This window comes from Mya arenaria, chromosome 4 (assembly GCF_026914265.1).
Source record: "Mya arenaria isolate MELC-2E11 chromosome 4, ASM2691426v1".
In the NCBI taxonomy this organism is placed as follows: Eukaryota; Metazoa; Mollusca; class Bivalvia; order Myida; family Myidae; genus Mya; species Mya arenaria.
In genome coordinates, this window is record NC_069125.1 from 59,448,755 (window position 1) to 59,509,702 (window position 60,948).

The 60,948-nt window shown below is 35.6% G+C and overlaps 4 protein-coding genes across 5 annotated transcripts; all 4 read right to left on the reverse strand.

The window, feature by feature from the left end:
* Positions 1-13,417: 13,417 nt before the first annotated feature.
* On the reverse strand, positions 13,418-15,781 carry LOC128232641 (putative uncharacterized protein DDB_G0277255). Its single transcript, XM_052946315.1, has 3 exons — positions 15,713-15,781; positions 14,433-15,516; positions 13,418-14,198 (listed from the first exon to the last, which is right to left on the reverse strand). The coding sequence occupies exons 1-3, from the start codon at positions 15,768-15,770 to the stop codon at positions 13,841-13,843; spliced, it is 1,500 nt and encodes a 499-aa protein (XP_052802275.1). The 5' UTR covers positions 15,771-15,781; the 3' UTR covers positions 13,418-13,840.
* A 3,055-nt stretch (positions 15,782-18,836) lies between these two features.
* On the reverse strand, positions 18,837-35,357 carry LOC128232642 (uncharacterized). Its single transcript, XM_052946316.1, has 4 exons — positions 35,265-35,357; positions 34,890-35,034; positions 20,305-20,466; positions 18,837-20,103 (listed from the first exon to the last, which is right to left on the reverse strand). Exons 1-4 carry the CDS (start codon positions 35,317-35,319, stop codon positions 20,028-20,030), a joined length of 438 nt encoding a protein of 145 aa, XP_052802276.1. The 5' UTR covers positions 35,320-35,357; the 3' UTR covers positions 18,837-20,027.
* Positions 35,358-40,558: 5,201 nt separating this feature from the next.
* LOC128229649 (complement C1q tumor necrosis factor-related protein 3-like) lies at positions 40,559-44,372 on the reverse strand. The gene is made up of 4 exons (XM_052941423.1): positions 44,084-44,372; positions 42,837-42,947; positions 42,508-42,675; positions 40,559-40,802 (listed from the first exon to the last, which is right to left on the reverse strand). The coding sequence occupies exons 1-4, from the start codon at positions 44,303-44,305 to the stop codon at positions 40,593-40,595; spliced, it is 711 nt and encodes a 236-aa protein (XP_052797383.1). The 5' UTR covers positions 44,306-44,372; the 3' UTR covers positions 40,559-40,592.
* Positions 44,373-45,971: 1,599 nt separating this feature from the next.
* LOC128229827 (major egg antigen-like) lies at positions 45,972-52,856 on the reverse strand. 2 transcript variants are annotated; one of them, XM_052941654.1, is made up of 2 exons: positions 52,637-52,856; positions 45,972-47,562 (listed from the first exon to the last, which is right to left on the reverse strand). In XM_052941654.1, exon 2 carries the CDS (start codon positions 47,516-47,518, stop codon positions 46,535-46,537), a length of 984 nt encoding a protein of 327 aa, XP_052797614.1. In that variant the 5' UTR covers positions 47,519-47,562; positions 52,637-52,856; the 3' UTR covers positions 45,972-46,534. The 2 variants fall into 2 exon arrangements, with proteins under 2 accessions (XP_052797614.1, XP_052797615.1); XM_052941655.1 differs by lacking the exon at positions 52,637-52,856 and adding an exon at positions 52,538-52,615.
* Between the last annotated feature and the right edge of the window lie 8,092 nt (positions 52,857-60,948).

The following is a 60,948-nucleotide window of genomic DNA, read 5'->3' on the forward strand; positions in this document are numbered from 1 at the left end:
TAGGATGGTGGTATTATAACAAAGCAATTTGGTTGAAGAATTTTTGTGGCTACCTTTAAGTATGTTGTTTCTAACACGTTTTATAACATGTGAATAATCCATAACAAAAGTGATATCAGGGTGATTTTGAGACCAAATATTCTTGGTTGAAATATTTTCGAATCGAGGACTAGTCTCATTGAAAACATGTACATAAAGTCCCTATTGCTTTGCGCACCATCCATTGAGACGAAATTGACTTGAAATGAATGCATTTTCAGGAATTTCACAGACTCCTAAAACAGAAAATCAAGATTTCCTGCTTTGGCTTGGTTCACCGGAAAACATGCAAAAGGAAAACGGAATCCGTTTAGGCCTATATATAGGAACTGGAGAACGCGAGTAGCCAGAGGTCGTTCCTGGCCACCGGCTAGTATATGCAGACCATGTACAATAGGACCCATATCAACAACCCCCCGAGCCTTATTTCCCCATTTGAGTTCACGAAGCGCAGGTCATCCTGTATGCTCATCTCATCAATGCACATCCCACCCACAAAGCTGCCTTCCGGGGCCTTGTGGCGTCCAGCCTCAGTGCGCATCCACTTCCTGGTTAAAGCCTGCTCTTTGGTCGAAGCTTGCCTTGTAGTAGCCCAAATGAAGTTTTCTAGAAAGTGTATTTTTTATATTTTTAAAACGTTAATCTACCATTTTTTTTTTTAATCTTAGTAACCCTGTATTTTTTTTCAAGTTATGGAGACTGTGTTGTAGAAATTAAATAATATTACAGCTTATATGTAAATTTAATCAGTAAAAGTTCACCCGAAAGCATTAAGGGCAATTCAAATAGTACGCTGCAGTATTTAAACGTTTGTTGCAAGAATTAAAGGGACTCGTTCAGGTGTTCTGGTGTTAGACATAAACAAATATAATTTCATCTACCGAGAGAGCTTATTTCAATGAAATATCACCAAACCATCGATAATACATGTTTGTTTTGCACAAAAAAAAACGTTAGTAAAACGAAAGAAAGTGGAATTGTAATAACGTTTAAAATATCGTTACAAAACAAAAATCTGTGAAAAAGCCCCATTAATGTATATATTCCTCTTACCAGAAGGAAGAACAAAAATTTTGCTTTCACGAAGCTGATGATAGTTTTTTCTACTTCGGCACCACAGTGATAAGCAGAGGCTAATTGTTTTTTTTTATCCTGAATATCCCTGTACAAATATTGGCATGGTCTGCAGGAATCAGTTTTTGCAAAAGGCCCCATTATTTTTAAACAGTTCTTCGACCGAACAATGCGGTTTTTTTATTATCTACAATCTCGATGATCCCGTGTTTTGAAGGTATGTTAGTGTTACATCGCTCAATGGGCTTGCCTTTGCATGCAGGAAGTTGTTTTACAATGTCAAACACATTAAACACGATATTTTGTTGAAATTCGAATGTGCCATCTATGCCAAGGTCGGTCAAATTAACTACTGTGCCGGCGAAGTACAAGTTCCATTTGCCATTGACATCGAATTTCACGTGTTTATAGTGGCATTCCCGTTCACAGAATCACAAAACATGGCAAAAGATACATGTGAGTCCGCGGTCTCACAAACAAAGAAGGGGTTTGGGACCCACTGTTTGAGCATTTGAATATTGCCTTGGGAATTGATACCCTCACACACAACTGTTATTTTTAATACCAACGTAGTAATTTCACTCCCTCAGTTTGTTTTACCACTTTCTTACTACTTTGGCAGACGGAAAGAGATACTTTATGTAGTTCCCAAGGTTTTGGGAGTTCATTTTCCCTCTCTTTAATGCATACAGTTCATGAATGTCGTTCAGAATTTCTTCACCTGAACCTTCTTTATATAGTACTTGCAACCCAAAAAATATATAAATGTATATTTCACTATGTTAGAGGGGGCCCACCTGTTGCCCCCCCCCCTCAATCGTCAAAGCCATTAAAATGCAACATTTATGACTACATTTTTTTTAATTGTTCGTGGAGACTACCCTCAAACCCCCTGCCAACATTTTAAACACTGTTTCTGAGGAAGGGGGATGTCAAATGGTTAATGCACCTAGGTAACGCCCCCTCTTCCTCAATTTCTGGAACCGCCCCTGTTTGTTTCAGAACCGTTTTCATATAACATTTTAAAAAGCGATTTATTTGTAATTAAATTGAAAATCTCGGTACATAGTTTCAACGTGGACTTCAGTTATCAGTATGGTACCCCTATGATTTCTAACCTCTCCCCACAAACGCAAACTATCTAATGGCGGGACAGATACACAAGCAGATCAAAAAAGGAAAATGTAAACTGTAAACAAACGCATTTATCCTTCTCAATAATATTACCAGGACACACAATGGTCTGTGTTCCACATTTTCCTGATATTTATTTGATAAAGATTAACAGTAGATATGATGATGTTCTAAAAAGAAACAGCTAAAGTAGATTTCTAACATTTTTTTTCGAATATATTTAAATCTCCCGCTTTGAAGATCTGTCAGAGTAGATGATTCAACTCAGTAGATGTTTTCCTCGTGACCGGTTCCCGTCCGCGCGAATAGCTGAAACGCGCATGCCGGGTCCTGCCGGTGTGCATACCCAAAAGTACTGGCGAAGATCTGTGAGATGGTAAATAAACCGTATTCTCGGCCCATTTATTAAAGAAATTTGCGAGAACGCGACTAGTTTGTGCTTGTTGAACTATTGCACCTTGGAGATAAATTACTTCTGAACATGTATGCAAGGTAAACAGTTGTTTTATTGAAAAAAATATTGTAGATCTGAGCTCATTTCTGTACATATGTCTCAATCCGAAATCTGCTAACCTTCATAACTTGTGAATGATAAAGATTGTATGAAATATTAAAATGTAAAAATAAACGACCAAAAGTGGATTATTTGTTTATTATATGTATCATAGAGTACACGAACATATTTTTTATAATTATCAGACCAAGCGATCACCCAAGTGACCGAATCGCCCCAATTAGTTAGCTCGGCTGGCCACACCTGCACTCCAAATACCAGGTAACTGTGGTTCATGTTTAAACTTTCGACTACTGTGATTATTTCTGTAGTTTTTCATATAAATATTGACATTTATTACATTTTTGTGACAAAAATAAACTGCAATTTCGAAAGCACATAATAGTTTAAAGTTATCATTAAAAGTAAAGGTGAAATTTGATGAAGGAAGGGATCGCATGTTATGTTTTTAGATTATTGTATCACCGGTAATTAATGCCTTATTTAAATTTGTTCAGTGAAACCTATGTCGAATTGTAGATTTCAGTAAAATGGTAGCTTTCATCTTGTATCCTAACAACACTGTCAATGTTTGATGTTGGGACTCCATATTATTTTGGTATCGTTTTAAACGGTGAGTAGAAAAGGAATACATGATTTTCCCCACACGCATATGATATACCTGCTTTTAAAGTATTCATATACTGCAAAAACGTCCTTCATGTTAAATTTTAATTGACATAATGAGAAAATCGCAAATCCTGCTAGCTTTCGCCTTTATAATGACACCACCGGAGGAAACTAGCTGACAAAATTAAGCATTACAGTCTATTGAGTTTTCCAAAAAGTGGATCATTTGTGGGTCGGACAGCTGCAGTTGTGACAATTTGAACTGTAGAAAACAGTAAAGTTTAAATTTCTTGATATGAAACATGTTGGTTGGAACTGTGTGAGGACACCTCAGCCTTCACAGTTGTCAGTCAGTGAGCATTTAAAAGGTTTATATTCCCTATATCCCAAGGGTTAAACAAATGAAACATTTAACATCAGACTCGAACTGTAGTAACTTCAACCTTTCCAACCGCAATTAAATATATATATATAAGGTTTATCTGAACCGCTTTTATTAACTTGCAAGATAAAAAAGCATAACCACTGACAGAGTAGTGTATTTCGCCAAGAGTAATTTGACATATAATGCAACACAATTCTTAAAGAAATGACTTTTTACAAAGACGACCAATATGAGCTAAACAAATGTGTGAACCTTCAGCCATTCAACATTAACAATACATTTGAATTTGAGGAAGAAGTTGAGGGCTTCTATTGTAAAGTTGAATGCGTGCTCCTATAAATGACTTCGACCATCCCCTATCACGGGGATGCCGCTTTGTGTTTGCTGATTGCTCTAGATAAAATCCATCGTGAATGGATTAGTATCCTGCAGAAGTTCTTTGATTCTGTCAATTTCTCCAATTTCCTTTGTTATACTTGATTCATCACCAATTTGGTTTGTGTTTCCTTTTTATGCCCCCTTTTGAAAAAAGTGGGGTATATTGTTTTGCACATGTCGGTCGGTCGGTCGGTCGGTCTGTCTGTCTGTCGGTCGGTCGGTCGGTCGGTCGGTAGGAATACCAAATGGTTTCCGATCAATAACTTGAGAACGCTTTGACCGAGGGACCTCATACTTGGTATGTGTATTGGTCATCACCAGCAGATGAACCCTATTGATTTTGAGGTCAGTGGGTCAAAGGTCAAGGTCAGTGTGACCTTTACATGAAAAACGGTTTCCGATCAATAACTTGAGAACGCTTTGACCCAGGGACCTCATACTTGGTAGGTGTATTGGTCATGACCAGCAGATGAACCCTATTGATTTTGAGGTCAGTGGGTCAAAGGTCAAGGTCAGTGTGACCTTAACATGAAAAACGGTTTCCGATCAATAACTTGAGAACGCTTTGACCCAGGGACCTCATACTAGGTAGGCTTATTGGTCATGACCAGCAGATGAACCCTATTGATTTTGAGGTCAGTGGGTCAAAGGTCAAGGTCAGTGTGACCTTTACATGAAAAACGGTTTCCGATCAATAACTTGAGAACGCTTTGACCCAGGGACCTCATACTTGGTAGGTGTATTGGTCATGACCAGCAGATGAACCCTATTGATTTTGAGGTCAGTGGGTCAAAGGTCAAGGTCAGTGTGACCTTAACATGAAAAACGGTTTCCGATCAATAACTTGAGAACGCTTTGACCCAGGGACCTCATACTAGGTAGGCTTATTGGTCATGACCAGCAGATGAACCCTATTGATTTTGAGGTCAGTGGGTCAAAGGTCAAGGTCAGTGTGACTGTAAGCTGAAAAAAGGTTTTCTGATTGTCCATATTTTTTTAATGCATGCACAGATGATTGGGATTGATGTATAAATGTTTGTATAGAAATGATTTTCTTTTATGTTACTATTTTAGTTGGGCATTTATTTGCCTTCTTAAGTTATCATAAGTAGATGACCTGCCTCATATGCATCCAATGACAAATCAGCTGTCATTTCAGTCCATGCATATTTCATTCAATTGTCCAAATATTTCTGGCAACTTGGCGCTCAGGGGGCATAATGTTTGACAAACATCTCTTGTTATTTTCCATTGTCAGTTTCTGACAGGTGCTACATGTTCTGTGTGTTGTGTCACACCTACAACTTTACTGCAAGACATGGAGCGCACTAGTGTACATGCTTCTTCAGTAGCATGCTCACGCCACTTTTCAATACTAGTATGAAATCTAGTTAAAATTGTCCGGTAGGTCACCATGCGACCTGAGCATTGAGTAAGTTCCTTTACTATTTCAGGCCTTTAGGCAACTCAAAAAGATACTCGTATTAGGTCCAAAAACTTGGCAAACGCAATGAATAAATGATCATATGCTCAACTGGATGGACGATGAGGTTGACAGGCAAAGCATTCCTGATGAGGGCAAAGCTAGAGGCTTGATTTTTTTTACAAAATTGCCATCCAGTCTGATATAAAAAAAAGCAAAGAAGGAGATGTAATTGAACTTGTTGGTTTCACAAACAACGGTAAGGAGGGTGACCATTGCCACACTTTCAGAAATGAAACTCAACACAAAACAGCTAGGCACTCAAATACTCAAGATACAAAAAATAAAATAAATTGAATGTTTAATATTTCACACAAAAATAGGTAAGGGGTATTAGACAACAAAAAATAACTATGTAATGAGTCAATGACCTTACCCTAAAATATATCGTTTATTCTAATTTTAGTAACGGTTCGTTCTGGTGTACAATCCTGTAGAGTGCTACCCGGTGTAGAAACACGAAATCAAATTAAGGACTTCTATAACAGTAGTTACGAATGTCTTTATAGTTCACATATGCCACAGGGGGCTAATTTAAACAAAACAAATCGCCAACAAAAGAAAAGTGAAGTCCGCCAAGGAAATGGTCAGGATCTTTTATTTATCTTACTTTTAAAATACATTCGAATGTTCTTTGGATTATCATAGAGCACCCATCTACGATGAGAACATCACCTTTTTATATTCGCTCTACAACAGTATAAACTGTCCGATTGTTTAAAAGAGAACTTAAAATGTCAGATGGTCCATGCCGACAATCTTGTAATCAAACTTAAGTGTTGATAGTACGTGCATTACAAAACATTTGATATGTTATATCCATTGAGCAGGTTATTTTTCAGAAGATCATTTGCTATTTTCAACTACTTGAGATTTGCCTGTGCCAGCAATTCCGAGAATCAAAACATTACGGACACTACTTTTGTTTTGGATTCATTGTTTCACAATAAAGTCATATGACAACAATGTCATTTAAAAACCTACCACTCGGAATATGCAAATAATAACAGAAACTGAACAACTACATGTACTCAACAAAACGTTAATTTCGTCCCATTTCGCCTTCAATTTACATATAATAAGAAGAAAACCAATACTTACAATGTACATTTATTTACACTATCGAAACAGCTTTCGACAGCCGCTTGGGCCTGTTGCTGACCGAAGTCTGCTTTTACAGCGTTAATGTTGTAATTAGATGGCAGTCAAATTGTGATTGAAAATGAAAGTCGAAATACCGCAACAAAGAAAAAGTATCGATTCAGATACATACGTGTCTTATTCATCGAGTTCACATATTCAGATGCATATGTGGATTGTGTTTCCATTGCTATGCCACTCTCAACTGTAATCTCCTTAAACCTATTTTTTAAGTATTCATGAATTTAATCTTTTTCACATGTTATTTCATTTTACCTTGCGTATTAGATGAATCATCATCACAATATCCTACTTACTTGGATTTCATAGTTCCCTCCATCCTCATTTTTAAGAAAATCAAAGATATCTTGGCTGCATGAAGATTCTGAGGGCCCAAAATGCAGACATGTATCAGCAGTTGTTCCATGGGATTTCGTGTCTCCCGAGACGGAGCATCTGCATTTCTATGCTGAAACCCTGGTCGGTGTATGACTGTACTGCTCGAGGATACGCTTCCATGAAACTGCTGCATAGTCATTTTGGAGGGAACAGTTTTACCTTTAGGAAGTGATGAAAAGTTCATTTAGCCCTTTTCGTCTAACACTGTGGTTAAGAAATTAAAGATATCTTGGCTGCATGAAGATTCTGAGGACCTTACATGCAGAAATGTTCCATGGGTACAGATGCCTTATAAACTGCCTCAATGTCTTCACCGGTAAAATATTTCGAACCGTCAAACGAAATGCTGCACTAGGAACAGGTCTCAACTTTTGTAACAACGTCAGGGGCGGCAAATAATGGCCCGGCCTTATCAGGACAGTACTGTGATACTACAAGCAATTCTTCCAATATCTTAACGGCACATGGCATGTTTTTAAACTATAAATATGCTTAGCACAGGCGTGTTTTTTTTCTCATTTTATTAAGCAAATTCGTTGAATTGATATCCCCGCCTGATCAGGCAATGGAAGTAAAAAGTTGTTGGAATATTCCTATATTAAAATGTAATATGGCTGGAAAGAGATGGACTGTTATGATCGTTGGATAGGAGTTTTTTGGTATTATTCGAAATAATTATGCTTATAGACTAAGAGTACTATTTCTATTAGTTTTCCATGTTTTGAATGAGTTCGTAGTGACAGTTCAGATAAGTCTGAAGTGATAACAGTAATTCGAGGAAAAAAGACAGTTTAAGCGCAAACTTCTTCAGGAATACAAAAACTGTCCTTCTAGTAGAACATTAGCTAACCGTTTAATACAAAGATAAAGACACTTTAAACAGAGGGAGAAAAATAATCAAAGGCCAATAACAATCTAATATCAAACTTCGACAACTGTGCATTTCTCGAATAAAACGAAAACTGCAGCCGCGGTTTTTTTGTGGACTGCGCCTCTCAATGACATCTATCTGGATATGAAGTCTTTAAGATGTATGCTGCAGCAAAGTGAATGAAATTCACGCTAGACAAGTTTACTTCTGCAAGTATAACAATGAATATTAACAAAGGGCAATTGTATTAAAATACTGCAGCCAAAGCCATGGTTATCGTGCACTGCACTTCTCCTCAATGAGATCTATCTGTATATAATTTTTAAGTCAAAATATCAAAAAATTCTGCTCCGGACACGAAATAAGTATGAATATAAACAAAGGCCGATAAGTAAAAATTACTGCAAACAGGTTTATGGTTCTTGTGCACGGCACTTCCCCTAATTGAGATCTATGTGCTTATTGAGACTTCTGCATTCGTATTACATAACTCAATGATTGATTGAAAAATAGAAAGAACCAATAATTCAGAGGTAGAAGAATGCGAAGAAAATTTATAGAAGACAGGCAAAATGAAATTATTGTTAACATTATCTTATAAGGTTAATGCAGCTGAATGTAGTGTGCCCTTGTTGTTAGTTCGGGTCTAGTTTCTTTCTGATTTGGTTGAATTCCCTGGTCTTCTCCACTCACAGTAACATCTGGAAGACACATAGTGTTGTCAAAGCACAGATAGTGTAGTTTGCAGCATGCTAGCAATACCCGGCAGCTCTTTTCTGGTGTAAATGTCAGTACACCCCCGATCTGTGCAGGCATCTGGAAACCCCCCATCTTTATAGCAATTAATCATTACTAACAATACATATCAGTAGCTTAACAGCCAAGTAGAAATATTTAAGTATACAAGACTTAAGGTGATGACACTGAATTTGATTTGATTAAGGTTAATCAGGGAATACTCAAAACATTTAGTCATAGTGCTGTTAGAAAATATATGCTTTAAGATATAAAATTAAATAAGTCTACATAAAACAAAATGCTTCATTTAACGCCATAAATCGCTTACCTAAATCTGGACTTTAAAACACTTAAAGCTCTTGCGTCACCTTCTCTTCCCGTATTTTGTGTTTTTGATCTACCATGCCTACACCATGCCTACACATGTCTTACACATGTTTATACCACAACTCCATTTCCCACTGCATTATCAAGTTTATAAGTAAGCACCAAATAGTTGACATCTTGTTTTAATTTAATGCAAAAGTTTGAAATTTTTTATACCTCTTACTTTTTATTCCACATTTCTTTAATCGCTATCAATTGCATTCAATTTTGAATCAGTTTATTACATTATTTCTTTACTTTCTTTTTCAGTCCATGAACTATTCCAGTTTTTTTGGTAAATACATTTACACCATATTTTTCCCTTCAGTTCTGAATTGTTGTGCTTTATTATGTTTTTTTATAACATTCTTATATCCTTTTGTTCATCAAAGAACTTTTTACAGTGAATATAAGTTTAAACCTGCCCTAGCAGTCAACTATAGACTTCAGTAATTTACTAGATTCACCCATTAACACGGTCATGCATTTCACTCTGTCATAAGCCAACAAATATATTGGGATATAAAGCTTTGTTGTTTCGGCTTTTGAAAAATATTTTCACCTGTGTCACAACTACCTTATTCTCATTCTTAAGTTTTAATTTCATTTCAATTTTTATTTAATATTTTCTTCATATACATTTTGTGCTCATTTATGTCCATGCTTCATCCTTTGTAATGTATTGTTGTGTAATTTGTGAACATTTCAACATCTATGTATATACTATGTTTAAAGTAAGGTGTGTAAGAATCTATATATTTATAGAGTATTTTTTACAGACTGCATGTTGATATTTTCCTCAAAATGTGATAGTGTTTGCCTAAATCTTTTGTCCCTATTTAGCACTTATTATCGAATAATTGATCATGCTAACACATGTATTTTTGTTAATCTCATGTTTATATTTTTCTAACTCATGCCAGTAGTGCTTGGAAATAACTAATGTGTTTATTAGTTGCTGCTTCATACTGATACTTTGATGGAATATAAACACTTTTATGGATCAATGGTACATAAACACTGGTAACACATCGTATATGAATGTTTCATTTATAATTTTATACAAGTCTGCTCGGTATGTTGATAATTGACCCAATTATAATAGTTTGTAGTAATATATATCATGTTTCCTGTTGGGCATATCGCACCAGTTCACATCCATTTATTCTACAGTTGTCAAAGATTGCTGAAAATACTCTCAGAATAAAGAAATGTCAAAATTGCGCAATTTATTGTCTTTGCCTCCAAAAATAGTTTGTTACCCGGCTTTAGTCAGGCTTCATACCTTTACATGAGCTTAACGGCGCAGAAAAGCGGAAGCCATCAGTCGACCAATGAAAGTGTGCTTTACAAACGCGAATTTCTGATACCCACGTCATAATGGCGGCTTCCGGATTGGAATTTTGATAAAAAAAAAACGCAAAAAAAACACGATCAAACGTTAGGGTGGGGGATTGAGACAACGTTTGTGTTCCAGAATAAGTGTGACTGACGACTGATATATACTTTTCACGACTTACTTCGATTTTGGCCCAAATACTGGCGTTATAAACTGTTGAAGTGACGAAAAAATATGTTTCACTTTCTCGACTGACATCAAATCTACACCATTTGGGCAGAGTTCTGTGACATTAGTAGATAGATTCTTTAACGGAATTGTTTAAGGTAAATGTTTATTGGTTAAGGCTTACATTGGATAAATGTTTTACTAGATTGTTGAAATTTCGTTTCATTTTTGAAATACCCTTAATTAAAACCATCTGAATATAGCCATTTTATAGCCATAGTTAGTGTATTTAAGGCGCACAAAATCGGTTGCTCCAAAAAATAATAATTTTTTATTATCATTTTCAATCGCAATTTGACAGCCACCATGAATTATAATGTTTTACTCATTTGACATAAGCGGTTAAAGCAAAACAAAAGCATATTATTTTGGTACAGACAAACACATTAATCTTTATAAATGGTTTAAATACCATTTAAAAGAGCGCCGAAATATCGCTTTCATTTTTTGAAGGTGACTATTTTCAATAAACGCCGTCCTAAGTCGTCACTCAGGTGCCAATCAATCCTGGAGTCATATGTATCACACTAATACGCTGAATGCAAAACAGTTCCACACTTTTTCTGCATGTCTCGCATTTTTTTTTTTCGTGTAACAATACAACATGAACAAAAAGTACAGGTTACTGTCCCAGATGCTGTACAAAATTTGTCTGCGACATTATGCTCTTTTAATGATATTCCATTGTAATTAACCCTCATACATGTGCCGGAAAGAAATAGTGTTCGATAGCGTTATGTATACAAGAACAATGCATATCTAGAACGGTTCTGCATATTTAATCTTCCTTGAATCGTTTTATCAATTAAGTAATATTTGTCCTTTTTAACCTTTTACTAAATAACATGGTAAAAGTCATTTTCTTTTAAAATGTCATGTGGGTTGTTTTCTGAATACAAGCGGACGAGCTCAACCAGAATTAGGTCTTAACATGTGCGTGAATCAGTTCAAAGTGAATAAAAGAATAATTTAAACATAATACTTGGTTTTTCCTTAAACAACGTTTTATTATGATACCTGCGTAGTTGAAAAAAACACACCAGAAAAACGGTTATTCAAAGGACGAAAGGGCGTAATTGTCTATTGGAAATTTCAATATCATTTACCAGTTGAAAAGTAATTTTGTCCACAATCCTTGGTTGTTGCCTAAAAAAAAACGCACTTAATCTTACAAACTACGTGTACCCAAACTTATTATGTTCATTCCAATAAACATTTCAGCGAAGGTTTAATGTTACATTCATCAAAAATCATTTAATTTTGCTGTCAAACATCGTTTTTCTTCTTTCTTTTTTTTCTTTTATTTTTTTATTTATTTATTTTTTATTTATTTATTATTTTTTTTTGGGGGGGGGGGGCGGGGCTAACTATCTTGTCAGGATGCGTAAAAACGTAATGAGAAATCTGGGTTTAAACCAGACAGTGAGAGCTCAACCTCATTCTTGTTCAAGATTGTTAATCTTGGAACGGTGTAACGATATTAGAAGAAATCATCACATGTTGCACTCAGTTGACATGAAAAGCTCTGCTAGACGTATAGCATATGTCTTAAGCACTGCATTATTGACGCTAATATTAAAACATTCATGTCGATCTCTCAGATATAGTCGGAAGTGTCATTATTATTATTGGGTCAGGGGTGGGGGGTCTGATAAGAATTTCTTAAAATGACACCTGAAAGTGTAGCTTACCGAATTGCATTAGGAAGGATTTGGATCATCCGAAAGCAATACAACTTACATTATACCATATAAAACAATTATTGAGGATATTAAACTTACACGCGCTTTGGAGTTAAAGACATCGTCTAGTGACAGCTAAATAGTAAGTTACAGAGAAATGTATACAATAAAAATACTGTTCTGGCATTTTTTTTCTCATTAACAATTAGTGAGAAAACATTGCCCTTACCCAGGTAGCGTCTTAAATGGACCCGCTTTAGTTTGATCAGTGTCCTTACTTGTAACGGGTATGAGTAGTTATCCACAAGTATGTTTTAAATCTTTGAAATATTTTCATGAAATGATTTCAATACTTATTTGAAAAACTACAGATACAAGCTCAGTAGCAAAAAGTTTAAAGATAAACCCGAATATATGGTGCGAATATTGGACAGTCATGGGGACGGAATCGAGTTTTACCTACATCTATATATTTTAACAACTTGTTCATGATTTATATAACCTTCAATGCAAATGTATGGGTGTAGAGTGTATTTTCTCTGAATGAATAATGGACATTCTTTACGGCCATTCAGTATACTCATGCGTTTATTATAATTTAGATGTTATTATGTCCTTGGTAGAAACTGATTAGAAACAATTTATGTGAATAATTTTGTTAGCAACGGCAAGCAATTACATATATTCCTTTCCATTGTTATATTAAGAACTTAGTTTTGGCTATCTACAGCAAATAAGTATGTTTGAGAAAAAATAAACACATCAGCTTTTCTACGTTTAAAATACGCACCGTATTTTGCAGATCGTTTGAAAAATGCATCAGAGACTCAGCGTTAATATTTTTTATGACGATCGGTATGAATGAATACGTGTAAAACGTGATGCCAAATTCGAAAGGCAATACATCATGGTTTTTATTTGCTTTTTATCTGGCACATGTTTTAACATAATCTGTCTTGTCTGATACTGCTATGAGTTTAACAACTACGTTATATTCCAATCACATTGATTTCTAAATAAAATTATAGCGACTATCTTGATCAATTGACAAAACCAAAGTTTGCAAGACTTTCTGTCAATTCTCCTATATGTTTTTAATAGATATGGTATTGTAAATGATTCAATAGTGTTAATAAACACAAGGACATGCTCATCAAATTTCCATTAAATGTTGTTATGCACATTCAACTAATATTAAGCATCACACAACCAATTTAAGGAATAGGACATGTCAATATTATAAAATAACGGATAATGTATCTGTTCACAATTAAATAATTGCAAAGAAACGTCAAAGTATATACAAAAAGAGGAAGTTCTGTAGTTATTTTTTGTTCCAGTATGTGGCTTGGCCATGTGTAACAATATCGCATGTTCACACTAGCTTCCCCTAACTAAACAATTGGAGATCTCTGGGGGCACTTTGGAAAAGTTTACATGCGATTGTAATAAATCATTTATTCAACTATTTCTGTTCAAATGGTTTCTATCCGAATTGTAGTTAACATAATTGTCTCTTTTATCATTGTTTTCAGCATTTAAGCCCTGATTATTAAATGGTCTACTTGTATACACGGAAAAGTCTGCGTTAAAACCGTTTCTATCATATTGTCGATCACCTTTATAGTCGATCATGTCGTTATTTCTACTCGTTAAGCTTTTCGCAAATGAACCATTTCCGTTATCATTGTTTCTTGTAAAGCTCTTTGCAGATGAACCATCGCCGTTATTATTGATTCTACCAGACATACTACCCTGGCTACTTTGCAACGTAATGATGCGTTTCCCTCCATCAAAGTTATTCCGATTTGTTTCGTACCTAGAAAGTAAAAGTATAATAAAAAGTAAGTTAAGATAAGTAAGATGCATAGGACATAGTTAAGTTGATGATAAGTTATTTGATAAACGTTACCCGTATTCAATCTAATAGAACTCCAATTATTAGCTTTTTCATATAATATAGCAATCGCTCACAAATACTTCATCACCTTATGCAAGAATACGTCATCTTTCCATTTAGAATATTACTAAATAAATGTTATGCCAGACTCACCTCTTGTAATCATCGTCATTGTTGTTGAAGTCGTCATTATAATAACTGTAACGATTTCTACCCGAGTTCCCATTGCGACTGTATGGTCTTGAAGTAAAACGATTTTTATATCCATTATCATCGTCATCATCGTTTCTCCTATTTCCGTAGAAATAATAATCATCATCGTCATCGAAGAAACTTTCATAGTAATCATCATACAAATCATCATCATCATCATCGTCGTCGTCATCGTAGTTATATCTCCATGCGCGGTAAGATGATGACTGAGGGCCAGCTGGTACCGACGGGGTAGCAGGTTGTGGCGGGGTGACGATGCTTTCTCTCATCACAGGAGGTGCTTCTCTGAGTTGCGGACTGGGCGGCTGTTGACGAGACGGTCGAAAAGGCGTGGGTCGCACCGGTTGTCTGTAGGCTGGGACCGCTGTTGGCACTCGAGGTTGCGGTCTATGTGAAATGGGTCGGTAGGATGGAACAGGCGGGTGTATTTGCTGCACAGGCTGTCTGTAGACTGGGGTCTCTGTTGGTACTCTAGGTTCTAGTCTCGGTGGAATAGGTCGGTAGGATGGCACACGAGGGGACGTTTGCTGCACGGGTTGTCTGTAGGCTGGGATCTCCGTTGGCACTCTAGGTTGCGGTCGCGGAAGAATAGGGCGGCGCGGCATTTTTGGCGTTCTGAAAACTGGCCATTGAGACTTTGGTGGTGCGAATCGTGGTTTAGGCATCTGTTGAGGTTTGTAGGAATATCTCTTCATGTTTAACCTAATGGTTGGCTTAAATGCGTTTTTGATTGCAGGTTTCTTGAATCCTGGTTTTAAAAACTTATTTGGCTTCTTTTGAATGAAAGGTTCCCTGGGCGATTTCTGCGGAAACTTCGGTGGTAGTTTCATTGGAGGTAATTTCCAAAGTGGTTTATGAGGTACTTTGAACATGGGTTTCATCAAATGTTTCGGCATATGCATATGCATAATAGGTGGCGGAAGAAACATGTTATGGTGCATTGTGTGTTTCTGCATCATCATCATGTGATGGTGAAGTGGATTCAACATCGGCGGTACAACGGGTCGCCCATGATGAAAGAAATCTGAAAAAGATAAAAAAAGTATATTATGTTATGTTATGTTAAAGCAGGTTTCAAAGGCATCAAAAGCGTGCACGTGATAAGAGCGTATATGTAAAATTATATCAAAATTATAAAAAATGCATATTGCATATTTTTTTATGTTTAGATGTAGTTTGTTCGTTTGGATTATCCAATCATCTCTCATTAGTTTCCTTACCTGACACGACCACACTAGCAGACGCCGACAAAAAGCAAAGCACGAGGTTGAATTTCATTTTAAGTTGATTTACCGAAGTATTATCCACCAATACTTACAATGTCTTCGAAACCAATACTTTTATATCAACTAGAGAGACAAGCGCGACGCCAAATGCCTTCATATGTCACATTTCTGTCATAACTATCATTTTATTAAAATGAAGTCAAGTCCTTAATTAGACATCATCAAAATATTATAAAGCTTGCTGTTAAATAATCATGTTGAAATTGTATTCCAACCACAAACCAGTGTAATTAAGTTAATGAGGCCGTTATAATCGCCACTAAACGTCACATTAACAATTCAAATATGTCGATTATCATACTTGAAAATAATGATTTTTTGCCCATAAACATCGGAGGAAACATAGTTAAAAACAACATTATATTTACATATCAATCCATATTTTTCAGAACGTTAATTAAACGAAGGAAATGTAACGGATAACTTTAACGATTACATGTTAAATTATTTGATAAATTAGCTTTCACATCAATGGTGAAGATCCTGTTGATATAGTCATTTCACAGAATTTTATTACATAAAACACATTATTAATGCTTACTTTACTACATACTTACTTGACAATATGCCAATAGGGCGAGTCTTATGAATAATTTAAAAATCGTCATTCAATACAGATGAATGTCAAGGAATATACGACAATAAAAACAAAATAAGGAAAAATCTAAACAAAAAAACATTTGCATGTTTGCAAACAATATAAGCAATTAGGCATGCGTCAGTCTATTTTTGTTTAACTGCTAATTATACATTTAAAAAAAACGGCATGTTTAAGTCGTATCCATGTTATTTGTTAATTAAACGTCCATTCAGGCTGTTTTACTTCAATTGTTTTTAAAGCAAGCCATCTTTGTCTCATTCAAACAGATATTTCATCTCTTGTTCGTTTTCTTCTTCTTCTTCTTCTTCTTCTTCTTCTTCTTCTTCTTCTTCTTCTTCTTCTTCTTCTTCTTCTTCTTCTTCTTCTTCTTCTTCTTCCCAGAACAATCAGTTCAAAGGTATAGAACTATGGCAGTGTGCAAAGCATTAATCCAAAGGCTTGGCCCACCGTATTTATACATTTATCAACACCACTGATTTAAACATAATTGTGCATTTTATGTGAAATTATAATTAATCTGGAATGCAATAGACAAGAACAGGATCAACAATATCAATCAATGCAATTGCATAAAGCGCAAGGATACCAGATACATTTCGAAATAAGACCATATTATTAGACAGCAACTTTACAATTGAAAACATCTATATACAATATCAGATCCCATGGAGGATAATAGAATATTCTAAAATTATCAATTTGTGGAAAAATTAACGTAGAAATATAGGATCTGACACGAGTTGTCATTTAATACAAGATTTTATTAAACGAGTTCATGAAATTTGTTAGTAAGCGAGCCTCTGGCGAGCTAACTAACAACTTTCATGGACGAGTTTAATAAAATTCTTGAATTAAATGACAACGAGTGTCAGATCTTTTTATCACATGCTTAAAACGGTGTTTTATTACCAATTAAGTTCCACTTTCTGAACCGATTGTTTGACAGCCAAAGTACTCAGAGTAGAATGTCAACGATGCGCCATATAAATAGTTCCAAATTAAAATGACAAAAGTAACTAGCAGTTATCAAGTTTTAAAAGCTGATAAAGCGCTTAAGAAGTCACAAATACAAAAGTGTGTAGTAAAATATCCAACAACATGAATAACGAACGATTTTAACCAAAAAACCCAATAAGTACACAATTTGATGACGTCACACTCAGAGTACATGCATTTACGCGGTTTATGTGACCTACATCGGTCTGTCAAGTTTTCTGTGTGCACGGATTTAAAAGTTATTCGCTGTCGCTTTCTACGATGATTTTGCAGCGTTTTCTTGGTGTACATGGTGTTTCACAACATGCAGATGATAACGGCGAAGCCTTACTCTGTACTGCATGGATGTTGCTGTTGAAAAAGTTAATTTCCACCAGGAATGTTTCCAGAGAACATGATGTTCTAGCCGCCATGGGATGTGTCATGAGATGTCTTGTGCTGCGGAATTCGTATTTGTGTTTTCGGTAACCGACAGCTGATTAAATTGGCAAGCAAATGGCATTGATTGCATATTGCTTGTGTTGGTCAAGATCGAGATTTTTGAAATGTTCTTGTGGTGTTTGTCACTATTGTGGCTGTATTTGTTGACTGACTGGATATTTCTGTGACTAGTAATCCGCATTATCTGGTTGGCGGAACATTGTTATCAGAAAGTTTGTGTACAAGATGCTTTCTGGCACTATGATTCGTTAGCCATTTCTCTCCCGAAAGTCTTACAGCTTCATTATTACGGTAAGTATTTGTTGGCATTTAAACCATTTTGTTTACAAGCAATGCGGAGGGATATCTAGGTTGCGTGCGATTAGTCTGGCCAATCGAAATGTCTGATAGGTTGTCTTACACATGTGTAAGATAAAAATATTCGTAATGGGTATATTACACGGAAAACAAGGGTAAGCATGTGATAAAACGCACTTTTGTACATTTCACCATAAAGCGCAGTAAATTAAAAGCACTATTGACGTCAAGTAGTTCCTCTAATAATTGCGTTTTTAATTTCAAAAATATTGCATACTTATTTATTTGATTGCGCTTGATCGAAATGGCATGATACGCTTTTCATTAACATGACAATATAAAAATAAGAAGTGATGCGTTGTTGCACGTGACTCAACTTACATTGCGGGTGTAAGACGGGTTTTTTTCCAGCACTGGTCATGTGACCGGAAACATTCAGTATGCAAGAAAATGTTTATCCTAGAAATTTAATGTTAACCAATGTCTGATTTTTATTTAATATAACGTCAGCCATTATATTCACGCTGTAACGCATGCAAAACGATTAGCGTCTTCTAACACGAAATTTCAACGATATTTTACAAGCGCCTGTTGTACCCAGGCATTCAGAAAGCAAGCAATTTATTTCAGACTACACGTGAGGTTCCTTTTTTATTATCATGAGACAGTACGACATTACAAATGCTGACTATTTGTCATTTAATTGCATCAAGACAAAATCACTTGTTGTATAATGATAAAAAGGGCAATAATCTTGGGAAACAAGAACAACAACAAAAAACTGAACATTAACATTAAAATCAAATGTACAGTAGTTTACTGTTATTGGAAACTGAGGACAAAAATACCTGACGATCTAAAATATCAGTGCCCACACAATACCAGTGAATCGGCTGCATTATGTGGACTTGTTTGTTGTGAACATTGATTTAAAGCCAACTGTCGATTCTAAGAAAACATGCAGACCAACCAACCTTTTGAAACAACCTAATGGTATATCGTTTTGCATACATTAGCATTAACCGTTAAATTGGCTATGACCGAAATAAACTTATACAGCGTTTAACATGATTCTAAAACTTACGAAACAAAAACACTTGACATTAATGATAGGTAGAACACACAAATCAAACTGTAAAACTCCGTAAAGCGTTTGGGATCAATGTTAATGACTTTAAACGGAAAAATATGTAGATGACATTAGCTTTATTTACATGATTTTATACAATAATGACCAGATTCGTCATAACAGTTCGGTGTTATATCATTGTGTGCGGTGAACAGGGAATTTATCGTCATCGCAAAAAACATGAATTGAAACTTTCTCTTTCTAACCTTATTATGTTATATCTTTAGCAGAATCAACGAATATATATTTGGTAACCATACTACAAGGAATATGATATAAAGGAGACACTTCCATTGATGTAACAATGTGCAATAAGTGTAAAAAAAGGTCTGGCCATACCTTGATAACCTGTACTTCAAACTAGGTGTACTTTTAGCTAGGATGGTTAAATGATATTTGTTAAACAGAACAGAAACAATATGTTCTAAAACATTAGCTCAAGGTACCATAAATAGACAAAACATACGGTGAGCAATACTTTAATATATGAAGATTCAAAGTAGTTTCATACCTTTGACTTCTGGACATATTCTTAATACTGGACACTTTCTATAATTACTCTGTTAGTAGTTAATAGTCTATAAGCATGACTTTTATCTTATCTTATCTTATATTCTTTTTTGTTTGTGTGTGTGTCATTTGTTTCAAATTGTTTAATAAGCCATATCTCGTTGATTTGTATTTAACAAAACCCCGCCAGTTTGTAGTATACTTCAGTAAACTATACTATAACACGATGTAAGAAATATCTACTTTTTTAAGATAAATTGTCTTGAGTTTAAACATTAGCCATTCTCAACATGACTGGTATTATGATCTCCATTTTTGTGGTCCATGTCGTACTTTCTGCATCGACAGAACCTGTAATAACAATACACCGTTTCAACTTACATCAACAAATTATTGCACATATCAATGTACAAATACGTATTTAAAATATAGACGTAAGCTGTCTGTATATCTTTAAGCATGGCAACAAAGCACATTACAAAACACAAGCCTACTAACAAAAATAAAACAATAAAATAACATAGGGAAAAATAAATGGTACAAAGTACGTACTTGTTAACTATCTTAGAACAAATGCCAGAGCAGCAGCAAGAGGCGGAATTTCCGCAGCAGGTCTCGTCGGAGGAGTAGGTGTCTTTGCTGTAGTAGATATAGACAATCAACAGGGCCAAGGTAAACACTGCCACAGTCCCCCATAACTGCGTCTGCTCACGACTGTAAGTAATATGACAATATAAATGATTACAATACCGTCACAGTCCCTCATAACTGCGTCTGCTCACGACTGTAAGTAATATGACAATATAAATGATTACAATACCGTCACAGTCCCTCATAACTGCGTCTGCTCACGACTGTAAGTAATATGACAATATAAATGATTACAATACCGTCACAGTCCCCCATAACTGCGTCTGCTCACGACTGTAAGTAATATGACAATATAAATGATTGCAATACCGGCACAGTCCCCCATAACTGCGTCTGCTCACGACTGTAAGTAATATGACAATATAAATGATTACAATACCGGCACAGTCCCCCATAACTGCGTCTGCTCACGACTGTAAGTAATATGACAATATAAATGATTGCAATACCGGCACAGTCCCCCATAACTGCGTCTGCTCACGACTGTAAGTAATATGACAATATAAATGATTACAATACCGGCACAGTCCCCCATAGCTGCGTCTGCTCACGACTGTAAGTAATATGACAATATAAATGATTACAATACCGGCACAGTCCCCCATAGCTGCGTCTGCTCACGACTGTAAGTAATATGACAATATAAATGATTACAATACCGTCACAGTCCCTCATAGCTGCGTCTGCTCACGACTGTAAGTAATATGACAATATAAATGATTGCAATACTGTCACAGTCCCCCATAACTTCGTCTGCTCACGACTGTAAGTAATATGACAATATAAATGATTATAATACCTTCACAGTCCAGCATAACTGCGTCTGCGACGCTTGTAATTAATATAAGAATATGGACGATAACTCTCAACATACTTGCATCTCTCAAGAGTAAAAGATATAATAATATGTAATATTAGAATACTGCCACACTTTAGCATAATTGTATCAAAACTGTACGTAATATTGCAATATGGACGATACGAATACCGTTACAGCCAAACTGTGTCTACTCTCGATGGTAAGTAAAAGAAAAAAAAACCATAGACGTTAAGAATAACCGCCACGGTCGAACACAACACCGTCTGCTCACGACTATAAGTTATAATAATATGAATATTTAGAATACCGTCACAGTCAAATATAACTGCAACTACTCACAAATTTAAGTAACAATGTGGACGATTAGAATATTTCCATGGTCTAACATTACTGCACTGCATAAATCATTTATATGACCACGAGTGAAATAAAACGACCTTGCACTGAAAACAACAAAAACCCTAACTTATTTTTTGGAGATGTATTGTTTTTTAATCCTACTCTCGCAGATGACATTACACTCGTTGCTTTAACGCCCTCCGGTCTTCAGCATATGCTTGATATCGTGCAAGACTATGCAGTTCTTCACAAATTTGAAATCAATACTACAAAATCTTGTTGCTTGTCGTTCTTCACACAACGCTTGTCAGTTCCACTAATAGTAACATTTGCCGGACAACCGCTTAGTTACGTAAAATCGTCCACTCATTTAGGGATACTAGTTAACTCTAAGTATGGGATGCGGTCTACAACACGTATTGAAGAACGGTGCCAAAAGGGCAAAAACTCATTCCATGCTATGAAAGGTTATGGACTACATGACGAAGGTCTTAGTCCATTAACTGCCAAGAGCATATATAAAAAAAGTCATTATTCCAACTATTTTGTATGGAAGCGAATTGTGGAATAACCTCAAGTCATCGGATCTCGATATTATCAATAGGACTCAACGTTATGTTGTTAAAATGATTCAAGGCTTTAATAAATACACTCGTTCCGACATGTGTGAGTCAATGGTGGGACTTTATCGTCTTATAAGCTTAGTCGAGATCCGCAAATTATCTTTTCTGCAAAAGATAATGACGTTGCCTTCCGATAGTTTAACGCGACAACTTTTTATAAGGAAATATATAACATTTCTTAATCGCCGAACAAGTAATCCAATGCTTGGCTTTATACCTGACATATGCGCTTTGGTAAACAAATACCGCTTACAAGATAGCCTTAACGATTTTATATTGCATAATGTCGCGCGTTCGAAGTCGAGCTGGAAAAGCTCTATTCATAAAACCGTGAAACAGACAGAACTTACTTTATGGCGCGAAAGTCTTATTAGCGACAGGGATTTTTTACTATTCAAAAATCTCCATAAACAAATTGAGCCATGTGTTGTGTGGCAGTCCGCAAATAATCGCTCGGACTTAAAACTTGCGCATTTTATTGCTAACTTGTGGCTAGACAAGCCCTCTTTACTGCACTCCGTCTGCTTAATTTGCAAACGCGTGTTCTTTAACAAAACCAAGCATATCGTGTTTGCTTGTCCGTGTACAGCAGCTGTACGCGATAGTTTTTATTGTGATATAAACATGGTATTTGGTCAATATGTCGGATCCGACTTAGCTAAAAAAGATTCGACAATTTTCAGAGATTTTGTTTTAGGGAGCAAGTACATACAAAATGAAGACTATATTCAATTGATGTTATGCAAGCTCAGTTTTCGTTATGTACAAGATGCGTTCAATGTATACAATACTTTCGATAGTGTTAAAATAATACTGAAACAGTGGCATTTGTGCATATATTGCGTAAGATGATTATGTCTATATTGTATGATCATACAATTGCTGTTAGTTTGTCATAAATATTGTGTTTGACTTGAACCCATTGTATACATGTATGTATTACTCTCATGCTACTTCTTGCATGAATTAACTTTTTCTACTGACATATTTAAACATGCTTATATATATTACATTGTGTTCTAATCTCCCACGCGGAGGATATATTGAAATAAATGAATGAGTGCAGTTTTGACGTAGACAGTCATTCCTATGCCGGCGTTTGGAGAAATAGTTCCTCAAGATTGTTTCTGTAAAGTTTATCTTTTTGTGTTTCAGTGCAAACATTTTATAAACATGCATCAATTAACTTTTATTGAAGCATTGATGTTCCTAATAATAAAAATAGTTAATGCAGGTACCCAAACCCATGAGATAGACATGCCATATGATCAACCAGGCGAGTTATTGTAAGAGCGAGTTATTGTAAGCTAACATTGCACCAAAGCAGGGGTCAAATATGTACATGTCCTAAAGCATGAATAACTTAGTCTCGTCTTCCATAAGTTAAAATTCATATATTGTAGTTATGTAGAGTTTGCCCGATTGTTAGACAAAAAAAACATGCAACAAGCATGGTGGGTCGATTTTTTTCTAAGAAAGACCGAATGGTCAACTTTTTCTATTCAGACGTAAAATTTCAACAAATTTCGACCAATGGATACATTTCTTTTTCGTGAACTGTTCCATTTTATTAGCGGCACAACCCCCAAAAGCCCAAGAGTCGTTGAATTATAAGCGAGAAATAAATTGAGAAATAAATTTTGGGCAAAAAATAAACTGATAAAATAAATAAATAATACATATATATTTATGTTGGGTAATGCTTGCGCGACTATGACAAATAATTTAGAATTCGCCATCCTTTGCAAAAATCGATTAAGTGCTTTGGTCTGTATCACTTGCTGTCGTAAATAATGTAGGAAAATACGCCACTGGCAAGTGTTTTAATTTTTTAACTGCCGGCAATGTCACAGAGCTCGGTGCAACTACCAACATTTTGCATGACATGTAGCAACGCTCACCATTCTAGGTTCTGCACTTCAATTTTTTTCTGCTGTCCATATGTCCGTAGCGCAGCATTTTCGATATGTTTTCCAGATACGACAGTTTTGGGAGCGAAACTATTTTGACGCAAAACACCTGCCAATACAAACCCATTAATCGATTTAAACAAAATTAAAAAAAACATCATTCAAGCAAGCAGAACGGCAGGATCATTAATTCAAACTCCGTTTTCAGACTTTCATATATCGCCTTTAGGACTGATCCCTAAATCAGATGGAATTAATCGGGTATTAAAGATGAAATCAATACGATGTCTTATACGCCAGATAATAGAGTTGTTGATATGATATATTTAATTAAGTTCCATATTGTTTGTTGGCTATTAGAGGTATAAAATCAGCATTTCGACCCCTTCAAATAACACCTAATGACTTTAATTTACTGGGAATATAAATACAAGGTGAAATATTCATTGATTTTATCCTTCCATTTGGAGTTAGTTGCTCCCGCCCCGTGAATGTTATATCTGGACAGTCTTATTTTCAGTGGGCCATTACGACAGAGGACTATGACATAGCGCACCAAAACTGAACTCCCTGTAAATGAAGATAAAAGTTCTAGCGCCCGCAACTGTGTTACTGATTTTCCTTGACCTCTAGATTGACTCGCGCGAAATGGTTGCACATGGACCCACACGCATGGAATAGCTGACTCTATTTCACACAAACAGTGACAGCTGTTCCATCAGCTAGCACCAATGGCTACTCATCAAGAACAACTGGACTGCCACAAAGCTTTCTGTCGATATTCTCCGAAATGAAAATGTCATGGCCATTTAATACACTGGAGCCATAGAATATACGCTTTTAAAGATTTCGAGATATTCGCCATCGGTATCAATTCCAAGACCACATTATCATGTTTTTGTCATATCTGTCATTTAAAACATTGCGTTCAATCAGATTAAGCCTCACATATCTGCAATTTGGTTGTTAACGCAAGCTTTGCGGTCACTAAGATATTACAGATAATTATATCATTCAAAGAGGTTAAGCACCGTCTAGAACAAGGCTGCCATAACCATGAACATATTAGGAAAAAATAGCTATACCTTATTTGCTATTTACAACTATCAAGTCAGTTATTCACTGCTGTTTTTTGAAACGTCGGTCTGGGTTCAAATCTTGACTATACACATTTCACGATTTTATTGTAGCAAAACCGGCATTATTCAATAACTGTCCAATCTGAGTTAATTTTAATGTTTATGGCGAATCAATAACCACAACTCTTGCTTGCATTCTTCTGTCTCGTGCGAAGAACACGTCACTATACATTTTAATATGGCATCTGATTCCATTTCATACAAGAGACCCACAATTGCCAGTACTTTACGAATGTTATTCCATAAAAAGTCATAAATGATATTTTATTGACCAAACACGTATTCTATAATTTCTAATAAAGATCCATCAAAACATGCCCGGATAGTCGAATCGAGCATTGTCCGGAATGCATTATTGTATTCTTGTTTTTCTGACTCAAATTTTAAATTAAGCCCTTGTCAGTTTTGGTGGCAGGGTTATTGTGGGTTGTTTCTGCAGCTTTTTGCATAAATATGGAATCAAAGAAATCCATCGGAAAGCAAAGCTGCTTAATATGCAAATTAAAACTACGCTTACTTTAGAAATGATTGTCATACATAGTGATGGTAATGACATCGAAAGCATAAAAAGTATCAAATATTTAAGTCGATGATTGCAAGCATTGCTAACAGTTTTCCTGGCGCGTTCGTTGTTACAGATATTTCCAACAGTTATTAACAAGGAAATATTCAAATGATCCCATTACCATATAATATGTCTAATGGTTAAATATTTCATACATAATTTACTCGAAACGCTCTGTTAAATTAAAATCTCTCGTCAATGAAAATGCTATTTGCATCTAGCATCTGCTCTGCTGAAATAATTCGATTACGAAAATATATAGAATTACAAAATGGTGTATATGCTGCAAGAAGATACACCGCTTTGAATATGTTACGGGTATAAGAAAGGCTCCACATGCTACTGGGCTGAGTTTCTTATTTTGAATAAACGAATAAATTTTGGCGAGTTTATATTGGATCTCATTTGCGTCCAGCAACTACATACGCGTCCTGCAGCACTTTTTTGAGTCCAAAATAATAAGAGTATTAACATGAACCATTTGCATGTGTTTTTCAAGGTTTTATTTACCGTGGCGATATTTACACCAGATTTCACGAAAAAGAATAGTATACATCAGTCGATACTAAGTTAAGTTGATGAGCGGAATAAAATCATATTGCTTTAGTGATGCAATTATGAATATTGCCTTTTTGCAACCCTTTGGGATAGGTCGCCATGGAATTCACCAGATTGTTGCAGGTGACTAATTAGATCAAGTCCATCTGCCCAACTAGCTGCTGGAACCAATTAATTTAACAAACGTTCTTTAAAAATTACAATAAAAATCGGGATGAGCAATATTGTTAGCAATCGTTGATTTAGGACAAATATTGTACTTTGAAATAATAGTATAAGGACCATAACAATGTTTGAGAAAGTTTTCCTTAATTTATGATATCTAAAACCCTGTTTAAGAAGTGTTTCCGTCATAAGTATACTGCGAGAGCTTCAATTTTTTACATTTGTGCATATGTTAGCTAATCAGCTTTGCAAAAACACCATAATATGATGGTGAACTATGAATATCTCCATATAAAGAAGGGTAATTATTGACTTTAAAATTAAAATCATCACGTTTATCATAAAGATTGACATTTAATTCATCTTCCCTATCTTCGAGTTGCAGATCTAAATAGATTGCCTTTAGATTGGATGTATTTGATTTACTAAACTAAGACAATATGGACGATAAAAATACCACTACAGTTAAATAAACTCCGTTTGCTCACGACTGTACGTAATATGACAATAAGGACGATAAAAACACCACTACAGTCAAATATAACTGCGTCTGCTCACCACTGCAAGTATTTTAACAATATGGTCAGTTAGAATACCGCTACAGTCCAAAATAACTGTCTACTCGCGACTGTAATTAATGTAAAATATGGTCAACTAGAATAAGCTAAGGTCTAACATATAACCGCATCTGCTCGCGATTGTACGTATTACACCAATATTGAAGATTAGAATCCCTCCAAGGTCTAACATATAACTGCATCTGCTCGCGATTGTAAGTATTACACCAATATTGAAGATTAGAATCCCTCCAAGGTCTAACATATAACTGCACCTGATCACGATTATAAGTATTACACCAATATTGAAGATTAGAATCCCTCCAAGGTCTAACATATAACTGCATCTGCTCGCGATTGTACGTATTACACCAATATTGAAGATTAGAATCCCTCCAAGGCCTAACATATAACTGCATCTTTGCTCGCGATTGTACGTATTACACCAATATTGAAGATTAGAATCCCTCCAAGGCCTAACAAATAACTGCATCTGCTCGCGATTGTACGTATTACACCAATATTGAAGATTAGAATCGCTCCAAGGCCTAACATATAACTGCATCTTTGCTCGCGATTGTACGTATTACACCAATATTGAAGATTAGAATCCCTCCAAGGCCTAACAGATAACTGCATCTGCTCGCGATTGTACGTATTACACCAATATTGAAGATTAGAATCACTCCAAGGCCTAACATATAACTGCATCTGCTCGCGATTGTACGTATTACACCAATATTGAAGATTAGAATACCTCCAAGGCTTAACATATAACTGCATCTGCTCGCGATTGTAAGTATTACACCAATATTGAAGATAAGAATCCCTCCAAGGCCTAACATATAACTGCATCTGCTCGCGATTGTAAGTATTACACCAATATTGAAGATTAGAATCCCTCCAAGGTCTAACATATAACTGCATCTGCTCGCGATTGTACGTATTACACCAATATTGAAGATTAGAATACCTCCAAGGTCTAACATATAACTGCATCTGCTCGCGATTGTAAGTATTACACCAATATTGAAGATTAGAATACCTCCAAGGTCTAATATATAACTGCATCTGCTCGCGATTGTAAGTATTACACCAATATTGAAGATAAGAATCCCTCCAAGGTCTAACATATAACTGCATATGCTCGCGATTGTACGTATTACACCAATATTGAAGATAAGAATCCCTCCAAGGCCTAACATATAACTGCATCTGCTCGCGATTGTAAGTATTACACCAATATTGAAGATTAGAATCCCTCCAAGGCCTAACATATAACTGCATCTGCTCGCGAATGTACGTATTACACCAATATTGAAGATAAGAATCCCTCCAAGGCCTAACATTTAACTGCATCTGCTCGTAATTGTAAGTATTACACCAATATTGAAGATAAGAATCCCTCCAAGGCCTAACATATTACTGCATCTGCTCGCGAATGTACGTATTACACCAATATTGAAGATAAGAATCCCTCCAAGGCCTAACATATAACTGCATCTGCTCGCGATTGTAAGTATTACACCAATATTGAAGATTAGAATCCCTCCGAGGCCTAACATATAACTGCATCTGCTCGCGATTGTAAGTATTACACCAATATTGAAGATTAGAATCCCTCCAAGGTCTAACATATAACTGCATCTGCTCCCGGTTGTACGTATTACACCAATATTGAAGATTAGAATCCCTCCAAGGTCTAACATATATTTGCATCTGCTTCCGATTGTAAGTATTACACCAATATTGAAGATTAGAATACCTCCAAGGCCTAACATATAACTGCATCTGCTCGCGATTGTAAGTATTACACCAATATTGAAGATTAGAATCCCTCCAAGGCCTAACATATAACTGCATCTGCTCGCGATTGTAAGTATTACACCAATATTGAAGATTAGAATCCCTCCAAGGCCTAACATATAACTGCATCTGCTCGCGATTGTAAGTATTACACCAATATTGAAGATAAGAATCCCTCCAAGGTCTAACATATAGCTGCATCTGCTCGCGATTGTAAGTATTACACCAATATTGAAGATAAGAATCCCTCCAAGGTCTAACATATAACTGCATCTGCTCGCGATTGTATGTATTACACCAATATTGAATATAAGAATCCCTCCAAGGTCTAACATATAACTGCATCTGCTCGCGATTGTAAGTATTACACCAATATTGAAGATTAGTATCCCTCCAAGGCCTAACATATAACTGCATCTGCTCGCGATTGTACGTATTACACCAATATTGAAGATAAGAATCCCTCCAAGGCCTAACATATAACTGCATCTACTCGCGATTGTACGTATTACACCAATATTGAAGATAAGAATCCCTCCATGGTCTAACATATAACTGCATCTACTCGCGATTTTAAGTATTACACCAATATTGAAGATTAGAATCCCTCCAAGGCCTAACATATAACTGCATCTGCTCGCGATTGTAAGTATTACACCAATATTGAAGATTAGAATACCTCCAAGGTCTAACATATATTTGCATCTGCTCGCGATTGTACGTATTACACCAATATTGAAAATTAGAATCCCTCCAATGCCTAACATATAACTGCATCTGCTCGCGATTGTAAGTATTACACCAATATTGAAGATTAGAATCCCTCCAAGGCCTAACATATAACTGCATCTGCTCACGATTGTAAGTATTACACCAATATTGAAGATAAGTATCCCTCCAAGGCCTAACATATAACTGCATCTGCTCGCGATTGTAAGTATTACACCAATATTGAAGATAAGAATCCCTCCAAGGTCTAACATATAACTGCATCTGCTCGCGATTGTATGTATTACACCAATATTGAATATAAGAATCCCTCCAAGGCCTAACATTTAACTGCATCTGCTCGCGATTGTAAGTATTACACCAATATTGAAGAATAGAATCCCTCCAAGGCCTAACATATAACTGCATCTGCTCGCGATTGTAAGTATTACACCAATATTGAAGATAAGAATCCCTCCAAGGCCTAACATATAACTGCATCTGCTCGCGATTGTACGTATTACACCAATATGGAAGATTAGAATCCCTCCATGGTCTAACATATAACTGCATCTACTCGCGATTTTAAGTATTACACTAATATTGAAGATTAGAATCCCTCCATGGTCTAACATATAACTGCATCTACTCGCGATTTTAAGTATTACACTAATATTGAAAATTAGAATCCCTCCAAAATCCCTCCAAGGTCTAACATATAACTGCATCTGCTCGCGATTGTATGTATTACACCAATATTGAATATAAGAATCCCTCCAAGGCCTAACATTTAACTGCATCTGCTCGCGATTGTAAGTATTACACCAATATTGAAGAATAGAATCCCTCCAAGGCCTAACATATAACTGCATCTGCTCGCGATTGTAAGTATTACACCAATATTGAAGATAAGAATCCCTCCAAGGCCTAACATATAACTGCATCTGCTCGCGATTGTACGTATTACACCAATATTGAAGATTAGAATCCCTCCATGGTCTAACATATAACTGCATCTACTCGCGATTTTAAGTATTACACTAATATTGAAGATTAGAATCCCTCCAAGGCCTAACATATAACTGCATCTGCTCGCGATTGTAAGTATTACACCAATATTGAAGATTAGAATCCCTCCAAGGTCTAACATATATTTGCATCTGCTCGCGATTGTACGTATTACACCAATATTGAAAATTAGAAGCCCTCCAAGGCCTAACATATGACTGCATCTGCTCGCGATTGTAAGTATTACACCAATATTGAAAAATTAGAATCCTTCCAAGGCCTAACAGATAACTGCATCTGCTCGCGAATGTACGTATTACACCAATATTGAAGATAAGAATCCCTCCAAGGCTTAACATATAACTGCATCTACTCGCGATTTTAAGTATTACACCAATATTGAAGATAAGAATCCCTCCAAGGCTTAACATATAACTGCATCTGCTCGCGATTGTAAGTATTACACCAATATTGAAGATTAGAATCCCTCCAGGGTCTAACATATATTTGCATCTGCTCGCGATTGTACGTATTACACCAATATTGAAAATTAGAATCCCTCCAAGGCCTAACATATAACTGCATCTGCTCGCGATTGTAAGTATTACACCAATATTGAAGATTAGAATCCCTCCAAGGTCTAACATATAACTGCATCTGCTCGCGATTGTAAGTATTACACCGATATTGAAGATTAGAATACCTCCAAGGTCTAACATATAACTGCATCTGCTCGCGATTGTAAGTATTACACCAATATTGAAGATTAGAATCCCTCCAAGGCCTAAGATATAACTGCATCTTTGCTCGCGATTGTAAGTATTACACCAATATTGAAGATAAGAATCCCTCCAAGGCCTAACATATATTTGCATCTGCTCGCGATTGTACGTATTACACCAATATTGAAAATTAGAATACCTCCAAGGCTTAACATATAACTGCATCTACTCGCGATTGTAAGTATTACACCAATATTGAAGATTAGAATCCCTCCAAGGCCTAACATATAACTGCATCTTTGCTCGCGATTGTACGTATTACACCAATATTGAAGATTAGAATACCTCCAAGGCTTAACATATAACTGCATCTACTCGCGATTGTAAGTATTACACCAATATTGAAGATTAGAATACCTCCAAGGCCTAACATATAACTGCATTTGCTCGCGATTGTACGTATTACACCAATATTGAAAATTAGAATCACTCCAAGGCCTAACATATAACTGCATCTACTCGCGATTGTAAGTATTACACCAATATTGAAGATTAGAATCACTCCAAGGCCTAACATATAACTGCATCTACTCGCGATTGTAAGTATTACACCAATATTGAAGATTTGAATCCCTCCAAGGCCTAACATATAACTGCATCTGCTCGCGATTGTAAGTATTACACCAATATTGAAGATTAGAATCCCTCCTAGGCCTAACATATAACTGCATCTTTGCTCGCGATTGTATGTATTACACCAATATTGAAGATTAGAATACCTCCAAGGCTTAACATATAACTGCATCTACTCGCGATTGTAAGTATTACACCAATATTGAAGATTAGAATACCTCCAAGGCCTAACATATGACTGCATTTGCTCGCGATTGTACGTATTACACCAATATTGAAGATTAGAATCCCTCCAAGGCCTAACATATAACTGCATCTTTGCTCGCGATTGTACGTATTACACCAATATTGAAGATTAGAATACCTCCAAGGCTTAACATATAACTGCATCTACTCGCGATTGTAAGTATTACACCAATATTGAAGATTAGAATACCTCCAAGGCCTAACATATAACTGCATTTGCTCGCGATTGTACGTATTACACCAATATTGAAAATTAGAATCACTCCAAGGCCTAACATATAACTGCATCTACTCGCGATTGTAAGTATTACACCAATATTGAAGATTAGAATCACTCCAAGGCCTAACATATAACTGCATCTACTCGCGATTGTAAGTATTACACCAATATTGAAGATTTGAATCCCTCCAAGGCCTAACATATAACTGCATCTGCTCGCGATTGTAAGTATTACACCAATATTGAAGATTAGAATCCCTCCTAGGCCTAACATATAACTGCATCTTTGCTCGCGATTGTATGTATTACACCAATATTGAAGATTAGAATACCTCCAAGGCTTAACATATAACTGCATCTACTCGCGATTGTAAGTATTACACCAATATTGAAGATTAGAATACCTCCAAGGCCTAACATATGACTGCATTTGCTCGCGATTGTACGTATTACACCAATATTGAAGATTAGAATCACTCCAAGGCCTAACATATAACTGCATCTGCTCGCGATTGTAAGTATTACACCAATATTGAAAATTAGAATCCCTCCAAGGCCTAACATATAACTGCATCTGCTCGCGATTGTAAGTATTACACCAATATTGAAGATTAGAATCCCTCCAAGGCTTAACATATAACAGCACCTTATCACGACTGTAAGGAATACAACGATATGGTCAGTTAGAATACCGTCACAGTCAAATATAGTTGCGTCTTTTTGCGACTGTAAGAAATATACCAATATTGACGATAAGAATGCCGCCAAGGTGTAACATAAAACTACCTCCGCCTACGACTGTAAGTATTATGACAGCATGGACGATTAGAATACCGCCATGGCTAAACTGCATTTGCGCACGATTGCACGTAATATTATAATGTTATTAATTAGGTGATTTCATATTGGCCCAGTTTGAGGTTAGCCTATTTGCCTGAGCCCGAAAGGGCGAAGGCAAATACAGCTGACTGAGGACAAACAACCCGACCCATATGAAATCACCTAATTAATAAGTATTTTATTAATTAAGTATTAACTATGGTACGACCTTTTGGTTAAAAACTGATTTTGCTGGTTTTGACATGCATCCTTTTAGTGACACAGCACATATTTATTAATAAAGCACTGTGTAGTCTAAGGAAGCATGTCTTTACGTCTTAATGACGTAAATCGTTTGCAAAAACATCATTTTTTTTACCTTCGTCGTCCATTTTGTCGGTGTACAAAAACATTATAGTCGTAAAATCCATTAACGGATTCAATACAACTGTAATATCAAACCGAACAACGTGGTTGAAGTATTTAATAGGCTAGTAATTCTCAAAAGGTTTAAACGAAGCACAATTTTCATAACAGTCGGAAAACGGAAAATATGGATTCCTATTAAAATATTTTCAAGCATATTTCTCATATTCGACAGCCAATGGAAATGGTCCATTTCTCAAATCCTATAATCGGCGAGTTTTGTAGCCAATCAAAACGGATGTAGCTCTATTGGCCGAGTTTTGTTGATATTGGCCGAGTTTGGTCGATATTGAGCGAGTTCTGTCATATATTGTCTTCAATTGTCTGGTATTCGTACCGCGATTGTACCCGTAATTCGTTTAATACGAAATAGTTGATTTATAAAATAATATGATCAGTTAGAATCTGCTCTAGCATTGTATAGATGGATCGGAAGGGACGAAAGCTATTTCGCATTTTCTAAATTTACAGTTTTAAAGTTTATCAGTATTTTAAGTTCCATATAAATTTGCAACCAAAATACTTTGAATAAAGTTTGAATATAGTGGCGATTAAATAAAAAAAAACAAAGACAAAAACACAGAATAACGAATGAATGCAACACGATAACCTTAAATGAAATTTACAAACATTTTAGGCTGGAAAACCCCTAAAAGCAACAACGTTTTACAACCATAATATCAAAAACATTTATTTGGCCACAGTGTGACGAGGTTGCCCCTTTCCGGGATTTATAATGGTTGGAGGATTACATTTCATATATGTTCAAGTGTTAGCTTCCGATAGCTTCAGTCAGTGGTTATGGATTTTCATGGCGTCGGAAATGAAAGATGTTAATACATCTCATGACAGACGATATTTGATGAAAAAGGGTTAAGTGGAAGTGTAACGGTTGTGTTTTGTCATTTTTTACAAATATTGTTTCATGAATTAATGAATAGAGTAAGGTCCCAAGTGTTCAAGAACAATGGCCATAGGAGTGATCTCGTAATGTTTGATTTACCATTAATTCCTAAATTTTTCTCTTTACTAGCAATTTGGATATTATAAGAAACAATTATTCTTATAACCCTAAAGAAGGCGCTTGGCACCGAAACGTTGGTTTGCGTGTTATTGTTTGTGTTACTCACCATCGCCATATGTGTGTTACACAGTTGGTCTAACTATCGTTGTTGTATTTACATGCCTCGAGATAGCTAATATGATATGTAATTCTACTCACAATGTGGTTGACGTTGGTACCTCACAGCACGTGAACTTGTTCTCCACCTCACAACACTCGGGGAGGTCCGGGTCATTGCACATATAGATGTTCCCTTCCCGCGGACCGATGTCATCATTTCGAAGACACTTTTTACACTCTGCAACTGTAGGTAATAACATATTTGGTCAAAACCTTTGAAGTTGAATGTTTTGACCATCAAACGGCTGATTACTTTCCCTTTTTTACAAATTGTTGTATAATATCCATATTAACTCATGCACTTTCAACTATATAGCGCTTAAGTACGGAACATTACAAAAATCATATTAAGGGTTACCTAGAAAAAATAATTTAATAAAATTTATTACGCAATTTTAAAAGTAAAAGTCTTACAAATGAGTTTGATTGCAAGTAAACTGCAAACGAGAATAAGGTTATCCATGTTCATGCTGCCATGGTCGTCCTTACCGGCGTTCTGATTATGGCTCTGCCTTGTATTAAAATTAATGTAATCTGCGACGCAATATTACCGATAGAACATCGTAATTGCACCTTAAAAAACGACATTGTTGCCAAAGGGAGCCTTAATTGAAAGCCGTACTTAACAAAAACAGGACTCTTGATTTATTCTCCACAATTGTTAACCTGTCGAAGGTGAATTAGATTACCTTTTAAGATCAATTGAATCTGATTTCTATTGTTGGTTACCTTTCCCTTTCCGGGAGAGCACTAACAAAGCACAGGATAGACATTATCTGACTTTCTCATTACCGTCTTAATGAGTGTATTTCGGGCGACAATACGTCTTCATATGTCTTTATATTTTATAGCAGAGGCAATATGATATCACTGTCAGAACTTGGTTTGAAGATATTGATAAAATGTGGTTCAAAATTTGATAAATATTCACGGGATGTAAACAAATATAAGAGCAGTATAATTATCTCAGTGCATACATGTGTCATAATTTCAAAATCTCATATAGCAGAAAACATCATCAACAATGAGTATTGATACTTGATAACTAAAATACCACTTATTTCGGTGCTAGGGGTGTTTATAGGGTTGCATCTATCATTTCGTACATATGTGTATGAACCATTGCTGACAGATTTGTGCTGACAGATTTGTACTTACCATTTCCTACAGAGTTACACTTACCATTTCTGACAGTGTTGTATCAACCATTACTGACAAAGTTTCCGTTTATGTTTTCTTTTCCTTCGTGACGACAGAGATTTTTTATGTTTATCATGGGAGGTACTTGCATACAGTGGTGGTACCAGGAATAGAATAACCGGGGAGGGGGGGCACAACCGTCAAACCCCCTCAACATTGTTTTTCACTGTTTCATACCAATTAAAATGAATACATGTGGATAACTTATTAATGAAGAAGATCAATAGTACATGTTATACATGTAGAATAGTTTAAGTGATATTTCTTTCTTTCCGAAGTTTGGTCGAAACTTTTTTAAGTTATTTTCGGACACAAATAATATTTCAAAACTCAAATGACAAATGAGGTTATTTCTGTAAAAAAACGGTACGAAATAAGTTATCAAATAATTAAGTGAGTTTAATTAATAAAAATTAAAGGTTGTTCATGCATGAAGAAAAATACACGAAGGCTTCACTACGACGAATTTCTTATTGCCCACCTAGTTTTTATCTTATTTTCGGAAAAGTATTCGGAGAAAAATACAAATAACCAAAAATAAGTTTTAATATGATTTATTCCTAATACGTAAACAAAACTTCATTGCAATTTGATCACGGGAACAAACTTGATAGTGGGAATTAAAATTGACACCATTAAAACATAAACTGCAAAATCAAATCACGTCATATTTGATTTTGTTCTGATACTTTGTATGAGATTTCGTGTGCATGGAAACTCTAGCTCACAGCCTAATGAAACCAACCCCTAAGTTATCCAATTATACAAGACGGTTCTCATTGTTCCGCTCACCCCGACGGCGATAGATGCGAGCACGTCTGTTATTCCCACAAGCGTGCGTGTCTCATCAACAAATAAAACATCGGCGCAGTCCCTCGTAAATCGCAAATGTCGCCTGGCTTACAATAATCTTGCCTGCTTGCGTCTTGCGGTAAAAATCGGAACCCGCATGTGACGACGGCACCGCAAGCCGATGGCCCTCAGGCGATTGCGCACTGGCTGTGGGTGGGTTGCGCCGTTGTGTCTGCCTACTGTATTACGTGCTGTCCTCGCTACCGTGGTAAAAAGATCTTGAAGGTGGTTATTGACAATTTGAATGTCCTGTTGGGGAGTCGTCACCATTCTTTTGGGGCGGCGTCGAAGAACTGCAACACTTCTGGTTTGTACGAATTTCGCCCAAAGAGTTTCAATACGGAGATACTGAAATATCGCCTACTGAAAAGCCGTGCAACCTGAAAATAATAAAATCCAACGATGAATGCTAATAAGATACAATGGATTTCATTGTATGATTGGTAAGTCCGATATGACACAGGTATTGTATGGTTGACCACCCTTGTTATTATTTACGACTGTTTTTACGTAAATAAGAATCACCTACCTTTGTTGGAAAAAAAGCATGTTTCTGTCAATATTTTGCACTTAAAGCTGCCCTCTCACAGATTGACCATCTTAACATCTTTTTCATTTTTTGTCTTGGAAAGAGCAAATTTTTGCGTAAATATCTACAAACCAATGATAGAAGATTGCTGACAATAAATCAGATCGTAGATTTTCATATTTCCGTTCGAAAATTAATATGCACAATGCAAGAAAAATGCATAAAACATCATTTTTTGTACTTAAATATAAAAATCTGCGATCTGATTTTTGTCAGCAGTCTTATATAACTGGTTTCTATGGATTTTCGCAAAAATTGGCTCGTTTCAAGACAAAAAAATAAAATGTTGTCAAACGTTCAATCTGTGAGAGTGCAGCTTTAATAACAAATAGCACATTTTGCAACTTTTAAAAAGGCACGAACCATACCTGTCTGATGGAGGTGCCGGCACAAATCATATCGACGGCTTAACGGCGTTCTGCAATGCTCATTTTCGCCATATTTAATGTTTTTTATAATAGATAATCCACGAAGAATTCATTCCTATCATATACGACAACTACCATGCCGTGCACGATGAACTCGAGCGCATGGATGATTTGGTACATGAATATGTGTTTTCTTTGTGTAAATCGATGGTTGGTGTGTACAATACAAAATTAACTAACAATTAGATTTATTCATTAAATGTGTCGCATAGCATCATATATTATATGGTGGTCTATTAGAAATTCGTCGAAGTGTATGTCCCAGTTATTGGTATGGATAAAAGTAGCTCAAACCAAAAAAGATGAATATGTATACTCTTAAATGCATGCTTAAGTGTTTAGAAAGTCGTGTCCATTTTCTTGGTTGTTCTTACCGAACCTTTAATATAATTATAAACCACGTTTCGGACGACAATGGGTCGATTGTTTAGAACTCTTGTAAACAACATGATTTACGATATCGTTGTTAACATTAAAACATATACTATTTGATGATTTGCTCACGTATTTAAACATAAACAAGTACAGTTGTCTCACATCTTTTTAGAAATACAGCAGATCATAAGTGTATCCATTCAACTTCCAGAGCAGTAACGATGATGTCGTCAACACCATTGTCAGCGACGGCCCGATGTTTTATACTACGGTATATAAATGCAAAATCAGTTGGTAGCCTTTTCAAGGGCTTACAAATCTCGAATGTTTCGAATGGATAATACACCCAGACCAATGTATATAAGACCATTGGCATATAAAAGGCATGCATTTGTAGGTTGTATCCTCAGAGACAATATTTAACATATTTTCATTACACATTGTTCTCAAACCGTGCTGTACCTTACGACGTATACGTATGAAATTAAATTACACATGCTTATCAATTTGAACATATTGTTTGTTTCGTAAACAAAAGATTTTTAATACGAGTTTCATCAAAAACATATGAGTATATATAAAAAGATTTATTTGCATTTCTTAAAATGTTAAAAAAGAATAAAGCTTTTTTACTGTTTTTAGCTCACGAAGTACTCAAGGTGAGCTAATTGTGATCAGTCTATGTCCGGCGTCTGTCTTCCGTCGTCTGTCCTCCAGCGTCAACAATTGCTTATAAATGTCATCTTCACCTAAACCACTTGGACAATCTTAATGAAACTTTACAGGAATGATCCTGGGATGGTGCTCTTTCAAAATTGTTCAAAGAAATTAATTCCATGCAGAATTCTGGTTGCCATGGCAACATTAAGGAAAATCTACAAAACTTTTCTTAACCAGAACCATGAGGCCTAGAGATTAGATTATCTTATGTAACATTGTCTATTTGTTGTCTACCAAGTTTTTAAAAACTATGCCATTGGGGTCAAAATCGGCCCTACCTTATGGGTAACATTTAAGTTCACTAGAAATACATTTTGTTAAAATCTTGATAGTTATCTAAGTTAACTCATGAAGCAAGGGCAGCAAATGTTACTATATGGTCCCCCTTTCTGTTGAAGAATGCATTGTCTATTTTTAGGTTATCTATATTTAGTAACAGGGGATTATGTTATATTTTATAAATTTTTCAAATTAGTAACTTCTTATGTAATAATTTTTCTTTTTATAGGTTAGGAAATGTTATATCTCTTTATTTTCTAGAAGAATTTTATTTTTACCCAATGATGACTTTGATAATCAGACTTTTCCATTGAACTACATGTAGACCATTGTAATTTACAATCTTACCTTTTATGTGGTTAGTGAATACATGTTATATAAACATTCATAGATCGGAATCCATGTTGTAATGGATGGGAATTGAGACATAAGTTACTTAATAACATCTATATATTTTATTAGATGGTGCGCTGTCCGTCATTTCTGTGTCTTACACTATTGCTTGTGAAAATCAAATAACGCCTCTGGGGTCACAACTCGCTATGCCATGATGTTTCCTGTGGACTTATTAAAAATCTTCTCGTCTCACACCGCTAGGCCCAGACCTTCAATAATTTGTTACGAGTGACCTTGACTGTGACTTTTTGACCTACTCTCTTTTTTTAAGATGCAGCAATAACATTTTAATCATGTGTACAGTTTTGAAAACAAATATAAATGCTGTGCTTCGATTACCTTTATTGTACCTTCTTGACCTTTCTTATTTTTGTAGCTACCGTTTTGAAATTTGGATTATATGTACAACTTTGAGAACAAATATCAAGTTATATTGATTAAAAACACTTTTACTCAGGTGAGTTATTTAGGGCCACCATGACCCTCTTGTCTTCTATTGTACTATGATGATGTATGATGCACATATAAACAGGAATATACAGTGAACTTAACTCATCAACTAGTAGAAAAATGAACAAACTTAAATAGACATTCATCACTCACTAAACGTTCATGGTATTGATAGACGAGTTAATAAAATACGAAAGGTCAAATCTTCAATGGAGACCAGAATCGGCCTAGATCTTTAAACCTATTAAGGACATTAATTAATGCTTAAACATATTTATATATATCCTTCCGAGTTTTTTTCAAAACAAGCAAAGGAGCATATTTTGCAATAGTCCCTAAAGTATTTCACAATTAAACCTGTGTAAAGTAACTTCGTCGAATTACTCTTTGGAATAATGTAATGATTCAGTGACACGAACTCAAGTTGCTACTTTTATTTAACTTGGCCACAATTTATCCTATCAGATGTGCAATTGACTCCGTCTCATATAGCAGAGCTCCGGCAAATGATGTCACTCGTTCACCGTCTTCGGCAAACAGGCTATGACCTCCTGTGATTTGGTGGAAAACCCAGACGCGAGAGCCCTTTTGTATCGGAAGTATGGCCGTGGTGCTCCCTTGTTCGTCATCATACACGTTCTTACTCTCAGCTACGGCAGACAACTAAACAAAAGAATGACAAAAAAAAACTATCCAAAGGCACGGAAATCAAAACCATAAGTATTGTAACAATTATCGTATTCAAAGGCACTGTGGTCAAGCCTATATGTATTGTAACAATGATCGTATTAAAAGGCACACAGCGAATAAACTGAATTCAATAAATTATTACTTAAATTACGGACATTTAAAGCTAAGTTTAAAAGCCAAAATTGTGTGGCGAGTCCAGGATGTGACTTTGGAATGGGGGAATCAGGGACGTAGCCTTTCGACCTGCACCCTTCCCTCAGAACCAAAATGTTTATGGTTTAAAGTGTTGGCAGGGGTGTTCGGGGGTAATCCCGAATTAATTTTTATCATGTTTTACATTTCTTGTCATAAGTAGTGCATTTGGGGCGTATTGTATTCCTATTTACCTCCTACTTTGAAATTAAAAGTAAACTTGGACGACTACCCCGGGTCCGCTATTGGCTATTGTTATATGAAAACGGACTCGAGAGTGAATCCGTAATCTTTTGTCATAATCGAGCTAACATAATCAAGAATAAAGTAGAAATGTTTTATCAACAAGCTAATTTGCATGTTAATTAAAGGGGATGTACTCCGTATGATGAAATAGCGAAAAAAAGAAAATTGTCGAAAACTGACATTAACTTGGTATCGATGTGTACAATGCATTGAAACTTACTAACTGAAGTACCACATAGTTTACAATTTATATAAGTTTAGCAGTTATTTCGTATTTTTCCATTAAAAAAGATGACTAGGTATGTCTACCTAGTAGAATTCATTCCTTATGCGTGATTGGCTAGTCGATGTTATCACGTGTTATTACCACATTTGGTTTAAAGCTTAAATATTCCAACCGTTTAGGGTAAGCCTTCGTAGCACACTAGACTGCACTATTGGCGACACAGGTTCGAACCCGGTCTCAGAATCGATTTTTTTTTACATTTCGGTATTGTTTACAATCATGATATCAAAGGTTACACACCACCATTGTTATTCCCTATATAATTCAATGTAAAATTATAATTTTTAGACAACATTTAAAGGCATTTCGAGCGAATGCAGGCTATGATAACCATATATATTCTTAAAGTACAAGCTTTAAATTACCTTTTAAGCCAATAAAAAAGGGGGGTCAATTTATTCCTAAGAAAAATCGCTCCACTTGAAAAACAAACTCTAAAAATTGCGCCGTCCGCCATGACAGTTCTTCCAAAATGACCTTTCAACTGTAGGACAGCGGTTTATGCTTTAATCTCTACTCTAAATGATAAATCAAGCGCGAATAGATACTTAAGGTATAAACGTTTCAGGAATAATGATATTTTTGATTAACAGTGTATTGAGCATGTGAAAACATGTCTATCAATCATAAGAACATTTTTTTTTATTGAGAATTTTCCACACAACGGAAGTACATATGACGTAATGGTGACGTCATTCCTCAAAGAGTAAAACATTTTATTATATAATTGTCCTTAGATTCGTTACAGAAAAAAAAAAATAGTGGTAGTGCCAATCTGGTGTACTGTCCCTTTAAGTTCGTTCATTTTCCGTACGTATCGGTTTCAATAATACTGTTAATTGAATGCAGGACCCACATACAGTCGGTTAAAATCATACCTACAACTATGACCGGTGACACACATGTACCCTAAACAACGTTACATGAGTTTGACTATCGTATTTAAGTACTCACCTTATGGACGCCGTCAACAACGAGTCTGGTAAAGACGTCGTACTGCGTGAGATTGGAGCCCGGAAGGTTCTTGGAGCCGGACGAGACAGAGAACAGATACACACCAGTTAACGGAGCAGTGAACACACCTGTTAGTGGGTCATAGGCGGCACCGTCGTTCAACAGCACCTACAGTACAGCAACAGTTTGTCCAGTTACTATAATATTTTAATTAAGAAACATTTGTATTGTCAGTTCAACATATTTAACCAAATCTAATTTAAGAACGAAAAACATGTAGAAATAATTCGTTGGCAAAGCTATAAAGTTAAAGGGTATATATCTCATACCGTGTCGTAGACGACGGGTGTATTGTGTACGATATTGGTGACGCTGTGTGAAAGGTACGCTGTGAACGACACGCTTCCGCGGTACTCCTGGCGACGAGATTTCCCGGCCTCCTAGGGTGAAATAATAATAAAGAAAGTGTATAGCCAACAAATTTCATCCTTGTAGGAAAATGGTAGTCTTGGTTTGATATAAGGTTATCCACCAGTCAATTGTAACCACGTCCCCCCAGGTCCGGGGGCATACCGGGGATAGCCGGGAAATGGGCCGTGTTTTTACCATCCCGGTGGCCCTGGAGTGCCAGATGGATGTAGTGGTTTTGTCTTCGCGCCAAATATAGCGGGGAATCGGCTTTATCAAGGGTCCCTGGGCTTCGTGGGCATTTGGTGGATGATTTTACCATCAGTTTGACCTCGCAGGTCGGGGATTTTACCCGGGCTTGGCTGGACCGAAAGTCAAAGTTACGTAATAACAAAACCAATTCTGTGACGTTTAATTTCTATTTGTGGTCTTTGCACATTTGTGTGTCTCGTTAAGTTTCGTATGGGCATTAATAGTTATCTATATTCAACAATGATTAAATCTATTTATGGAACGACCATGATGCACTTTAGAATACATAACCTCACTTTAAGCTTGCACTTTTGAGGTTGGTTAAAGGCAATAGAGAAAGTTGTTTTCTTCGTTCAATATTGTAAAGGACATGTGATATCACATTGATTGCATGTAGTTTGACTTCAATTAAAATGCACGTGGGGAAACAGTAATATTTTGAAGATAGTTTGATGTATATGTACTCTACCCGTGTTATTCTGTACGTTGTCCGTACGTTGTATGTGACGTTTTGAACAAAGTGTTTCTCGTTTGGTGTTTGCTATGCATTATGGCATTTGAAGAGGGTCTTCGCAAGTGTTTGGCTACTAAGCTTGTACCTGAAGTCTTCATTGTAGTATTGCTCATTTTTTTCCCATTAAAGCCGCACTCTCGCAGATTGAACGTTATGACAACTTTTTTTAACGTTTGTAACGCTTTTAGCCATAAAACATTAATTTTCGAACAGAAATATGAAAATCTGTAATCTGATCCTTTGTCAGCAGTCTTATATCATTTGATTGATGATATTTACGCAAACATTGGTTCAACCCAAGACAAAAAAATAAAAAAGTTGTCAAAACGGTAAATCTGTTCGCGTGCAGCTTTAATGAAATCAATTACGATTGCCATCATTAAACATAGTGTTCTTTCGTACCATAGCATTCCTGCATGTTGATATTTCATTCCGCAGTTGTTGTATCTCCTTTACGTTTTCCTTGTTCGCATATTCCAGCTTCATAACCCGTTCTTCCAGATGTTTCTCGTTGCTTTTCATTTCTCTTATTTCCTCCAGAATCTCATACTGCAGCCCAAGTTCATTATTTTCATATGCCACACTATTAATTGGTAACAGCAATAAAAACAAATTCGTCCACATGTTCAGTATAATTGTTGTTAATATTTCATAAATCTGTACATTGTATTCAGTGATAAGATTTGTGCTGGTCAGGATGACTAGTTGTAGTATGTTAGTCAGATAATATGTGTTTACTTTTAGTTTAAGCTTATCTAACAATGCGATGTTCCAAATATCTGTACCGCTTGAACATTGCGAATAAAAAAAAATGTTCTCTTAAAACTTACTATGTTACATAAAATTAACCCGTGAATGTTCTTTACCTAGTGATGATCGAGCCGGCGTCAAATGGCTTAAACATTTTACATAGGACAATACTGGGTCAATTACATGATGATAAATTCAACCTTATTTCAAAATGATTTATAATGATGTAAAAAAACCATAATTGTCATTTGTTATTTCTTGTAAAAACTTAAACGCCACGTGTAGGTCATTAATCATTAGTTAATAAGGTTTTTTGCTATATCATACTTATCTTTGATTTATACCGATTATAAAAAAAATCTTGAAAACTGGGCATGGCTACGATGTCGTTTTTTTTTTTTTTAGAAAATTGTAAAGAATTTATATCAGGCTGTAAATAGGCCATATAAAAATAAACAAATATAAACAGTCGCAAGAAAACGGAATTAAACTGGGTTTGGAAAAAAACCCATCTGTTACAACGAGATTAAAATCGACAAGTCGGTGCCTTAACTATATCGTGGAAACTCTCCGGTTTTGTTTTTTACAAATATATCAAAGTCAGGTTGAAACAGATATCGTATTAATCACGGCCTAGACAATTTATCTACAATTTATCATATTTTAGCTAGCCCAGATTTAAAAAACACGGAATCCATTTATCACGCCTCCAACATAAATGACGCAACGCCATTGGTCCAGGATTTGTCACACCAAAATGTCGACTAGTTTCCGATTCCGATGAATAAATGAAACCTTTATCCAGATAGTGTTGGCATTTTGATCAATGTTTACAGTTAGTTGACGTTACGTATACGTTACGGGGTTAGAAGGTGACTCGATATGGGATATTCGGGGCGCAGGAAACCATATTCGAATTCGAGCTTCTCTCTCACCCGATATGGTTTCCTTTGCCCGGTATATCCCAAATCGGGTCACCTAAGAATCCCGTAACTTATAATACTATTGTTTTGCATTGTATGTCTTAATGTCCTAATTCTAACACATTATATGTACAATCATGAGCCGTTTAGTTATGTAAGTTTTAATGATTTCATACTCACTGATGGAAGGGATATGGACCGATAATAGTTCTGTATTATGTTCCAAACGTTACACGAGGAGTGTATAAAACATTTTACATACGTAGCATAGTGGCATATAACCTCTGAACTATGTCATAAAGAGAGCCAAGTAATATAAATATTATTTTCTATAAGCAAAATTGAAAGGAAGGAATCCAAAAATATTTCATATGACAATATACTTGATTCAAAGGGATGGTACCCAGGGGGGTGATTTTTGGGGTCATATATTGAATATGATTCTCAGAATATCAGTTCGTTTTCTTCTACAAACATATTACCGTGACTATTTTATTATTTCTCATCAATTCCTGTAGCATCTATGCTGCACACACGAATTGCAAAGCTATAACCGCAGAAAAAGAAAACCTGATATAGAAGCTTTAATGAACATCCATGTGTGTGATGAGACAAAATATAACAACTGTGTTTATTATCATTCTAACAAAACATATAATACATAATTACATATAAACAAGTGAGGTCATCGCACCAATTATTACAACAAAATGTATATTGAGAATAAAAACCATTTAATATCGTGCCCTTGTCAAAGGCTGCTGTCCAAGACGTTAGCTATTTTCCATCGTTTTCATACAACAGTATTTGTTGTTTGTCGTGGCGATTTTTTCAACACTGGCAGTCAAACCGGACAGGTTACGCGAACATACAATGAACACATGATACAGATAGGAACATGGAGTCTAAAGGCTGCACTAAAAAAGCAAACTAATCATAATACAATTCTAGAATCGCGAGAATTGTGCTGACTGCACTTTCACGGTAATCTAAAGAAAAAAAGTAATTTAAATCCGCATCTTACTCTTACAGTATTCCATTGTCAAACTGTTGATCAGTGACTGTTTTAAAATAGATCTAAGAAAGCTAACGTGTCTATGACCTTTAAAGAAACACTATTAAAATCAAAGTTTCGTTTCGTAATTTCGATTTAGGTTAGATCCAGTAATTGTCATCATGTCTACCTGGGATGCACATTGATGGTAACCATGGGCCTGTTCTGATTGTCATTGATCGTCACAGAAGATTCCTTAGTAACCACGACTTTCCGTACATCCTGGCTCTGTGTGATAGAGTATTTCCTAACTTGATTCTTAATTGGCGCCTCAATGATCAGTTTGCCTTCGTCGCCGATGTACGCAGTGATTGCTGACTGATCAACGCTGTCAGGTAGCTCGTATTCTTTGTTAAATTCTTTGTGTAGCGTTTTGCCGGCCGTTTTTTCTACGTGTTCAGCGTGAACGACAAGCTTCTTCTCCATGGTTTTTACGATCAGCTCTTCTGGTCTGAACTCTCCGGCGTCCACAGTAAGTCTAAGTTTTCTGGTTCCATCCGGCTCTGTGATGATAGGATTCTTCACAGGTGTGGCCATCTGCAGCGTTCTCTCTGGCGACTGAATTGTTGAAATGCTCTGTTGAATCGGGAGGACATGTTGCATCGGGATTAGTTGGTTTGTGAAAATTGGGCCGTCTACAGTAAGAATCCCATCTCTGCTGAGGACACACTGCAACTTCTCCTGGTCAACATTCTGTGGTATATCCACCTGGCGACTGTATTCTCGACTAACTGACTGATTATTGCTCCTCTCCTCATGTTTCGCGTACACAATAACCTTATTGTCTTGCACTTTAACTTGTATTTCCTCTGGTTTAAACTCACTTACATCAAATCTGACTTTAAATTTTTGCTGTCCATCTGCTTCAGTCTCATACAATGTTGTCATTCTTCCAAGTTTATCAGGCCCGATTGTGCTCGCCCTACGATCGGCTAGCCCGGGTTTTAAAGTGAAAAATTCATCTCTCATCTTATCAAAGTCATCACTCCACTCTCTTTTTCTACGTTCCATTTTTGTTTCCATATCTCCCCAAACTTTCATCTGCCTATCCTGAAAACTCATTTCGTCCCTCTTTATTGGAACACTGATCTCAGTTCGAAACGTCGCCATCGCGTCGATAGTTTGTTTTATTCAAAGGAATAGCTTTCAAGAACCTGGAATATGAAACGAATAGATTTTTGAGTTTTGATAGTTAGTTATGACAAAACAAATCATTTTATTTTTATTTTCTGCTTATTTGACATTGATTTATTCCTTAACAAGTCAAATGAAATTCTTAGACATGATAAGAGATTACAAGTGTAAGTTTCGTGTTTTTCACCTGTTTCAAATATATAAAACGCGAAATCTCGCATCTATAATCTGGTAATTTCAATGCCAGAAGACTCATTGGCTTAAGCTATCTGTAGTGAAAGAAGTAAGAACAGATTACTACATTCCAGAGGAGGATCGGAAGATAATGGCAATTGCCCATGAAAACGTGGCAAGATAAAACAAAACTTGCTTTCTTTAGTTTATCTAAATTCGTTAAAAACTGAGAGCGGGCTGAGCGTATTCGATTAAAAATAAAAACAGTAAGGGGTATTATACTGGTTTTTAATGTGTATTCATTCTACTTTGCAGTGTCCTATCACAAAGATAAGACTTAACATAAAAGAATGGGTTTATCATGCAGACTTCCTACTAACAACTGACTATAATCAGCATTTAAAATTGCATTTACAGACATTATTCAACAACATTCAAGTACCGATGAAGTGTTACTGAAGTTTTGATAATTTTAGGCTTCGATTAATGTGCAAAAACTGTAATATGATAAATCTTGTCAGTCGACTATTTAAAATATTTATATACCATCATTTGCACAAATACGCCATTATTCAAAAATGTTTTTGTAAAACATTATACAACACAAATTATTAAACAGTTGTACATACGAACTCATGAATCATTAATTACGGTTTCATGCACAAGTCAGGCACGTTCCACATTCACCAGAACCTAGACAGATGCAGTGGCTCCGTGATCGCAAGATTAGGTGATAAGCAAATCAGTGTTTATTTTAGACAGTACTCAAGATGCCAAATCGTTTCTGCCATTAATAGCGAATAACGGTTATTGTAATAAGCGTATCATGTAAAAATCAAAGAAGCATTATACACTGAAGTACCGAGGCTGAAAGTAGAGCATATTTATCTAGAAACTATCCAAAAACACCAGACGTATATGTACAAGATGAAATATACATGTTACATCCTAACCATCTGTCATTTTTGTTCAGGTTGATTACTGAGCAAACATCCCAAAAGATTGTTAATAATTAGTTTAATTAAGGGTTTCGTCGGATAAAACATATCTTAGAAAAAAGGTCGAAAAACCCCGTTATTTTCGAAGTAATTACCAGAAGAAAGGAGCAGAATCGTGTAACGTTTTCTCTAACTTGTGCCTTTGATAGAAGCATGTCAGTATTATTAGTGGTCACAGTGTCAAAAATACCGCAATTTCAACACTCTTTTCATTGTGATTCTACTAACTGTTGCCAAAACGTAAAGAAAGAAGCAATTGCAACTACATGAAGCCCAAGACCAACACCCTATCACATGCTATTGCTGTATGGTCCTCTTTAATGGCACATCACCCTAACGTACACTCCTCTTTAGTAAACTTTTCAAAACCAAAACACTACCACACTAACCTTGCTTTAATGATCGTGTGTAATGGCAGTAAACCCTACCACAGTATTGCCTAATCGTGGTGTTTAATGACCCCAAACCCTAACATATTATGTTAAGATATTGTTTAATGGCAGAAAACCCTATCACAGCCGTTTTGTTTTATTGCACAAACTCCTTCCACATGATTTTCAAACGCTAAACAGCCAAACGCAGCATACAAATCTAGTATGCGCCTCTGTGTTCCGATACAATATTGAAAATGTCAATAGATTCCTCATAACACTTAATGATGATTATATTATAATCGTGACAAATTGGCTACACGTTCATTTGTATGGAAACCATCTGCGCCTATAGTAATTCTAGACAAAGTGAAAGCATTTTGGCACGAATCTATTTTTGGCGACAAAATAAGTATCTATTGAAGTAAAAAAAATATACATATGTTTGAATTATTACAACGAATTGTATAAAGGTGTTGTGATTTACGAAAAAAGAAAAATTGTTTTTGACAGAAATGTGTTCAGCAGTGACCCGAAAGTTCAATATTTTACATTATTTAATGATATTGTAATGTCATATACACTAGAATACCGGCATGTTATTGGATGACAATTTTCAAGGCGAATACCAATCGAGCGGTTGCCAAAACATGACTCTTTACAGAAGAATACTAACATTGACGTTTATTTGAAGTTTTAATATTAAATAAAAAAAATCTGATATGTACAAACTGTTATTTAAAGGTTAATTCATTCGAAGAAATTAAATGCTTGGAATTGAAGTCATCATAATAAATCAATCCTGGTGACATTAAAGATGAATGCTTGTCTGAACTTTAGAAGTATTTTTGTCTCAATTGTAATAATTGCAAATAGTGGAACACCAACTTTGATTTATTTACATAAATAAACATATCGCTACAGAAAGCAAAAGCGCATGATCGTGTACTGATAAAGATATTTGTATATTCATTGCGTTGTATCATTAAAAAATAAGGAAAAAAACACTTTAAATTTCACGGATGTCAGTGGGCTGTTTTTCGTCTAAGTAAAACTTTTATAAAAACAGTTTCCAAATCGTAAAAATTCTTATAATCATCAAAGATTCAGTTGAATGATAAAAGCAAAAGTGTGTCATCATTTCTGTTGCAGAAATCGGTCACTTCTCTTTCAGTAGTGTTACCCATACCCTTACCTTCAACTACCTCATTAGTTCAACTTGACTTTTGAAATACACCACTAGGTTATACACTGATCAGAAATACAGAACATGATACAGGAAACCTCTAAACAAATAGTCAAAATTTATTAACCTAAAATTTTATTTTTTTAAATATATGGCCATGTAATGTCTATTATATAACAGATTCTGTGATTATTTTCGGTAACCCGATACATCTTCAAAACGCTGACATTGATCATTTTAATAAATAATATTTGAATTAAATTATTTAGTAATATAAATAACGGACAGTAAATACTTCTTAGCGCTAAGGGTTATCCTGAATATCTGATTAGTCGTAATCTATCATACGCTTTGATATTTATTTTTAGAAGTACTTACAAGCGACTATTTGTTTTTAATGGTACGCGTCTGTTTTATCATTAATTAGCATGCTACAATGCCTTCTGCGAAATGTTTTATATACAGAAAGACAAAGAACTCATTCATGTTCTTAATACCCATCAATGTCGAATAAAGTATTCAATGAAGGCACAGAATTTACTGTCATACTAGATAGTCATTAGTTATAATTCAAATACATTTCACTAACGCATTAACGTCTGCGACTGATAATTTTATTAAGCCATAAACGTTGTTGTTTGCATTCTTCTTTATAGGCGCGCCATAAATAAGTTGTTCTAAAATATTATGTTTCAAGGCCAACATTTTACTATGTCATTTCCTTTATTACCACTAATTAAACTACTTGACTCATTTAAATGTATAAGCATTGAGCAACACATTAATCATGTCTTTTTATTTGATATTGTATTTTAGGCATATTTGTGTATCCTAATGTTGTATCTATTTCCAGAAAATAAACATACTGGTATTTGACAAAAATACTACAGGGACTGAACAAACTATTGCATCTTGCGTATCCATCATGTAATCATTCACCCATTAATCATTTATATCCAAATTGCATACAGATGTATTTGCATTCCTATTGCTAAATAACAGCCTGGTCTCCTTCGGAATTCTACTGTAAAACATGGGTGGTGCCTGTGGCAATTACTTTGAACATCTGGACAGGTGGAATGCTGATGCACTGATTTTCGTATTCATTCCGAATGCTTCACTTGAATAAAATAGTTAATAGTGGTTATTCCGTGGTAAACTTTATCATGTAGATACTTGCTATGTTTGCATGCTGTCAGCGAATAATTTCTTGGTTAATAGTCCATATTTTAACAACAAATGGTTTTTGAAATAAACTTCGAAAAAATGCTATTTATATCTTTAAAAATACATGTATAAGTATTGAAAAGATCGTGAAAGCTTCCTGTAGCGCATGATGTTATTTGCAGACTAAAATATACATCACGAGCGTTTAGTAACCCTGAACATGAGTTATACCTGTCGAACTTTTACTTATTACCATTTTAACGAGTATAACAGACAAGAACACATGGGAGTGATATACATAAACACCGGATTAATTAAGAAGCCAATTGCGTTATTAACCAATTGCTAGGAATACTTGTGAGATCTTACACGTCACTTTCAAGCCATTGATGAGGACAGAAAATATTATCCTGGGACAACCTGAGGGGTAAAACAGTTTCCTCACCCCCAGCGGTGCCACTTCATAGCAAACTTTGTGTAGATACGATCTATATGAACAGCCATAACGCAGTATAACTGCACAATTAACGAAATATATTTGATTGCATACAATCAAAATTTTAATAAGCTTTTGATATGAACACTTTGAATACACGTATAAAAGGAGTAACCTTGGAAAATCATAAATTTATTTTGCCACAAACATGTTTCGCTTATCCACTATCCATCATCGTTAGCAGTTCTTGAAATGTGTGTATTTCTTGATTATTTGCATTGATATCATAATCTAAGTATATCAGTCTGACCTGTCATGTGCAACACTGGGTGGTTTAAGCTTAGTCTGTCCTTGCACAAATAGGAAAGAAGAAGTTAGCTTAAAATGTTTATCTTTAGCGAATTTTGAGAAAAAAAGCTGCATGAAAATATTAGTAAGTATCAATACTGTTAAGCACAATTCAATATATACTCTGTTGCAAAAGAAACTGTTCATAGAAAGCATCACGTTTCCGCCTCAGAAATGTATCATGTTAAAGTCTACATTTATGCCATAATTTATTGGTGTATTTAAAAATCACTGGCAGATTATATAATTAATAAAATGGGAATAAAATGTAGAAGGAAATGTGAACACTTTCTTTCGCATTATATTGATACTTACATCATGCTATATAATTCCATCATACGACAGGAGAAACAAAACTTTACAATGACAAACGTAACATGCACTGCAACTTATGCCAAACAGTCGTTTACTTACGTGCTGGTCTTGTAATTGGTAGAAAGTGAACGCCTAAATGCTTATATCATCCACATGTGGCTTATCAAAACAATTCTAAACAAATGAACAACTGAAATGATAATACGCCATAAACATTTTGTAAATGTCCAAATATTTCCCCGGATATCTAACTAACGTAGTCTCCTGTTTAATGTAGACCTACAAGCAAAATGACTGTACTCTCCTAACCGTGCATACATAATTCTCGTTGCTAGATCTACGTGGAATTCCAGGTATGTCTTCATCATAGACTGTATCCAAGCTTCTAACGCTGATTCATGCACTTAAATATATTTACCTGGACTCAAGTTGGGAACCAGAATTCCGTCCTGTCTGAATTTTAAGATTTTTAAAAAATAAACTGCATGGTATGAGCTGTAGATAGAAGAATGCAATGACGTCATACATAATCAAAAAATTATTTCATAAAAGGTACAGTTTTCAATTCATTTCCTTTACGTGTTTAAGTGAACTTTACTGCAAAATTTATGTTCGATTTAAGAACATTAATTTGTTTTTCCTGTTCGCTCTTTTAGTAGATATCAACTTCATCCCGTACCACAATACTCTGTGTCGCACCGATATCACTGGCGTCGTGCATTAGCTTCTTTTAACTATTCACAAATCAAGATGTTTAATATCAATTAAAAAAGAAACAAAAAACCAAACGTTGCCAGTTGCTCATGACTAAATCAACAGTAACAGACCATAATGTTTTCGCAAACACTTCAATGGCATATGCATGCTGAATTATGTTAAATCGCCGACTACATGCTATATTCATTAATACCTTTCTATTTGAAAGTAACTAAAAGACGGCAAAATAAATCCGATCATTAACGCTAGCTTGTCTAGTTTTCATGACACGAAGACTACACTGGGCAGCAAGTCAATCAAGCATCTTTTATTAAATAGTGTTGTCCTATATTCTTGGCCAGAACACCATTATTGTACAAACAACAAGATAATTCAGGTGGCCCTCAAGTGCACTCAACATCTCATAACCACATACATATTATTAACAAAGTGAACCTTAATAGTTACCATAGACTCGCCAGTAAAACCACGAGAAGGTCTCGTAGATCAAAACGTAAGGTATAAATATATCAACTTATTGAGTATGTTGGCCTGATTTCTCTTGCTGTTTCTATAAAAATCTGAAATCCCCACAATTTGTTTAGGAGTTCTAAGCAATTACCGATGGGCTGAACCAGCAAAAAAAAATGATGAGTTCTATGTCAGTGCCAATTAAGTACTAGTAAAGATAATTCACGAATCAACGATTAATCATAAGTGCTATCATTGGTTATTTTTTTACTAAGATACAAACGTTTTAATGGATTTAAATGATAAATGATCATTCATAATCTTAAATTATCAAAAAATCAAAAAAATCATAGTATGTCAAGGATATGCTGCACGGCGCAGGTACTTGTCTTTATGGCGATATGAGATCTATATCTAACCTAGTCTAGTGTGTCTGGTTTACGACTTTCAGATATTAAGGGTTGTAACAAATGCAATGTGTCATTATGGCAGGCAGGTAAAAAATATTTCACCTTGAAGGAACCGAGCGGAAAGTGCAATGAACTGTCTTTCCAGTTCCAATTGTAATAATTTAATAAGAAGACTGTAATGTCTTGGTTCAAGTGCATACCGGTATCACGACATTTAACAATCAACCCAATATTGATGCCTCAATTACGGTAGAACCCGTTGTTCGTTCTTCTATTTGTCATAAAACTATTTTTCTAAGGCCAATATCTACGGAATCCTATATGTGTAACGTAGAACTATTTTTAAAACCCTGAGTTACCTGTATAACGACAATATATTTCGTTTTAACGACTGAGTAAAATACAAGTAACATAATTCGCTGTAATGACTTAGCATCTCGTTATAACGACTAACGAATTCGTTGAAGATAATAAGTAGCTTAAACGAAAAATAAGTCGTTATAACGAGGTTTAATTCATTTACTCGAGACGTTTGATCGTTATAAGGACCAACTTTTTCCTTTAAACGAGAAAGTAATTCCTTTAAACGAGATGCTAAGTCGTTATAATGGGGTACATTGTCCTTTAAACGAGATGCTAAGTCGTTATAATGGGTTACTTTGTCCTTTAAAAGAAGATGCTAAGTCGTTATAGTGGGGTACATTGTCCTTTAAACGAGATGCTAACCCAGCAGGCACACAACGTTGTTTCAACGTTGAAATATAGTTGAATATTGGTCACAACGTCGATCAACAATATTTCAACGTTGAAACAACGTCGAAGCTTCAACGTTGAAAAATTGTCGACATTTCGACGTTGAAACGACGTTGAAATACGGTCGATACCTCAACATTGAGGATGGTTGAAAAATGGTTGTCATATTGATGTTGTCATGATATATATGTTGTCTTATATAGATCGATATTCTGTTCTGATTATATTTATATTTCCACATTCAATTTTTTATAGAGAGCCATTCATGCTTGACGAGTAGAGTGACGGTACTTTTTTTAGGCTGAATGGCCATCTACCGCAATACAGAATTACCCCGATTGGAAAGTTCGAAACGAGTTGCGCCCCTAGCGTATTGCGTAGTTCCGGTCAGTTTTCAAAAAAATGTTGATTGTGCAGATAATCAGTAACAGCAGAGCTTTAAAATTATCGTAAATTCCATTATTTCAAGCTAACTAAGTGTGGGAAGTGACAGTCGGTTCCATTCGAGTAAGTACGTTTGGTATTAATTTACAAAATGTCAAAAAATTATGTTTTTGAACGAATTATTTGTTGAAAATCATGCATTTCGGATACGACGGGATTTCGGATACGATTTCCATTGTTCAAATTATGATGAAAAATGTTCATATCAAGCGGTGATCTTGCATTGTTATTAACAATACTCTTCTTTGCATCAATTATGTTTATAAAGGATGGTTTATTTACATTTATTGTTTTAATCTTTTACATTTCAGCATGGACGAAGAAGAGGTGGCGCATCGCATTGTTGATGGGGCAGTTTTTACCATAAACATGTACATTCTGTATAAAGCAATCCTAACAAAACTGTGTTCTTTATAGTTTTCACCTTACCTTTACCCTTCAGCGGTATAACTGCAACGTCTATTCAATGTTGAAACTGCAACTCTGGTTCAACCTCATTTCAACGTTGTTTCAACCTCATTTCAACGTTGTTTCAACGTTTAAACCGCAATGTTGTTTCAACGTTGAAATCACAACGTCAATACAACTTTCAAATACAACCATAATTCAACCTTTTCTCAACGTTGAAGGATGACTGTTGTTTCAACGTTGCTTCAACGTTGTTGTGCCTGCTGGGAAGTCGTTATAATGGGGTACATTGTCCTTTAAACGAGATGCTAAGTCGTTATAATGGGTTACTTTGTCCTTTAAACGAGATGCTAAGTCGTTATAGTGGGGTACATTGTCCTTTAAACGAGATGCTAAGTCGTTATAATGGGTTAATTTGTCCTTTAAACGAGAAAGTAAGTCCTTTAAACAAGATGCTAGTGCTGTTATAATTATGTATAATGACGTTTAAACGCGGCACCAAGTCTTTTTCACGAGATACCAAGTCGCTATAACGAGATACTGAGGATTTTCAAAAAAAACTACGTTACATGTAAGTGCTTCCGTAAATATCCGCCGTATAAATGGAATGTGGAAAGAAGTAAAAATGCACTAATGTTGAAACACCCCACGCATTTGATTTCTAACAACCTGCAGGAAACAACGTTAAATTAAACGCAGCGAGTTGCACTTTATCTGCTCAGGCATAATCTATCAATCAGCATGAAAAGATGCATGATAACTGAACTCATTACACATGCTATGCTAATCTTTGAAATAGGTTTAGGTTTTACCTGTTGCTGTTGTGTGCATCTGCTTTAAAGAGGTAGCACATGTATTCAAATATGTGTAGTGTTTAACAACAGTTCAGACTTGTATTTTATGTCTTTTCCAAATGTTCATTTCGTTCTGTGCTTTGCTTCCATGTCATTTTCGTCTTCGATTATTAAAGTGCATTGATTATTGATTTTTCTGCGAGATTTCTATTTTTGCAAATCCTCGGAATCTACATCTTGTCTGCGGCCTACTCTTGTTTATGTTTATTAGAGTTTATCAAGGTCTGCCCGCGCCCAATGGCTGCATTATGGCTTGACCCCGCCGTGACCTCATCACGACTCAAATAGTGTTTAAATGCCAAAAGTGACATGAGATAGAAGTGACAGTAATTCGCAGTCAAATCCAGACATTGGAAGACTTGAAGAAACAGACTCAGATACAACAGATCCGGGTGCGATACCCTAGCCCTTTGCGAAGAGACCTCTGAATTTTTTAACGTGCTCGGTGTATTGCACCGATACACGGGATACAACCTTTCCTGGGTTGAACCGGTACTGAGAACACCACTTTTCCAAGGACTACCCTTTAAATGCTTCTAGTACCAACGTTTAACGTCTTTCGGCATGACGCGGCCAGGGATCGAACCCACGACCTCCCGCTCCGTAGGCGGCCTACTCCTACACTCATCGTTTTCTTTTAGTCGAACCTCATTTTTCATAATTCCAGGAACGTCCGGTAAGCTATTTCCAGTCGAAAGCTTCACTTCATTTTGCACACATTTATTAAATGGGTGAAATGTTGTAAACAGATGACTGTTTGGAATCGCAATCCCAACCATTAATGAATTCGATGATAAGCATTTCACCCTCAGATTGATTACCTTGTGTTTATGTTAAACATTTTGCCAGTATTAGTGTTCTAGTGAATTAGTCTACTTTATGGTTGATATAGTACGTTAAAATACATTCATAAATGGTCACAACCTACCCCTTTATACAAGCTGGCCAAATCAAAGCGGTGCATTACAACTACAATTGCGACTTCTCTTCATCTGGGTTTCCTGGTGGCTTGTATCTGCTCAACGTGGTAGCTTAATGGAGAATCAAAGTAAAGACATTTTGATACCTTGCGATTAACTGTACTGTATGTTAACCAGTCTTGATGCCGCTATTCAGAGAAAATGGCCGATATGATTGTATATACTATGAGTTATTTAAAACCAATTTAGATTTTTATAGTATTCCAATCCTACAGAAAAAATGACATTTTTTTCACTGTTTTGTGCTTTTAAATAATTGTTTGACTGAATAGTTTTCAAGTTAGAGCTGGATGTCTTCCTCGGTTCGTTTTGATTACTATCTTCTCTAATAATGTTATTGTCAATGTATATTTACTGCTCTTAATAAAAAAGAAAAGCATTCAATAAACCGGGAATGACGTCACAAAAATTACGTCAAAACATTACATTTCTCACGCGATTTTGAAATTAACGTATTTCTTAAATCCGAGCTAGATAAACCCTGGAAATTGTTTTATTATTTAATGCTACGCCAGTCGGGAAACTGCTGCTTTTTATGATCGATCGGTGGAAAAAAATTCGATCTAACACCATTATTCACTAAAACATTTATGCTTTAATGGCCGTAGTAGTGCCACGACATGTTGACCAGGATGTCACTACTGATGCCTAGAACTTTGTCGGGGGATGAACGTATCTTTCCATCATCTTACAAGACTCGTCAAAAATGTTGATTGAAGATGCACTCTTACGCCGAACTAAGATTTACCACAATTAATACAATTGTTTGGATATACCACAAAGGATGAATAAATGTCGAAAACAATGGTTCCTATGAAGGATATCGAGTTTAATTTCAAAATAAGATACAGGAAACATGATATTTCTACCCTATGAGACTATAGTAGATCATAGTTAATCTTTTAGCATTCACCAATCATTTAATATTTTTGCTTTTGCATCAAAATTGATGTTTGTTATACATGTGTATGTATTGATTTTGGATAAGAGTGTCACTTAAAGTACAGTGTTCAGTTCCGTTCGTGCGAGTAAGGCAGCAACATATGGCATCAATTTGCAGTAAATAGTATTTGTCATGTTCCATTGTCTACCAAACTAATTATTTATAATAATTATTATGAAACTGTCTTTGCAGCATGCATTCGGTGGGCCATTCTTGGTTTTTATCTTTCATTTGTATTGGCTCTTTGTTTTACGTTTGAGGGATGTCTCAAAAACACTGTTAGTAACATTCGGTACATTCCAACGTTTAGTCGATCACTTTGTTTGCCGTTCCATTAAGAACGATTTCATTAAACAGTAAACTCGGGATGGGGCATTCCTTCAGCAAATCTGAATTGTAGATACATTTGTATTTAGAGACTACTGATATGTTGATATGTTTATGAACTATTTTCCTTATCGACCTAAACTAGTGAACATACTCACAGCTCTCGGGTATACATTACAATTATTTACGCTCAAACAAAAACTATCAAATGTATAGAGTGTACACAAATGCACGTCTTTCTTAATCGTTGTGTTTTTGACAATTCTGATGTCTTCTTATAAATGTGCTGAATTAATGCATAAAGTGTTAATTTAACCGTATTTTATTCGTTTAAAAGGGTACCGCCTCACTTACGTTGCCGTTTCGTGTGTTATATTACTACCCCACACTGATAGATCACAAAACAGTTTAATTATGTATGTAAAGATAAACAGCAACAAACACATAAACAGTGCATGTCTTGTCATTATTCATTATTATATGACATAAATATTTCCGAAATAAAACCTGTCTTGTGTTATGTACCATAAAAATGTTAATTTATTCGTTTATTTAGATAAATAAATTTTAAAACTAGAGTGCAAAACACTGCTGGCTCCATCATTAGCGAAGTGCTTTTAAAACGCGAAATGTGCTTTCATGTTTTTACTTTAATTATTTTTAATTTTAAAACAATACCATTGATTCTGACTTTTTGTGTCTACAGCATTTTTGTATGAATGTTTTTGTGTGTTTGTGTGTGTGTGTGTGTGTGTGTGTGTGTGCGTGCGTGCGTGCGTTTGTGCGTGCGTGCGTGCGTGCGTGCGTTGGGTTTGACGAAAAATCAAAATGTCAGACATCTGCTTTACTGAATCATGCATAGTTTTCCGTTAATATTATATGTACAAAGTATTGCACACACCTACAAACGCACATATGGTACGTGTTATTTGTTACTTCAAATATACTTCTGATCTGCAATAGTATAAATACCCAAAATACATAAAAACGACCAATACCCGTTATGTTTGTCTTATAGATAACATATCGAGGGGTGCCTGCAAGATTGTACTACTAGTATCTTCTTGATTTATATTAGGAATTACTACAAAAAGGTTGACAGGCCTATTTGATCATCACTATTCATTTATAAATATGCGATGTTGTCCATAACCAGAAAACGGATAGCCATAGGATGACATTCTATAAACGGCTGATTATCGGTACAAAGTTGAATCACTGCAAAAATGGCGTTCACTGGATATCCTGTTCGCCAGAGGATATTGGGCCTATGCGATTCATGGTCACTACGATGACCCGGTGTGATGTGATTAATTATTTCAATCATAACATAACATGTATAGATGTTCACCTGAATTTAAAAATCAATAATGCAATGGAGAAAAATTGGACAACCGCGGTAGTCTAAAGCTTGCTTTGGAAACCCACTTGCCATTGTCAACGTGACTACATTATGCAATTAGTTTTCTTGTTCATAGCCGATTACGTATGCCCCTTGAATTTAATGAATAAATAAATGTTCAGGCATCGTCAGATACCCCCGATGCACAACTGCGATATGTTCCGTTGTGTACCGTGGTTGATTTGACCAGGAAAATCTCGTAATCATGAGTCATTAATGAGGCGGTTCCATTTGTTACGCAAGGAACCAGTGCGGAAATATGCATGGTTTAGCTGGAATAGAACTCGGTCCGCCACAACACAACACAACATAAACCACTCACCTATGGATACAACTGACAAAACAGGGTTATTAAAAAGTATTTAATTCTAACATGCGATTTCATTGATGAAGAGTTGTCTCCTCGGCATCCTTCATATTCTTTTAAACGATATTTTGTTAGTCAATTTTCCAACGGTATTTATCATGAAGTGTAACGGAAGAAAACGGTTGTTGACGATGAAGTTTATGCTCCTAGTCATCAATAGATCGTGCAGTGATTGATTCTCCAGCATTGATGACAGGCAGTTATAAATATTAGCCTGTTTCAATTTTGATAGTAAAATAAAGTTATCAACAAATCAGCGATTGTTCTGAGTACGCCTAATTTATTTTAAGTGACATCCTATGAAGTATGCATACATCAACATGAGTGCGAAAGTGTCACAAGATACGCCCATTGAC

Excerpts from the sequence above, each read along its gene's own strand:
- LOC128232641 (XM_052946315.1), bottom strand. The coding sequence starts at position 15,770 with ATGAAATTCAACCTCGTGCTTTGCTTTTTGTCGGCGTCTGCTAGTGTG. Across the intron at positions 15,517-15,712 it reads TGCTAGTGTGGTCGTGTCAG|ATTTCTTTCATCATGGGCGA; the intron begins GTAAGGAAACTA and ends TATCTTTTTCAG. Across the intron at positions 14,199-14,432 it reads AATGACGATGATTACAAGAG|GTACGAAACAAATCGGAATA; the intron begins GTGAGTCTGGCA and ends TTTACTTTCTAG.
- LOC128232642 (XM_052946316.1), bottom strand. The coding sequence starts at position 35,319 with ATGAACATGGATAACCTTATTCTCGTTTGCAGTTTACTTGCAATCAAA. Across the intron at positions 35,035-35,264 it reads ACTTGCAATCAAACTCATTT|TTGCAGAGTGTAAAAAGTGT; the intron begins GTAAGACTTTTA and ends TATTACCTACAG. Across the intron at positions 20,104-20,304 it reads TGTTCTAAGATAGTTAACAA|GTTCTGTCGATGCAGAAAGT; the intron begins GTACGTACTTTG and ends TTGTTATTACAG.
- LOC128229649 (XM_052941423.1), bottom strand. The coding sequence starts at position 44,305 with ATGTGGACGAATTTGTTTTTATTGCTGTTACCAATTAATAGTGTGGCA. Across the intron at positions 42,948-44,083 it reads CAACATGCAGGAATGCTATG|GAGGCCGGGAAATCTCGTCG; the intron begins GTACGAAAGAAC and ends ATTTCACCCTAG. Across the intron at positions 42,676-42,836 it reads CACCCGTCGTCTACGACACG|GTGCTGTTGAACGACGGTGC; the intron begins GTATGAGATATA and ends GCTGTACTGTAG.
- LOC128229827 (XM_052941654.1), bottom strand. The coding sequence starts at position 47,518 with ATGGCGACGTTTCGAACTGAGATCAGTGTTCCAATAAAGAGGGACGAA.